A 72089-nucleotide genomic window follows, 5' to 3' on the forward strand; every position below is an offset into this window, starting at 1 on the left:
GAGCCAGATAAGGAAATTGGTTAAATGTCACACAAAATTCAAAAATAATAGTTTCTAGTTGAGAAGTCCGAGGGTGGATTTTTGTCTACTATGCAATAAAGCCCACTCCTTTTGTTTCAGCTGTTTTGTTAAAGATTCATGTATGTTCTCATTTACTTTTAAGGTTCTATTTGAGCTTCGGTTGGTTGAAGTTGCTGGAAGTTATATTATTAGGCAGGTAGAATATTGTACTCATTTCATATTAATTAAGGCCTATAGCTTCATTGTCCATATTCTTTCAGGTATATGTAAACTTTCAAAATTCAGAAGTCCCCAGATTCGAATTTTAAGGAACTTGTTTAATGAAAATATCAACCAAAACAGACTCCAAACCTTTCATTAAATAGGAGTTTTTTAAAAAAGAAAATCAGACTCTTATATTTAACTTAAAAAAAAAGATTTTATTTATTTATTTGTCAGAGAGAGAGAGAGAGAGAAAGACAGTACAAGCAGTGGGAGCAGCAGGCAGAGGGAGAAGCAGGCTCCCGGCTGAGCAAGGAGTTCAATGGGGGACTCAATCCCAGGACCCTGGGATCATGACCTGAGCCAAACACAGACGCTTAACCAACTGAGCCACCCACGTGTCCCTAACTTTTAATTATCTTGAAGTAAAACATCTGTATTTGGGATTTCCATAGGGAAGTACCATCAAAGTATTTGGGCAGCTGGGTCAACTGACAACACTGTTGAAAATTAATACCTATTCCAGATGGACCTTTGGTTTTTTGCATATAACTGGCACCCTAATGGGAATTTAGATTTAAAAACATCACCCTAGTGGGGCCCCTGGGTGACTCAGTGGGTTAAGCCTCTGCCTTCGGCTCAGGTCATGGTCTCAGGGTCCTGGGATCGAGCCCCGCATCGGGCTCTCTGCTCAACGGGGAGCCTGCTTCCTCCTCTCCCTTTGCCTGCCTCTCTGCCTACTTGTGATCTCTCTCTCTGTCAAATACATAATTAAAATCTTAAAAAAAAATAAAAACATCACCCTAGTTCCAAGGGAGACTTGCGATATTGACTGACACAAAAGGGTTAATTGCAGGGGCTGGGGCCCACCCACTTAGAAGCCCTATGTGGAGGCCCCTGCTCTGGGGAAAGGCCGGTCTGCAGGTGCCTGGCTGTGTCAGATATTACACCGTACTGTTTATCTATTCAAAATATTTTTTGAGGATTATAAGATTATGTTTTTGGTCATGAGAAACCAGCTTGAAAATTTCCTGACAGTTTTAGTAGATGTGGGGCTTAATAAACAAGCCAATGGAATGTGGGAGAGCTCAGCCTGAGATCTTGCTAAAAGTGCAGAACCAGGTGTCACATCCCTCGAGGGAAACTGTGACTTAGAGGGTTAATTGCTGGCACTGGCTTGCCTGGAGTGAGTTCAGCGGCAGGCTGGAGATGGCTAACGTGACCTACCAACGAGCCAGCTGGGGTGCTGCTGGTTTGAGGGAGTGGTATGTGTTGGGAGGATGTTGTCACTGGGGAGGTCGTTTGGCCACCTGTTTTTGTCGGAAGTCTATGCCCCACCATGGCAGACACACCTTGTTCTAGGATCTGGTTCTGTCTATCCTACCTGATCCCATTGGATTTAATTTTTTCATGCTCAGCCATATCAGGAAACATTAAGTGGTAGGCTAGGTCTCAATTCTGGTTTGTTGTTTGTTTATGGGATTATTATTATTATTATTATTACTTTGTCTTCTTTCTTTCTTTCCGTGGCATGTGTCAGACCTATTTTGGATATCTCATTATACTTGCTAGTGGACATCTGGGGCTGCACTTCCCAGTGTCTGTAATTGTGATGCAAAACCATATGCTTTATTTGCCAGTTCTCTGCTACTGTTGTTACCACTTCACTTGTGACTGCTGTCATTTGTACCCTTCACTCCTGGCCTCTGCACAGCTGTGCGTTGTGCTGTCTTTGGGGTTCAGGTTCCCTTGTGTTCCTATCTTTTGTCTGATACGATCTCTCAGGCTGCTCTGCTCCCTCAAAGGGTGGGCCATAGTTCTCGCGATTCTCCCGACACCGCCCCCCCCCCCCCCCCCCCGCCAGCTTGGTTGCATGACCGTGGGGTCACACCCTCAGTGTGAACACTGCTTTCCAGTCTGTGTGACAGCCCTGACTCCTGTGAGGAGTGAAGACTTGCTGTGATACCAGACACCCCAGCTTTGAAAACCGCTGACTTCCCTGAAGCCCTGTTTCCCACCGTACTTCGGCTGTTTGTTGGACTTCGCTTTTCATCTTCTCTGTGGCCTTAGCCAGGAAGGAATAGCAGCTTCTGGGCAGCGTGCCATGAGAAAGGCAATTCCCTCAGGAGCAGCACTTTTTCTGCTTCTCATTTTCAAATGTTCCTGCTTTAAATCTTCTTTCCCTTCCCCACCATGGCATGCAGGTTCCTTTTCAATCTATACAATCTGTGACAGAAACTAGTAGTTCCTCACAGTGTGTACCACCGACTAATAGTACATGAATACCACAGAAAGAACAAATTCCGAGAGATAGCAAGATAATCATGACTGCCGCGTTGGAAAAACAGAAACAAAACAAAAATCTCATGAAGAGCAAAGAGGAATTTCCAAGAGCTTCTGATAACCCTGACCTAAAAGGAATTCTACTGAAATTTACTCATGGAAAATACACCCAGAAAGTCATGTGCAAGTGCAAAGTCAAATGCAATGCTTCTGACATGAGACAACCAAGTATTTCATTAAACTAACTTTTGATTCCCCCGGTAATGTGAATTTTCTGTGTGTGTTTCCTGGAAGGCTTCTAGTGGGGAGATTTTACTTTTTGCTTCTCCACAGTGAGTTTTTAGCTCAAATAAATGTTAAAATGCACAGTAGCAGCTTAAAATTTGTAAATGTTAAATACAGAGGAGCCTCTATTTTACAAAATGTGTGTTCCTGAAAAGCTTTGTGTAGTAGATACAATTTTGGAAAACCCAGTCACATCTTAAGGGCACGGAGGGAGCAGTCTGTTTAAAGGAACTCTGTGTGTAGTGAACTTTTTTTTTTGGGGGGGGGGTAACGTGAATAATCGCTTAATATCCCTATTTCATGAGTTTTGGTTTCTTAAGGCATGGGGCCCCTACATTTTTCCTTTACCTCAATAATTTCATAGGAGAGCATTGAAGGAGTGGTGATTTCAGTTTGAATTATTTGTTGATTGATCCAAAAGCAAACACACATAAGAATGCTTTAACAAACCCCTGCATGGCCTGAAGGAACAGCCATTTAATTGATTCTGTCAACAGCAGAGCTTGACAGCAGCTTTCTCTTAGGGTTGATGCTACTTAGCCAGCCTTCTTAAGAGCCTCAAGTCACTTTTGACTATGCCCCCAAATCTTTGCCTTTAGTATCTGACTTTGATTTTTTTGCTGCAGAAAAATCCTTTAGTGAAAGCTTTTAAATGGTCGCAACAGTCTTTTCATGAATAAAGAGAATCTAGACAGGAGTGCAGCCTGGCTTTTGAAACATGCATGGGTATGTGCTAAGATTTTAGCACTTGTGTGGATGGGGAGGTGTCCAAGCAGGGTCTTTGAGCAAGGTTATCCACCTAATTTTGCACCCATGAACTTAGCCAACAAATATTTGTTAAATGTCTACTGAGAGGCAGGCATTGTAGATATTTAACATTTCCTGCCCTCCACAGGGAGAACAGCAGAGCAGAGGTAATGGAGCTCTAAGCAAGGAGAGGAATAAAAAGGGGCCAGGTCAGTATTTCCTCCACCCTGCACACACATACCGTGTTAGGTCACTGATGATTTATCACCACCGGAGCTCATGGAATGTTCAAGTTGTAAAGAAGTTTTGAAATCCCCAGCCAACAGCTTGCTTTGTACAGAGAAGCAAGCCAAAGCACAGTGTCACATGGTGAGGAAGTAATAGAACCCGAGGAAAACTCATAATAATAGTAGCTACCTCATAGGGCTATTAAGAGGATTAAATTAATATTTATAAAGTGCTTAGAATAGTGCTTGGTCCTAAGTAAGCATGATACTAGTATCTATTAAATAATGACTGCATCTCAAACAGATCTTTTTAAAGAATTTTTTAAATTAAATTAAATTTAATTTATTTTTTATTTACTTGACAGTCAGAGATCACAAGTAGGCAGAGAGAGAGGAGGCAGCAGGCTCCCTGCTGAGCAGAGAGCCCGATGCAGGGCTTGATCCCAGGACCCGGAGACCATCACCTCAGCTGAAGGCAGACGCTTAACCCACTGAGCCACCCTGGTACCCTTCAGGCAGATCTAATCTGACCCTTTGTATTCTTTCCTGATGCCTTCAGAGGCTTCTACAGGCCTTCAGAAGCTTAGAGGCTCAGGGAAGGAGTTCGCCTCCTTTTGGTGCAGTCAGACTTGTCCATAGGAAGGGAGTCAGATAAAGGGGGTCTCGGGGTTAGACTCTGGCAACTCAGAAGGCCACAGATAAGGGAACCTTATGACCCATACATCCTGGATTATGCAGGTCATTCTTGATTTTACCTTCTATTGTGTCGTAAGCACATTTGCCCTTTTCAAAGAGCATGTAATGTTTTTTTAATCAACTCTCTTCAAGTATTGCTCGCTGAGATGGATGCTTCATAGTTCCTTCTTTATTTGGCCTCCAGGCCGTGGTTGACTGTTGATTATCCCCTTCTGCTTAAAGAATGGTTTCTGTGAGTCCACATTCTTTTTCTTTTCCTCCCATCTCCCGGGCCAGCCTGCCTCTCTCTCTTCTCCTCCCCTCCAATCACTTCCCATCTCCTCTTTTTTCCTCCTCTCTCTTTCCTCTTCTCTCCCCCTCTCTCTTCTGTCTCTCCCTCCCACTGAAAATTTCAAATGTATGTAAAACCAGAATAGTACTGTTTGTCTCTTGTGAGGTTATGCCATGAACTCAGTACACAGTTAGGTTTATTTGCTTTGTTTTGCTTTCAGTTTTTATGGGTTATTGTTAAAAATCACTTTTGTCTTATATAAAATATTTCTGTAGATTTGAAAGAAAATTTACAAAACAAGGCATATTCCGAGAAGTATAGCTTCTGTCTTTGTCCGTCCCACCATGTCTCCTCTTTCTCTCTCTCTCAAGGTGGCCATTTAAGATTTTGTTTGTAGTTCATTCTTCCATTTAAAAAATATGTTATGTATTATTCAGGTTTTACCCTCATGTTTTACACCTGTGTTTACATCTGTTTCCCTGCCCTCCTCTATATACATGTACTGCTGTCAAGTCATATTGAATGAATTGTTTGAGGTTGGACTCTGTGTGTATATGTGTGTGTGTGTGTGTGTGTGTGTGTGTGTGTAAACCTCTCCTGCCTAATTTCTTGCCTTTAACCCCATCTTAACACCTGTATTTAACTCTGTCTCCCAGTCCCCCCACTTCCAATACTGTACTTCAACCACACGGAATTATTCGAAAGGTCCCAAAATACAATGCTTCCTATTGCCTTGGTGCTTTCTCGAGTGCTGCCGTTTTGAACAAAACCCTGCTTAGAAAGAGTTCAAGGTGGGGCGGGGGGTCACTGGGTGGCTCAGTCATTAAGCATCGCCTTTGGCTCAGGTCATGCTCCCAGGGTCCTGGGATGGAGCCCTGCATCAGGCTCCCTGCTCTGCAGGAAGCCTGCTTCTCTCTCTCCCATTCCCCTTGCTTGTGTTCTCTCTGTCACTGTGTCTGTCTCTCTGTTAAATAAATAAATAAAATATTAAAAAAAAAAAAAGTTCAAGGGCGAAGGAGCAGAAAGGGTGTGGAGAAACAGACAATGGTGCACATCGCTGTTGTGGTGAATGGAGTACAGCCTCTACAGTGGGGGAGCCTAAGCATTTCAGCTGGTTCTTAGACCTTATTTACCAGTGACACTACACATGTGCACGATTTATATATGAATGTATGTGTGTGTATATCCCTCTCTATTGGCATTGTTTGAAAAACAAGAGTCCAAGTGTTCTTCCATTTGTAAGCTAGTTAAATAAGTTACGGAGGAGCGCCTGGGTGGCTCAGGGGGTTAAAGCCTCTGCCTTCAGCTCAGGTCATGATCCCAGGGTCCTGGGATCAAGCCAAGCACATCGGGCTCTCTGCTTAGCGGAGAGCCTGCTTCCCCTTCTTTCTCTGCCTGCCTCTCTGCCTGCTTGTGATCTCTTTCTCTCTGTCAAAGAAATAAACAAAATCTTTAAAAAAACTACAGAACATTCACAAGATAGAATAGGATACAGCTGAAAAAAATAATGAGGTTGATCTCCATGGATTACTGGATATTGGAGTAATATCCAGTTACTCCAATAACTGGAGTTATAGTTATTGGAATAGTGCATGCTACCTCTGGCATAAGAAAGGATAAACGTCTGCATTCATAAATGCTTTCTTTTTATAAAGAAACACTGAAGGCTAAGAAAGGAAGTAATACATATAGCTGCCTATGGGGAGGAAAGGGGTGTATGGGGTAGGGTGAGTTAATAAAACAAACTTATGAAAGGAGAGGAATTAGAATTGAAGGGAGAGGGATTGGAGAGAGTACTGGCAGCTCTTTTGAGGAATTTTGCTGCAAAGCAAATGTAAAGTTGTTTTCACAAAAGGAAGCTTAAAATTGTCATGACTTTCATCAAATTCAGTATTTAACTTCTTCCTTAATGCTTGGTGTTTTATTTTTCTTAATATATTTTCTGATTGTATAATGTCAAGAAAATGTAGACATATTTTTTTTTTAAAGAACTCCCTCTTAGAGGCCCCTGATGCCCTCTACTTTATCCCAAGGCACTATGCAAATATCACTTCCTACGCGTGTCCTACTATGAAAAAGGTAGGAAGTGCTGTCTTACAGAACAGTGCTTGAGGGGGGTTCTCCATGCATAGGTAACATAACTCGCTGCAGGGTCTTTGGAAGGTCAGAGCAAGCCCTGGATGTCATTTGAGTAAGGATCCCTGGACCTCGTACAGAGAACTGCAGAGAGGACTGTAGAAGCTGACATTAGTCCCAGAGGTATTCTGACCCTCAAGCAAATAGTGGACAGGAGGGCAGCACAACCTTTAGGAAAAGGTGCCCCAGGAAGATAGAGATCTTGCCATTGTGACTAGGGGGTTGTGGGCAGACTCAAACGTCATGAGATTTTATAAAGTCTTATGTAAATAGGTACAGTTCAATATTAGTCTCATGAGAATATACTGTTGCAGCCAAATTGACAATTTTCCCTAATCCAAGTTGGGCAAGTCTCAGCCTAATGAGATATGGTCTCATTCTCTGTGAATGAGGGATTGGGGTGGGGGTAGTGAAAGAGAGGTCTCTGAGTGTGGATCTAGGCACAATGAAGCAAACATCCTATTTTTGTTTTAATATTAAAACAAATTATTAAAGCCTGATCAATGAGATTAATACCACCAAACAATGCATATCCCTCAGTCCTCTTGTTTCTAAGATGAGTGGTTGGTACAATATGTTATAAGAAAGTGAATTCTTTTTTTTTTTTTTTTGCAGTTTTTTTTCTTTATTTGACAATCAGCAATTAGTTCTCATCCACATTAACTGTAGATTTTTTAAAGTGGTGACAAGTACATAGGGAACCAACATATAGAGCTTGTTTGTGAATCTTCATCCTCGTTACATTTTCTGGACAGCCGCACATGGATACAGTAGGGAACGTTCCTTATCCCTTTGGCTCACGCAGCTTTGTTGAGCCTGGTGCCAATGCATACATGTGGAGTTCCCATCTACTCTGTGCCACATTTCCAGATCTCTTTGAGTGTCCGAGGAACAGCCTTCTAGAAACCCACTCTATGGTTGTGCTTGTGAATGGTGATGGTGTTTTCTCTGGTCACTATCTCACTGGTGGCAGAACAGCTCTTCTTCTCATCACCCTTTTTGTGGGAGTCATTGTGCCCAGCCCTGGCTGGAAAGGAGAAAGTGAATTTCTTGTTCAGAAGTGCATTTATAAGTAGAGGTAGCCAACAGTTTTTTATGCCTGCCTCAACCTCTGGCATTGTGAGGACCAGGTTTCTGGTTTGTTTTGTTCACTGGTGTATGCCAGTCATTAGAACAACTATGGGCGTAGAATAGGTATGCAATAAATGGTTGTGGAAGAAAGCCATAAAGAAAGATTTTATGCATGAAAGGCTTCTTGCAATATCTGATCAAATGCTTTTAGAAGATCAACTCTTCAAATTCTTGATAGTTACCACTGATGAGAAACTTTATTCAAAATATAAAATCCTTGCTTATAATTCAAAATGTACAATAGTTGAAACTATATAAGGAACTCAATAACTTTTTAAAAAATTTCATTGACAAATGTAATACTGGCTTTTTGTTAGGTGTATTTTGGTATCCAATTGAATATTTTCATACAAAATTGTTGAAAGTAATGCCAAATGTCTATGCATTCTTAGAGCAATCAATATGCAGCTCTCTTGGGTCACCACTAAAAGATGATATTGTCATGAAATAGACAGAAAGGCCCAATATATAGGACAGAGATTGGGGCCAGTGCTTGGGGTTGTGCTAGCTAGAAGCCTCTGCCTGGATGCTGGTCTGCTCTCAACAACTGCTAGTATAGGAATTGGGTGGGGGTGGCAGTTCATGTCATTGCATAGCGTATGTCATTTCTGTGTTCCAGTTGGGATACGGAGCTGTAAGAGAGCTGCTGCTTTGACTATGATGAAGATTAGGCCTGACTGTAACATTTGCTCCAGGTGTAATATCCCACATATAGATTATCTCTGCAAACCAAGGTGTCTGCTGAAACTCCTTAATATTTGGGTATTCTAGGCCAGCACTATCCAATAGAAATATAACATGAAACACATGTATAGTTTAAGTGATCTACTAGTCGCATCACCAAAGTACAAAGAAACAGGTGAAAATTTTAATATTACATTTTATTTAAAGCAATATATTTGAAATTTATGAACATGTAAACAATAAAAACTTTAAAGTTTGACAATCTCTTTAATATTAAGTACTTGAAATCTGGTGTATATTTTACATTTGCAGCACATCTTGATTCTGATGCAAAAGTTTCAGTGGTTAAAGTGAAATGTAGTCCTATCAAAATAATGAAAGTGTAACAGGAAAATATTTCACATTGCTTCAGTTTTTTTTTTTTCCTTTTAAACCTCAATCTTGCTTTTTTTAAAAATTTCTTTTCGGTGTAACAGTATTCATGGTTTTTGCACCACACCCAGTGCTCCATGCAATACATGCCTTCCCTAATACCCACCACCTGGTTCCCCCAACCTCCCAACCCCTGACCCTTCAAAACCCTCAGGTTGTTTCTTAGAGTCCATAGTCTCTCATGGTTCATCTACCCTTCCAATTTCCCCCAACTCCCTTCTCCTCTCTAACTCCCCATGTCCTCCATGTTATTTGTTATGCTCCACAAATAAGTGAAACCATATGATAATTGACTCTCTCTGCTTGACTGATTTCACTCAGCATAATCTCCTCCAGTCCCGTCGATGTTGCTACAAAAGTTGGGTATTGATCCTTTCTGATGGAGGCATCATACTCCATAGTGTATATGGACCACATCTTCCTTATCCATTCTTCCGTTGAAGGGCATCTTGGTTCTTCCCACGGTTTGGTGACCACAGCCATTGCTGCTATAAACATTGGGGTCCAGATGGCCCTTCTTTTCACTACATCTGTATCTTTGGGACAAAGACCCAGTAGTGCAATGGCATGGTCACAGGGAAGCTCTATTTTTAATTTCTTGAGGAATCTCCACACTGTTCTCTAAAGTGGTTGCACCAACTTGCATTCCCACCAACAGTGTAAGAGGGTTTCCCTTTCTCCACATCCCCTCCAACACATGTTGTTTCCTGTCTTGTTAATTTTGGCCATCCTAACTGGTGTAAGGTGGTATCTCAATGTGGTTTTAATTTGAATCTCCCTGATGGCTAGTGATGATGAACATTTTTTCATATGTCTGATAGCCATTTGTATGTCTTCATTGGAGAAGTGTCTGTTCATATCTTCTGCCCATTTTTTGATATGATTATCTGTTTTGTGTGTGTTGAGTTTGAGGAGTTCTTTATAGATCCTGGATATCAACCTTTTGTCTGTACTGTCATTTGCAAATATCTTCTCTCATTCTGTGGGTTGCCTCTTTGTTTTCTTGACTGTTTCCTTTGCTGTGCAGAAGCTTTTGATCTTGATAAAGTCCCAAAAGTTCATTTTTGCTTTTGTTTCCTTTGCCTTTGGAGACATATCTTGAAAGAAGTTGCTGTGGTTGATATCGAAGAGGTTACTGCCTATGTTCTCCTCTAGGATTCTGATGGATTCCTGTCTCACTCGGAGGTCTTTTATCCATTTCATCCATATCCACACACAAAGTTTATCTTTGTGTACAGTGTAAGAGAATGGTCGAGTTTCATTCTTCTACATATAGCTGTCCAGTTTTCCCAGAACCATTTATTGAAGAGACTGTCTTTTTTCCACTGTATATTTTTTTCCTGTTTTGTCGGAGATTAATTGACCATAGAGTTGAGAGTCCATATCTGAGCTCTCAACTCTGTTCCACTGGTCTATGTGTCTGTTTTTATGCCAGTACCATGCTGTCTTGGTGATCACAGCTTTGTAATAAAGCTTGAAATCAGGTAACGTGATGCCCCCAGTTTTGTTTTTGTTTTTCAACATTTCCTTAGCGATTCGGGGTCTCTTCTGATTCCATACAAATTTTTGGATTATTTGTTCCAGCTCTTTGAAGAATACCGGTGGAATTTTGATTGGAATGCCATTAAAAGTATATATTGCTCTAGGCAGTATAGAAATTTTAACAATGTTTATTCTTCCTATCCAAGAGCATGGAATGGTCTTCCATATTTTTGTGTCTTCTTCAGTTTCTTTCATGAGTGTTCTGTAGTTCCTCGAGTACAGATCCTTTACCTCTTTGGTTAGGTATACTAGAACTTTTACGGCAATTCAGTAACATGGCAGGATACAAAGTCAATGTACAGAAATCAGTGGCTTTCTTATACATTAACAATGAAAATACAGAAAGGGAAATTAGAGAATCGATTCCATTTACTATAGCACCAGGAACCATAAGATACCTGGGAATAAACCTAACTAAAGAAGTAAAGGATCTGCTTCAGTTTTTTAATTAATTTATTTTTTAGAGATTATTTATTTATTTATTTATCAGAGAGAGAGAGAGAGAGCACAAACAAGGGAAGTGGCAGAGGCAGAGGGAGAAGGAGGCTCCCTGCTGAGCAAGGATCCTGATGCTCGACTGGATCCTAGGACCTGTGGGACTCCATCCCGGGACCCTGGGGTCATGACCTGAGCCGGAAGCAGATGCTTTAGCAACTGAGACACCCAGGCATCCCTGATTCAGTTTTTAAAAAAGATGTATTTATTTATTTGAGAGGGAGAGAGAGTGTTTGCACGTATGAGCAGGGGGAGGAGTGGAAAGAGAGAGAGAACACTGAAGCAGATTCCCTGCTGAGCATGGAGTCTGTCCCTGACATGGAACAGGATCCTAGGACCCTGAGGTCATGACCTGAGTGGAAATCAAGAGTTGGCCACTTAACTGACTGACTACTAACATTGTCACTAAGCGACTAACATTGCTTCAGTTTTAAAATTCAAATTAATTAAAATTAAATACACAGGAATGAACAAAAAATATAGTTTCTCTGGGGGAGTGGCCACATCTCAGGTGTTCAAAAACCACATGTAGGTGACTGCCATAGCTGAGAGCACAGACCTAGAACATTCCCACCCTGCGGGTCATTGTAGCTCCAGTATTATCATCCCTATAACTGAAAATCAGGTATAAACCTCACCCAGAAGACAGATATATTATGAATTATTGTTTAGCTATTAACATAATAACTTAAAAAGTGACCTAAAAAATTGTCAAAAACATATTTCTTAGAGAGAAGTTTGCTGGCCTTTAAATTATTGACTTTTATCTTTTACAATTCACTTTTGGAAAACCTCCAGAAGTACAAAATAGCTAAAAGATCCAAACTGTAGTAGTTGAGTTATACCACAAGAGGACCTGCAAAGACAAGTTGAGCTCAAATTTCAGCCACGTTGATATTATTAAACTGAAGCGTAATTAGGAAAACATCTCACTCTCAGTATTAATATTCTCATATATGCCTTCATTAAAATCTAAAAATGTAATCCATTTTAATCTGATTTTAAAGTAGCACATGGTACGGAGGCTATAACTGGTGAACTGAAGCTACCAAAAGTGCCATTTTGGCAGGAATTAGGAGACAGTATATTATGGCTAAGAACATGGGGTATGAAGTTGTACAGGCCAGGGTCAAGTTGTGGTTTGACCCCATACCAGCTGTATGACCTCTGGCAAGTCTCTTCATCCTAAAATAGAACTAATTATACTACCTTTATCACGGATTTTTTGAGGAGTAAGTGCAATATTACATATAAAGTGCTTATCAGAATGTACATCATAAGTACTCAAAAATGTTAGTTATTATATTGCTATTAATTGTTATTATCTCTTTATTCTCTCAGGATTTAGGACATTTTTGGGGGTACAGAAGAACATTGCTTTAACCCTACCCTAGTTTGTAATGTAACTCTTTGTAAGTAGTGATGGGAACACTTACATGCGTATCAAGACAGAAAGTGACTATGTTATATGTATAAGGGGTCCAGCCCTGCTTGGCTTCAGCCCTGCCTGGCTCCAGCCCTGCGTGGCTCCAGCCCACATTTGCTTTTCTCAGGCTTAGATTGGAATCAAGTTCCTTGACCCCTTCCAAGTACCTGTTTCTGTGCTAGGACCACTTTCCCTGGCTACTAACTATGTACTTTACGCTCTCACTTCCATCGGAGCTGCACATTTTTTGAGGTTTGATGTTTGGTACCATATTTTCTGCTCTGACCTTGACCTTACCCCTTGGCTTTTCCCTCTTAGCCTGCTTCAGAAAAACATCTTTCCTAGTTTGATCTGGCATCTTCTTGTTGAATCTTACCTCAATCAGCAGTGCTCCCACTCCTCCTCTATAAGTAAGAATTTGCTGTGACAGAACAAAAGAGCTGTGACTACAGAATGCCGAGTGAGTCACTTTAATTCATTTGTAAAGATATTTGTTGACTCAAATAATAGTATGTGCCTTCAGAATTGGTCATGTGTATATTTTGGATTTGCAATATTCTATTAAATGTATAATATTTAGGGGCACCTGGGTGGCTCAGTGGGTTAAAGCCTCTGCCTTTGGCTCAGGTCATGATCCCAGGGGCTTTCCGCATCAGGCTCTCTGCTCGGCGGGGAGCCTGCTTCCCGCCCCCCCCCACCTGCCTCTCTGTCTATTTGTGATCTCTCTGTCAAATAAATAAATACAATCTTTAAAAAAATGTATAATATTTAATATAAATATGCACGTCTTTATACTTTCACCCCACAGCCCAAGCAGATACTCTTTCTCTCTATTCTTTGCTAGATTTGCCCCCATAGCATTTAGAACCATCTGATAAACTGGGCATTTTAGTTATATTTGTTGTTTGTCTCCCTCTACTAGAAGGTAAGCTTCATGAGAGCTGAGAATTTTGTCTCTCTTGTTCAATGTTATATCCCTGCTACCTAAAACAGTGACCGTTTGAGTGTAGGAGCTCCGTAGATATTTGTTGTGTGACTAACAATGCTGATAACAGAGAGTACCACCAGCAGATCAGAAATTATGAGCGATTCCTGGAAGACAGAAAGCAGATAAGATCAGATAGACAAGAAGAAAGGACACTACATCCCAAAACACATATGGGAGAAAACTGCTGAAGTAAGAACAAACCTGAAAACCACCATTAAAATTCACTAAAGAACTACATAAGAATTGTAGGACTAGTTTCCCTTCTTCCTCAATCCTTTTTCACAATACCCTCCCATTCCTACAGAACTGAAGACTGCCAGACTTTTAACCACAGGGGCAAAACAATAAGGAAACTGCACTTTACAAAACTAAATGAGCCACCTGCTGTTAGTATGGGTATAGGAGTCAGAGGAGAAGTAGAACAGAACTTGAGACAGCTGTAGCCTTCATGACAGACCCAGGAGGGTGTGGGTTGGGAAGGAAAGATAGTCCTACTCAAAAGAGAAATTCTTTAATATGTTGGCAATTGCAGCAGCAGTGGTCTGCTTTAGGTTGACATACCTTTAAGCAGAGGTATCTGAAGCCATGCTTCATGAGCTATCCAACTATATAGAGAGCTGAGCTCACAGAACTTACCTCCCATTCACCAGAGAGCCTGTTGGGTAAACATACCTACAAACCGCAGAGAAAAACTGTACTAGCTATGTACAATTTGGAGCCTAGTCTTTCATTTACAAACATGAACCAACAGCCAACTACCACTGGAAAAAGAAAGGCTGATCCCAGAAGAAGCAGGAATAATGCAGGCTACACACAAGGAATAAGACAATAACAACAATAAAACTTCTTCAGAGATGTTTGGAAAGTTACTACACCCAATAAACAAAACAGGATTTACCACAAAAGAAAAGGTCAGAGAACAAGAAGTTCTTGGAAATTACATTTTTACCAAAATAAGGAAAATATAATAAAAGGGTTAAATAATAGAATATACATGACTGAAGACCAAATTAGTGCCCTGGACAATAAAATCAAAGATTTAAAAAAGGAAACAAGTGAAAAAAGCTCATAAACCAAAGAAATGAAAATTTTAATGTTAAGCAATATTGTCAGTTACTCTAGGAAGTTCACTTTCCATTTAATAAGAGATAACATAGTGAGATGGAAGAAACAATAATAGAGGTAAGTATTAGTGAGGATGTGGAGAAAAAGAACCCTTGTGTGGTGAGGATGTGGAGAAAAAGAACCCTTGTGTGCTGTTGGTGGGAATGCAAACTGGTGCAGCCACTGTATAAAAAAGTATGGAGTTTCCTCAAAAATTAAAAAGAAGACTACCCTGGGGCACCTAGGTGGCTCAGTCAGTTAAGCATCTGCCTTTGGCTCAGGTCGTGATCCCAGAGTCTTGGTGGAACTGAGACTGGAGGTGGGCTCTCTGCTCAGCAGGAAGTCTGTTTCTCCCTCTGCCCCTGCTCCTCCCCCTACTTGTGTTCTTTCTCTTTCTTTCCCTCAAAATAAATAAATAAATCAAATCTTTAAAAAAAAAAAGATTACCAAAGAATACAAAAACACTAATTTCAAGTAATAGATGCACCCCTATGTTTATTGCAGCATTATTTGCAATAGGCTGCTCAACTGTTCATGGATAGATGAATGGATAAGAAAGAAGTGGTGTGTGTATATATATATATATATATATATATATATATATACACAATGGAATATTATTCAGCCATCAAAAAGAATGAAATCTTGCCATTTGCAACAACATGGATGGATCTAGAGAGTATAATGTCAAGTGAAATAAGCCAGCCAGAGAAATACAAATGCCATATGACTTCATTCGTATGTGGAATTTAAGAAACGAAACAAATAAAGAAGGAAAAAAAGAGACAAACTGAGAAACAGACTGAGCTATGGAGAACAAACTGATGGTTACCAGAGGTGACCTTGGTGGGGGGATGGGTGAAATTGCTGAAGGGGATTACAAATACATTGCTCTTGATGAGCAATGAATAATATATGGAACTGTTGAGTAACTATTTGTACACCTGAAACCAATATAACACTGTATGTTAAATATACTGGAGTTAAAATATAAAAAAAACCAACAATGAAACAACACCTTCTGACAAAGTCTAGTTGTATACCATGAAGAGATACAGCTAGAAAAAGCCAACTGAATGAACTGACACCGAGAAATTGAAACTAAAGTGATAGAAATAAATATCAGGCAAATGTTTTTTTTTCTTTGTAAGAAAAACCATGTATGACTATGTTAATATAAGATATAACTTAAGGCCATATGTCAAATGTGGGATACAAAAAGCAGAATAAGAAGAGACATGGAGATCTATCTTATACTAATACAAGCTATCATACTCCAAGAAGATGTACCATAATAAACCTTTCTGTATCTACCAGTATCAATCTGAAATATGTAGAGCAAATACTGTTATACGTATAGTGAACTTAAACATTTCTTTTTTAGAAACTAATAGATCAAATAGACAAAACATAATTAAGATTAGACAAGATAGACCAGAATTAAGAAATATATATATATATTTCTTAATATATATATTATATATATTAAATATATACATTTCCCCATATATCATGATATATGGGGCACCTGGGTGGCTCAGTGGGTTAAGCCTCTGCCTTCCGCTCAGGTCATGATCTCAGGGTCCTGGGATCAAACCCTGCAACAGACTCTCTGCTCAGCAGGGAGCCTGCTTCCCCTTCTCTCTCTCTCTGCCTGCCTCTCTGCCTACTTGCAATCTCTGTCAAATAAATAAATCTTTTTAAAAAAAGTATTATATATGAATTACATATGTGTATAACACATATGTATGAATTTATATTCATTCTTATATATGATTCATTCTATATATATTCATTCTTTATATATATATATATATATGTACTATATATTTATCAAAGAAAGACTTCACATTCTTTTCAAGCAAGTATAAAGCATTTACAAAGGATAGTGATGAATTTGGCTACAAAGGAAAAGACAATGAATTCTTCAAAGCAGAAATTAACCAAGTGATTTTCTCTTACTATGGTATAGTAATATAAATAATTTAATAAATAAGAGTAAAAAATTATCTGTGTATGAGTTTCTTGTTGCAACTGTAACAAATTATCATACAATTAATAGCTTAAAATAGATTTATTATCTTACTGCTCTGGAGGTCAAAAATCCAAAATAGGTATTATGGGGCTAAAATCAAGGGGCAGTAGAGCTCCATTCCTTTTGGAGGATCCATGGAAGAATATTTGCCTTGCTTTTTCCAGCTTCTGAAGGCTGCCTGAATCATTCCTATCTGCTTTTGTCATTTCATCTTCTCTGACTTTTCTGCATCCCTCTTTTATCTTTTTTTTTCTTTTAAAGATTTTATCCATTTATTTGACAGAGATCACAAGTAGGCTGAGAGGCAGGCAGAGAGAGAGAGAAGGAAGCAGGCTCCCCAAAGGGCAGAGAGCCCAATGTGGGGCTCAATCCCAGGACCCTGGGATTATGACCTGAGCCGAAAGCAGAGGCTTTAAGCCACTGAGCCACCCAGGTGCCCCATCCCTCTTTTATCTTTTAAGGATCATTGTGATTTCAGTGGACTATCCCTATCTTAAGATACCTAATTTAATCATATCTAAAGTCCTTTTTGCCAAGTAAGGTAGCAGGTTCTTGAGGTTAAGATTAAGATGTGGACATCTTTGGGAATAGGGCATTACTGTGTTTGTCACAAACTAGAAATGAAAAGACACCCTTGGATCACTGAGAGTACAATTTATTTACAAATAAATAACGGTGTTATATATCCAAACCTGTGGGATACTTGAAAGTTGTACCAAGAACAAGATGTAGTGCTGAATGTATCTATTAGAAAATAAGAAATACTGGAAGAAAGGAATTAATGTTCAATTCAACAAGATAAAATTAATAGAAAAGGCACAAGAAATCAGAAGGAATTGATACAGATAATACAATACAAAAACACTGAAACAAGTCAATAATACACTAAGTTAAATCAATGAAACTGAAATCTGATTCTGGAAAGAATGAGGAAAAAAACTTTTGACAAGTGAAATTATGAGAAAAAGAACAAACACAAATAACATTAGGAGTGAGAAAGTGGAAAAAAAAAGAATGAGAAAGTGGACTAATGAAAGATCTAGAGGATATTTAAAAATTTATAAGAGGAATTTTGTGTCTAATGTTATACCTTACATTTAAACTCTAGGAAATGGTTTTTTATGTATCAATATAACTCAAGAAGTAGTAGAAAATTTGAATTAAAAATGGCAATCTAAAAATCTGAGAAGATACTTAAAAAATTTTATCTTCCCAATGAACTCAGATGATTTCGAAGTTGACTTCCAGCAGACCTTCAACAGACATGTGATTACAGTGCTATGCAAACTGTACCTGTCATGTAACAAAAGTGAAAAGCTTTCAAATTCATTCTCTGTAACCATTACTTGTACTCCCCACACAAGCACATTTCCTGTTTCTCCTTTTCTCTGTCCCCCTATGCCTTAGTTAGATCAATATTCAGCATTAATGTTATTATGACACTGGGGATATTAATGTATATAGTTTTTTTTAAGTTTTCTTCTCTCTGCAACACCTCTGTTTCTTCCAGGTTTTCCCCTCTGCTTGTTTTGGTCTCTCTCTTTAATGTTAGATTTTCCTCAGATATCTGTGGTCTTTGGGTATCTAATCAGATTTACATGGGATACACCAAAAAGATTACTAGAGAATGCTGAGTGTGTGGGCAGGGCTGTTTCATTGGGGGTACCCCTGATTGTAACTTCAGACTCAGTATCTTTAGAGATTTCCTCTTATACACTTGTATAATATGAAAAGAAATTCTCCCATCTCCTGCCTGGAGTGTACAAACTGGGAGCTGGTGTTCTGGGACTCCAGTTGGTTGGGAAAAAAAAAAAAATGGATCTCAATATCCAGAGACTAAAAAAAGCAATGGATCTCAATATCCAGAGACTCAGAGACTTGTACTTAATATCAATTTCCTGTATGTTATCCTCATCCTCATGTGTGCATAGTGTCTTCCTGTCCAGACACCATTTGTCTAATTCTCTCCCCAGGTTATACCTTTGGCTTCTGAGCAAGTTGGGGAATGGTCGTCAGTCATGTAGTTGTAGATCTGAGGTCTAGCGTTCCCTAGGCAGACTTAGCAGAACTTTTCGTGTTTTCAGTCTTTCCTATGTCCCTCTTTCCAGAATTATCTGGTATAGTCAATTCCTGGGACTTAGGGAGGCTCTTCAGTACAATTCAGGTGGTTTCTTGTCTTCTATCACCTGCTTAAGATTCAGGTTTCTTGTGTTTGCTAAGTCAGTTACTGTCTATTCTTTTGCTTTCTGAGTTCTGAAAGATGGATTCTGTTGTCTCTTCCTTCTGCATGTGTGTTTCCATCTTTTAATCTATCATTTTTGTGGTATTTCACCGGGTGTTATAGGCCTATCATGTTCATTTCACCATCTTTTTCAATCCCCATACTTTAACCATCATGTAACACTGTCTGGTAAGTCAGACTGAGGAGTTAATTGAAAGTACTGGAAAGTCACGATGAAATTTGCTGTTTTAGAAAAAATTATTCCAGCATAGAATAGGGGAGGGGAAGAGTGGATGGGAAAGGGGTGATTAGATAAGCAAGTTATTATTCCATTCTTCCATGTTGGTAGTATCCTTCCCCTTCCTTCATAATTTTTAAAATCCACAAGACCTTTAAAGTTTGTCACATATTACCTAGTCTTCACAAAAATACTTCTGGCTTCTTGGGCATCTGGGAATTACTCCCTCCCCAGAATTCCTTTAGTACTCTACTGTGTTTTGTTTGGATGTTAGCATATGATTAATTCTTAGCACTATTAACTATCTTTTAGTGCACATGTCCTATCTTTTAGATGAGATTATGAGTTCCTGTTTTATGGCCTTTTGGCACCATTCATCAAATACCTCCTAAATGAAGAGAGCTGTCCAAGAGAGAATCACTAATAAAGATAGGGCAATGTGCCTTTAATAATAGGTCAAATAATGCTGGTTGAATATGTTTTGAGATATTAAGCTGTGTTTTTCTCCCCTCTGGGTATTTACCTCTTTCTCATTTCTCTTTTCAAGCACACAGTTGCCTCTATGTTGATTAGGGATGGATATGACAGGGCAGAAAGAAGTATGCAAGTCCTTCTTCTAGTTTGTTTGTTTTTTTCAAAAAGCTAAGACCTTAGGGTTACTTAGAAGATTCTGCAGGGGAGGGGTGGGTGGAGGACAAAGGTAGGAGAAGGAAATAAATGGGAAGTCTCCCTTACTGAACCAGAAAGAGATTCCTTCAGGTTGGAGGGAGGAAACAATAGAGGGAATTTGTTTAGAGCAAAGATGTTGGTGGGCCCTGGAGAGAAGGACATGCATGCTGTTTCCCATTCCCAGGCAGTGTCCCAGAGAGGGAACAAAGGAATGACTGTGAGAGCAATCTGCAGTCTCCCCAGGTTTCATGTGGTTCTAGCACAGAAGCAGCCAGACAAATCCTGCTGTGTGGGACAGAAGCTGCAGAAAGAGTCAAGACCTTAAGATGACAAAAGACATTGCTAAGGATGTGTGCTTGCTCCAGGGACAGATTCTACCCCCTCTTGTGCTTTAGCATTTTAGAAGGTCCTCGGGATGTAAACATAACCCTGGGGAAATGGACCTCAAATTCACCAAGATCATATTTTTAACATCCAGTGAAATGGAGCTCAAAATAGAAATTAATTTGCATTGTAGAAAAACAAAAAGTGGTATTTCTTGTGCACTTGACATTGTGGAACGAGATTCATATCTGGTATATAATCATGAATAATTTCAGTTCTCAATTAATAGTAACATTCTACTTGTACAGGGGAGAGAGAATTGAGCCTATTTTCCTTAGGAGGAAAAACCAAAGAGACAACAGTGTATATTTCAAAAAAGATAGAGTAATACTTTTTTTTAGATGCTTTAAATGATCACATGCAAATTCAGTTGCTTTTGAACACTAGTCCAGCATCGTTCACTTGAATTAATTGGGAACAGACTTGTTTGAATTAATGAAGCATCAGAATTATAGACAATTCTCCAATACCTGCGATAACATGGGTTTGTCTGTAAAGCCCATCAATTACAAAGGCTGTGACCTCAAGTAAATCATTTAAAGGCTCCGAGCTCATTTCTTCAGCCCTGGAGTTGATGTAGTGATCTTTGTATTACATGGTTGTTGTGAGGATTAAATGAAAGACTGCTTATGGAGGTACCCAGCAAGAAACAATCACAAAATAAACTATGGTTCTCTTTTCACCCTTTCCTGAATGTGGAATTGATGGAAATGCATTGGTTTCTCTGAAAGCCCAAACTAAACCTCAGAACACAATAACGACATAAGTGCTAGGAATATGGGCTCCATTCTACAAATGGGAAATTAGAAACCAGGGCCCTATCTTTTGAGTTCTGAACCCATTGGTTAGCTTGCTGCTATTTTTCTGATATATCTAATATATCTGATATTTTTCATCTTACATCTGAGCCTTTTAACTAATTTGGAAGGAATTGATGTTTATTTTATTTTATTTTGAAACTGATGTTTATATTAGTTAAAAATTAAACATTAAAAAATTAAATGATGTACGGAAAAAATCTACTAGGTTCAACCTGTAAAGGTTTCACCTAGGAGGTTAAATGTCAGAGTTTCAATTTCTTTGGCCTTAACCTAATCACATCTGTTCTAAATAGTAGCTGAGTGTAACATTTAACAACTCATTTAAACAAAATCTTATTATAAAAAAAACAGGCACAAAGGGGAGCATTTGACAGTTTGTGATGAGTGTGGTTTGTATCCACAAGCTCCAAACAACCTACGAATAAAGCAAGTTTTACAAAGGGTAAATAATGCCTTGATGGTGGAGTCTGTGAGGTTTATGTTTTTGTTAACAGAATTAGGGCTGTTAGAAAAGGTGCAGCTCATATTTTTCAATTTGTGGGACAATGCAATAGTAATAGCTATTATTTATTGAAAGTCTGCTATGTGCCTGGCGCTACAGTAGCTCCTTCACGTATGTAATTGGCAGTGTATTTGGTCAGGAGGATTGTAAGTCCTTACTTCATGACTCTTCATCTTAGAGAAAATAGCTTGGTGACACTTAGGAATGTGACACCTAAGTATAGGAAAGAGGTTGTTTCAAGAGGTTGTGCAGTGTGTTTGTGGCAACATCGCTAGGTGGGGAATAGCCCTGTAATTTTTCTCTTGCCCTGGGTGTCACACTGCCTTTTCCTGGTGTGGGCAGAGATCTGTGCAGACCATGTTTACTTTAGGGAAATTTTCTTCTTACTCAGATTGGAACTAGGTTGTGTGTGTGTGTGTGTGTACTGTATGAATATAGATAGATAGGTAGATAGATGTGCGTGTGTTGTCATGTACATGTGTAGTGTCACTGGTCTGAGAACCAGCTGAAATGACTAGGCTCACCCATCATAAGAGTTGTACTCCATGCACCACACTAATGATGTGCACCAGTGTCTGTTTCCCAATACCCTTTCCATTCCTTCTCTCTTGAACTCTTTTTAAGCAGCGTTTTGTGCAAAATGGCAGCACTCAAGAAAGCTCCAAAGCAATAGGAAGTATTGTATTTTGGGACCTTTCGAATAATTCTTTATGGTTGAAGTACAGTATTGGGGGTGGGGAGACTGGGAGGCAGAGGTAAACATAGGTGTTAAAGGCAAGAAATTAGGCAGGTGAGGTTTATATACACCCATACACACAGAGAGAGCACAACTTTATTTTTTTAAGATTTTTAATAATTTATATATGAGAGAGGGAGAGAGAGAATGAACCAAGGGAAGAGCAGAGGGAGGGGAACAAACAAACTCCATGCTGAGCGTGATGTCTAACATACGGCTTGATCTCAAGACCTTAGGGATCATGACCTGAGCCAAAATCAAGAGTTCGATGCCTAACTGACTGAGCCACCCAGGTGCCCCCAGAGTGCAATTTTATTTTTTTAAAGATTTTATTTGCATATTTGGCAGAGAGGGTAGGGGGAAGCACGGTCCCTGCTGAGCAGAGAGCCTGACATGGGGCTCAATCCCAGGACCCTGAATCATGACCTGAGCCAAAAGCAGAGGCTTAACCTGCTGAGCCATCCAGGCACTCCAACAATTTTAAATAATTCATTCAATATGACTTTGTGGCAGTATGTGAGGGAGGTTTTTGAGAGGGAGGGGGGAAGTGTGTATTTGGCTTCGTATTTCCACTCTTTGCACCGGCATGAAGATCTTAGAGTGGAGGACCAGGTTTGGAGGACAAAAGGCTCTCCAGATTTTAGTTCTGACAGTCCAGAAGGATGGGCCTACAGAGTGAACAGAAAGGTTGGTAGCTGGGAATATCCTAGCTGGAAATTCTTTGAAGAGAAACTTGTGACATCCTTTTCTCCTGGGCCATGGAAATGGTCATATGGAGAATAAAGTTTCAAATCTTTTTCTTGCTGTGTTGCAATCCCCTTTAGTTAGCCTTAACTCCTCAGGAAAGACTCACATGCCACCACCTTGGGTGGAGGAGGTGTGTGGAGTAAAGGGACAGAGCTGCACAAGGAAATGTGAATTGCCCCACGTTGGCCCTCCTGCTGATGCCCATGTGCAGGAACAGTGTGCTATGTAGTGGGCAATTGTATTCAAGTGTTTTCTGGAGGCGACCAGAATCTAAGAAAGAGGTTGCTTCTGGCCAAGTTGAGGACAGCAAGGAGGAGAAGCTGTAAGGTGGGAGATTCAGGAGCAGATGTGAGATAAGCCCTTTCTCAGTATATCCTAGAAGGTGATCCTTGCAAAGGAAAAGACTGACTTGGATTTTACACAAACCATCTTTTATTTTCCCAGGAACCTGCATGATAGGTATTATTCTTCCTACTTTATGTATTATAAAATAATAACAGTAATTTTCTTATCTCATGCTGTAAATAATGATAATAACAATAGCTATTATTTGTTGTGTACCTACCATGTGCCAGGCCCTCGGCAGTTTTTTCTTTTCTTTTTTTAAAAGATTTTATTTACTTATTTGTCAAGAGAGAGAAAGAGGGAGTGCATGAGAAGGAGGAAGGGGCAAAAGGGGAGGGAGAAGCAGGTTCCCCACTGAGCAGGGAGCCCCATGTGGGGCTCTATTCTAGGACCCTAGGATCGTGACCTGACCCAAAGAGATGCTTAACTGACTGAGCCACCCAGGTGCCCCAGCAGATTTCTTTACATGCATCATTATTATGGAAAGACTGCTGCAAGGAAAGAATAATTTTCTCAGTTTTACAGGTGAAAATCCAGAGAGTAAAAGATGTACTCAGGGTGATGGGAGTAATAATTGGGACTAACTGGGACTAGAAGCCAGGACTGTGCAGCCAGAGCCATGCTGTCCCCTGCGTACATTGAAGAGATAGATGAAAGAGGCAGTTAGGGATGGCCTTCCCCATTCCACTCTTTTGCCTTTTTTCAGACTTACTGATAGCCTTACCTTCTTCTTATATCTGTACTTCCTTCTGTCTGGGTTATTTTAGCCAAGTGTCATTTGGATTCCATCTCTTTCTGCCTGCTTGAGACTTTTCTCTGGCAATTATTTCTCTTCTGTCCCAATGTTAGAACTATGATATTTAGAAAAAGAACTTCTTCACTCAGTTCTTTCTCTCTTTCAAGGTAGTCTTCTTCAAAGAAAAGTTTCTATTCATATGTTCTATTCATTTGTCCATTCTCTGAATGAAGCACTCACTGAAGTTATCATGGACTTCCTGATTGCCAAACTCCATGGCCTACTTTAAGTCTTCATTCTTTTGAAATTTTCGACACCATGCTATTGACTGTCTCATGGTTCTTGAAATTCTCTCCTTCTTCAGTATCCATAACACCAATCTCTTGTTCTCTCCCTACTGTTCTTGGCATTCCTCTTTAGTCTCATTCAGGGACTCTTTCTCCTTCCCTGCCTACCTCTCACACACAGGTTTTACTCAGGGTTTCCTCCTCTGGGTTAATCCTTTCTCTCCTGAGATGAATTTATTCTATCCCATTTCTCTGACATTTAAACCTGAAGCAGAATTTCTTTCTGAGATTCACAACTGTATTGGCAATGGAATTGTTCTAAAGCCATTCTGAAAAAGAACCCTTGTCTGTAGAACCTTTTGACCTCTCAGGTGGATGCTCTCTCATTCGTTTGAACCTCCAGTAGGATCGTGCTCTCACCTCTTAGCTGGCACTCATCATCTCAGACTTTGGGAGCTATTCGTGTGCTTGTCTTATTCCTTCTAGTAGATTACAAATTCCTTTAGGGCTAGAACTTTGCTTTTTTTATCATTGCATTTTCTTTAGAACACAGTGCCATGTCAACGATAGGAGATTGATATTGACTGAATTTACCTTTATCTATTTTCACAGTTAAATGGACTCTGATTTTATCTTCTAGAGTTCCTGGCCCTTTTGAGCCAGGAACCACTACTTGACAGAGTGACGGGGTGACCTTCTCACCAAGCTGCTGTAGATTGAGGGTCACAATTGGATCTCTGCAGAGGATGTCATGACACATTCATTCTTCCTTAGTTTGGGGAAATCAGATCCACAAATCCCTGACACTGTGTCCATATTTACAGTAAAGGAGATCTAGTTTCAAAAGGAGACCAGCCTGATTCAGGCAGGCCAGCTTTCCATATTATAGACACTGAGTTCTACAGTGTCTAGGCCCAAGCAGGCACTGGCTGGAAGAATTCTACACCCCTCACATCACAGGTAAGCCCCTCACTATATTCACCTTGCTCATTGCCTGCCTACCTGCCTGGCGCATGCTGATCTAGTCACAAGTCCCCCGCTGCCTGCCAAAAACCAGACCATTGGCCTGTTGGCTCAACCATTGGATTGTCTACTGGATGCTAACAGATAAAAGTTCATTGCTACTTGTCCTCTAATATAAAAAAATCATAATCTTGTGTCTCATAATGCAGTCAGGAAGGACCAAACTATTGGCAATGATATTCCCCCGCTTACTTCAAGTAACAACAGTCATGTCAAGGTATTCAACTCATTTTTACTTTCAGTCATGTCAAGGTATTCAACTCATTTTTACTTTTATTATTTTTTTTCTAATGTTATGTGAATTTTTTTCTCATTTATTTTGAACTTCTAAGGGTTTGTAATTTGGGTACCAAACTTAATCTTGTGAATAGTTTGCTAAACAAAAACAAACTCAACCAAGATTTGGGGTAAGGGTCTGGGGAAACCTCAGAGACCCTCACTTTAGGAGGTCATCTGAAGTTTCAGAGTGAGAGAAGGGCTGTCAAAAAGCTACTCCTTCCTCACATGGAATCTTAAGCCTGCTCCTGTGCACATGTTTGTGTGTGTGAGTTTCTTTCTTTTTTTAAAAAAAAATTTATTTGTTTATTTGAGAGAGAGAGAGAGGGAGAGCAGAGAGGGAGAAGCAGGCTCCCCACTTCGCGGGGAGCCTGGTGTGGGACTTGATCCCGGGACCCTTGGATCATGACCTGAGCCGAAGGCTGGCGCTTTACCAACTGAGCCACCCAGTCACCCCGGGTATATGAGTTTCAATTACTTTTGTGAATCCAACTTCCTCAATAAAGTGTTCCAATTTTGCTTCCAAAAAAAAAAAAGATCATAATTCTTGTTGTCCTTGTCACTACTCACTATTTCTTTTATATGAACAAATATAGATATATAATTTTAATTTTTTCTTTACTTAATGCCTTCCCTTAATATGTGTGTCTTGGTCAACATTTGTTATATTATATTATAAATTCTAAGAGGAGAGGGATGATTCTGGTTAGCTAATTTGAGAAATTCTTATCTTAGCATCATTTGAAATGTACACTTAATAAGCAAAAATGACTTTGATGATGATTTAACACCATCTACTGGTCTTTGATCGAATATATCAATCTTTAAAATCTATGGTGATTTATAAGCAGTACAACTATCACCTGTGTTCTTATGATCTCAACCAAACTGGTATGACTTTAAGACAATAACTGATAGACCTCTTTCATCATATTGAAAAATTAGAATGTAGTGGGGGGTTTACACTGAGTCAAACACAGATAACTGCAACATAAGGCAAAATATCTGTGCCTCCATGATGGTAGTGACAACATGCACTCTCAAAGCGAGCAGGAGTTGCATCTGGTGAGGAGTTTAGGAAAAAATTTCATGAAGGAGTTTATGTGATACAATCAGATTTGTAGTTTAGATGGCATTCTTATAGCTGAAGTATGGAAGATGAATCAGGAGAAGACAAGAATTAACATAGGCAACTAATGAGAAAGAAATGTAAAAGAGCAGCTACTGATAATCTGGCCTGGCATTCATGACCTATGGGACATAAACAATTTCATAGAACACTAACATCAGGGAAGGTTACTCTGAGACCATGATAAAGTGAAACAAAACATGACCACTTCATAATTTTGTCTAAGCACAGACAAAAATAAGGTGCTGTGCCACCTACGGAATACCAAACATCCTCCTCTTTCTGTCAAAATGAGTGACTGATATTTCTTTACCAATCATAACTTTATTTCTGCTTTGGTCTGTTCATGTAAATAAGATTTATTGAAATACCCAATTATTAAATTGCCCCTGTTTTCTGACAACATCCATTACAGAGTGAAGTTCTACTTCCCTGGACCAACTAAACCCAAATCCTATAATAGTTTCTTTTAATACCCTTTTGCTGAGATAACCCATGGTTCACCATAGTATGTGTTCTTCTTCACTGCAATGAGTAAAATCCCACCAGGTGTATTCCTAGTGGTCTTTGGATAGAGGACATTGACACTAGCAAGAGGACTACATAAATATATGTATGTCATAGTGACATCATGAAATAAGCAGTGATACCAGGAATGGAGAAGAGTGTGCACACTCCAGAAACATTTAAAAGGTAACATCAGTAGTACTTGATAGGTTAGATTTGGTGGTTGAGAGAATGGGAAGATCCAGGACAAAGTAAAAATCTTTAGCGTGGGTAACTAGGTGGATAATGGTGCTATATTCATTAATAAAAGGAACACAGAAAGAGAGGAACATTCGGTGGGCAGAGATTTTGAATATTTATAATGGAAGTACCTATGGGATACCAGATACAGAGGTCCAGCAGGCAGTTGAGTGTGTGGGTTAAAGTGAGGAAAGATCTGATCTAGTAGTTAAACCCCAAAGAGGAGATGAGATCATCCTGAAAATACGTATGTGAGAAAAAGATCTGATTGATATTGAAACTCCGAGACTTATTAACATTTAAAGAATAGGAAGAGGAAAAAGGAGAGCCAGGAGAGATAACAGTCACAGAAGCAAGAAAATTGAAGGTTTAAAAAAGTGGGGAGCCATGGATGCCATCAGATGCAGTTGAAAGATGAAGTTTGTTAGGTTTGGAAACTATGAAACTATTGGTGACCAGAAGGATAGCAATTGAAGTAGAATGGTGGGGGTGTATGCAGACAGCAGTGGGTTGGAGAGTGAATGGTAAGTAAAGAAGTGGAGGCAGTTAGTGTGAACAACTCTTGAGACATTTGGATGAGAAGAAAAATAGAGGGTCAGGGTAGAATCTAGGTAAAAATGTGGGATCAAAAAGTAAAGAAGAATAAGATAAAAATACCAGTGGAAAGTGTTTTGTTCACTGATACGTCACTAATGACTCCAACAGTGTTTGGCACTTAGGTAGGCATTCACTAAGTATGTGTTGAATGAATGAATAACAGAGGGAAATTGGTAAAGATCTTTAGAAAAGATGTAGAAGGGGTTGGAATCAAAGGAGCAAATGATAAGGTTGTTGTAAACCCGAAAATCACAGTTCCTCCTCTGTAGTGAATTCAGAGACATCATCCCATTTAATCCCAGGGTCTTTTTCTAGACCCATTTGATCTTTCCTGTTATCCCATTATGCATAGTTTCATGTAGTTCAAAACGTTGAATAGATAACTTCGAAAGGTTTATTGTAATGTGGAACATCTAAGATTCTGCTAGTGTGTGTCCAAATAGTACTATTTCCTATTTTAAAAGCAATTGTGCCTCCAAAATTGTCATCTGTTATTTTATGCTGTTGGAGTTAAAACTTCGATATTGGAGAACAAATTTTGGACTTTGATAATTACGTCACGCTTAAGGGAGTTTATCTCATGACCAATAATCTAAGTAGTCTTTCCTAAGAACTTGAGAGAACGGGGTGGGGCGGGGAGGATGAGAATGAAAACAAACTATTGAACTTCATTTGCTTTCTACTAACAAGTTACGATTCTTCTTCTATCAATACCCAGAAGCTCTAGAATGAGATCAGGGATTTTTTTTTTTTTTTTTTTTTTTTTTTTTTTTTTTTTTTTTTTACAAATTAAGAGTTACTATTTGGAAGCTATATTTATTTTTTCCAGTGGAGCATAAAACTGTGCCTGTTCTCTTGAGATTCCTAAGAGATTTTTTTTGTTTGTTTCAGGGGTCTGCTTTGTCAATTCCACTGGATAGTTTTACTAGTTCAAACTGACTGGCATTCCAGAATACCCTGTTGTCTGCTAGCTGCCAGGTGTCTACTGATGAGAACAGTATGAGGCTAGTATGGCATAAAAAATAAAGCACACACATAACTGAGGGCAGATGGTGAGAAAGGCTAGACTATGGAAACCCTCCCTTCTCCAAATCTGGCAGTCTCCATCTAGCCCTAGTCCAGGATATAAGCTTTTTCAAAAGCCATAATCTTGGCCCCTGGATAGGTAGAGAGGAAGACCTTGATGGGAAATCATGAGTCTTGTGAAGTGATCTGTGTCACAAATAGGAAGTCAGTGTAAAGGGGCTTCACCAACCCAGTGCTTTCCTTAACATTGCTGCTGTCTTCCTCCTGGACACTTCAAAACTCCTTGTATAAGTTCAGACCTGATAATAACTGAACTCCTAACATTTTTGCTTTCTAGTGATCTGAAACTTTGTGATTCTTGCACAAAGTCATATAGATTAAGTACTGTTTATTGAGTGTCTATACACAATGCACTCCAATAGTACACAATACACTCCATAGATTATCCTCATACTAACTGTGCCAAGCTGGTATCATTGTACAGATGAATAAACTGATGTGCAGGTTAAATGACTTGCTGATGGTCACACAGATATTAAGTAGATCTAAGATTTCAGTTTTGGTCTGTTTGGTTCCAAAGCTAGTCTTTTCACTACATCATTTGTTTATGAATCAATTAATAATGGTTCTAATGTCTTCTTACATTTAAATCATCAAATTTTATTTTCTTCAATGGTTAAATTGATAAAATAATTGACCAATATGATACATGTCTCCTGAATAGGAAATACACACTTTCTCTCTCTCTTTTTGAAATATAGTTTCATAGTAAAGATAGTTTTTCAAACTAACATTGCCTTTTATCCACTGGTTGAATTTTAAGCTTGTGATAAAATACAATTACCATTAGTATTAGCTGGTTGGTCCCAGGTTTTCAGGATTTCAGCAGTTCAGAAAGCCTGAACTTGAGCTCCTAAGCATTTTTCCCCTTTCCTATCACTCCATCCCCTAAGGGCCACCTCAGATGGGTTGCAGATGGCACACTAAACAACTCTAGGGAGCATCATCCACATCATATTCTATATGAATGGCACCTGATCTCCTCTCCTCTCCACTTCTGTTTCTGAACACACATAAGGACTATCTGACAGGGAAACTAACTAAAGGACAAGTGGTGATAGTTACAGCATTAATTAAGTATTGTACTGTCAGATAACACAGGAAGAACGGTACCTGGAAGTTTAAACTTTGACACTATATCCACCTCAGAACAAGAAACCAACAAAGTGGCAAAACAAATTATGAATTCTCTGAGATATTTTCTTCCTGAAAACTCAGACATATACATCCAGTCAGGTCAGCAACTTATTTCTGGTATTGAGTGACATGTTTTGAAATTTTAACTGTGCCAGAAGAGAGGGGAGGATAAGAAAAAGCTGACTAAAGGGTCCCCTTGACCTAAATTCCAAAAAGATTCCCAGTAACAAATGGCTTCCTGATCTGAAGGTCTGCAAGCCTTCCTTCTGGGAGACATGTTAGATTAGGTCAATAAGACAGAATCTAGAAGTTGATTAACCATATACCTAACTAGTTGCCACCATTGGAGTCTTTTCAGGAAAGTAATTATATGCTGTCAAGGTACACTGTTGTCTTTCTAAAAGGGAGGGCAGTGGCAATGGTAAAGGCCAGGTGGAGGGAGTGAGCAGAGCAAATGGCATTACTTGAAATTTCAGATAATGTAAAAGAAGAAAATTATGCTGTTTTGGGATGAGACAGGTTTTTTCCATGTGGGGTATATAAATGTCAGGACACTGAAGACTTCCATCTTGAATGTCTTCTTTTAAGATCCTAGGGCTATCATAACTAAGTATCTCAAACACTTAGCCCATGACAGAGCCCTTATGGATTTCTTGGATACAAAGATGTATTTCAAATACAAAAGAGATTCAAGAAAAGAAATACCACATCTACAGTAAAAATCATTTTTATCTGTCATTTTTGGAGATTTAAGATGGCAGAATAGTAGGAAGACCCTATGCTTGCCTCATCCTTTGAAGACAGATAAATATAAAATCATTCCGAACACCCAAGAAATCGATCTGAGGCCAAAGAAAACAGAGTGTTCAACTAGAGGAAGAGAAAAGGCCATATTGTGGAAAGTAGTAAGTGTGGAGACATGATGTGGGGTAGAAAAGGATCACAGGTGCTGCAGACAGAGGGAGCCGTGATGGTGGGATAGAGAAGAGAAAGAGAAAGGGTGGAAGATACAGAAAGAAAGAACAGCACGCAAGGGATCACTCAAGGAAAACACTTACCCCAAACCATTAACTGGGAAAACGAGAGGGACTGATTAATCATGACTTTTTCTAACCAGCAGAGCTCAAAGACTAGAATTTTACAAGTCTTCACTGTGGTTGGTGCAGAACACTGTGAGTGCAATGGTGCTCCTGTGGAGAAGGAGAGGAGAGGCCTGGGAGCTTATGGTGCAATCTGAGGATCCCCTGGTACACAGTGGAAGAAATGTTTTCCTCTTCCTGGAGTGCATCTGGGAGAGGTGGCGTTGCCTCTAAGGGGATAAAAGAACTTGTGGGTGACATTACACTGCCCCATTCCTTAGTAGAAGATTAAGACACCTGCTGAGGGCAGCTAACCTGGACACTGGCTTTTTGCTGTGCTTTACTCTAAACTCCAAGCTCCTGCACGTTAGTGCAACTGCCCTTCTGGGACACACTGACACCAGCCCCAGTGCAGTGAGACCCTCCCCCAGAGGACGAGCATAAGTCCGAGCCACACTGGGTCCCTAAAGTTTGGGGTTTTGAAACTCTGCCGGCACACCTGAGATAAAACACAGGTACACTGCACTGCTGGGTAGGCAAATGACCTGGACACAGGCAGGGTGAAGGCATGGATCTGAGGGATGCCTGGGACATATGAGGTGAGATTGTTCATTTTTTTTCTGAGGGCTTCTCAGACAGTGGTGGGCACCAACTCTGCTCTCTAGGGATGAGGAAGAGGGAAGGTGCCATTTTTCTCCCCCACCCATCAACACGGACAGACTTTAGTGAGTAGAACAGCACCAAGTGTGAAGGACTGAGCTACTTACACCGAGCCTCACTTCCCTGATCACTGCAGGTGCTGCTTTACTAGGACAAGTATGCCTAAGAAGGAGTGTGGCTCTTTACCCAGAAGACCAACACAAAGCCCCTGCATGCAGTATACTGACCACAGAGTGCTGCAAAGCTTCAACTCTAGGATCAGGCCCCTTTTAACAAGTAAACCAGAGCACACCTAGTTAAAACTTGCCACACTCCCGACAAGGTCCAAACACTCTCCACTGCAGGCAAGGAGAAACTGCAGAGGACTGATGTGAGGGAAAGGGCAACGGAAACACAGGAGCAAAGTGCACACAGCATACACCAGAGACATTTCCTGAAGTGCCAGGCCCTGGACAGTATATGATCTCTTCTTTATAAAGCTGTTACTCTTGTGCTCGCTTCAGCAGCACATATACTAAAAAAAAGCTGTTACTCTTAGGAGCAGGAAACATAAAGGCTTTCTTAACACAAAGAAGAAGACAGAGACCCAAACAAATTGCAAGATGGAGGAATTCATCCTAAAGGAAAAAAAAAAAAAACAAGAAAAGGTCACAGCCACAGACCTAATCAAAACAGACATAAGTAATACACCTGATCCAGAATTTAAAACAACAATCATGGGCGCCTGGGTGGCTCAGTGGGTTAAGCCGCTGCCTTCGGCTCGGGTCGTGATCTCAGGGTCCTGGGATCGAGTCCCATGTCGGGCTTTCTGCTCAGCAGGGAGTCTGCTTCCTCCTCTCTCTCTGCCTGCCTCTCTGCCTACTTGTGATCTCTCTCTGTCAAATAAATAATAAATAAAATCTTAAAAAAAAAAAAAAGAAATTTATTAAAAAAAAAAATAAAAATAAAACAACAATCATAAGGATACTATCTGGGCTTGAGAAAAACATAGAAGACAGCAGGGAGTCCCTTACCACAGAGATAAAACACCTAAAAACTAGTCAGGCTGAAATAAAAATTGCTATAACTGAGATGCAAAACAGACTGGATGTGATGACCATAAGGATGGAAGAAGTAGAGTAATAAGTGACATAGGTGATATAATTAAGGAGAATAATGAAGCTGAAAAGAAAAGGGAAAGAAAAATATTGAATCATGAGAGGAGACTTAGGGAACTCAGTGACTCCATAAAGTGTAATAACATTCATATCATAGGAGTCCCACAAGAAGAAAAGAGGAATAAGGGAGCAGCAATTTTTTGTTTTTTATTTTTGTTAATTAATTAATTAATTTTTTTATTTTTAGCAAATTATAGCTGAAAACTTTACTAATCTGGGGATAGAAACAGACATCCAAATCCAGGAAGCACAGAGAACTCCCATCAAAATCAATAAAGGCAGGCCAACACCAAGACATATTGTAGTAAAATTTTCAAAATACAGAGATAAGTAAAATATTCTAAAAGCAGGAAGGGAAAAGAAAACCCTAACTTATTAGGGAAGACAAATAACATTAGCAGCAGACCTAGCCACAGAAATTTGGCAGGCCAGAAGAGAATGGTATGATATATTCAACACACTGAATGGGAAAAATATGTAGCCAAGAATGCTTTATAAAATAAGGGTGTCATTCTGAGTGGAAGGAGAGATTAAGAGTTTCCCAGACAAAAACTAGAGGTTTTTATGATGACTAAACAAGCCCTTCAAGAAATAATAAAGGAGAGTCTTTCAGGGGGAAAGACGACCAAAAATGACAAACACTAGAGAGGAACAGAGAAAATCTCAGAAACAACAAATTTAAAAGTAATACAATAACACTAAATTCATATCTATCAATAATCACTTTGAATGTAAATGGATTAAATGTTCTAATCAAAGACATAGGGTATCAGAATGGATAAAAAACAAAAACAGAAACAAAAATAAACAAGAGCCATCTATATGCTGTCTACAAATGACTAATTTTAGACCTAAAGACATCTGCAGATCGAGAGTGAGGGGATGAAGGACAATTTATCATGCTAATGGGTGTTAAAAGAAAGCTAGAGTAGCCATCCTTATATCAGACAAACTAGATTTTAAACCAAAGACTGTAATAAATGGTAAAGAAGGGCACTATATCATAATAAAGAAGTCTATCCAACATGAAGATCTATCATTTGTAAATATTTATTCCCCCAACATGGGAGCACCCAAATATATAAAACACTTAATAAGAAACATAAACTCACTGATAATAATACAGTAATCATAGAGGACATTAATGCCTACTGAATAATGAACAGATCATCTAGGCAGAAAATCAACAAAGAAACAATGGCTTTGAATGATACACTGGATCAGATGGACTTAACAGATATAATCAGAAAATTTCATCCTAAAGCATCAGAAAACACATTCTTTTCAAGTGCACATGGGACATTCTCCAGAATAGATCAAATACTGGGTCACAAATCAGGCCTCACCAGTACAAAAAGATTGATACCATACCATGTATATTTTCTGACCACAATGCTATGAAACTAGAAGTCAACCACAAGAAAAAAATTTAGAAAGACCACAAATACGTGTAGGTTAAAGAATATCCTAGTGCGAATAAGTTAAACAAAAAAAGGAGAAAAGTTGTACCTATAAAATATACAGGCTGTGGGGCAATATTGGGAGCTTAATATATTGTTTTCCCTTGATGTTGGGGTTTTACAGTTTTATGGGGGCCCTGTGGTTGTTGTCCTCTTGTTCTTTTGGCTTGTCTTCTGGGGGGAGGGGTCTGCCCCATTGTTTTTCAGTCAGTTTTGCTTGGGCTGAGTTTCCCTGCCCCCCTAACAAGTGCCTGGGCTCTTTGGAAACCAGTTTTGCAGACTTCTGTTCTCTGGAGGTTTTTGTTCTTTGCCCTTCAAGAGATGAATGGATAAAGACAATGTGGTCCATATATACAATGGAATAATACTCAGCCACCAGAAAGGATGAATACCCAACTTTTGCACCAGCATGGATGGGGCTGGAGGAGATTATGCCAAGGGAAATAAGTCAAGCAGAGAAAGTCAATTATCATATGGTTTCATTTACTTGTGGAACATAAGAAATAATATGGAGGATATTAAGACAAGGAAAGGAAAAGTGAGGTAGGGAACTTGGCGGGGGAGATGAACCATGAGAGACTATGGACTATGAGAAACAAACTGCAGGTTTTAAAGCAGGGGGATGGGTGAGCCTGGTGGTGGGTATTAAAGACAGCATGTATTGCATGGAGAACTGGGTGTGGTGCATAAACAATGAATATTGGAACACTGCATCAAACACAAATGGTGTATTTTTTAAAAAGATTTTATTTTTCAGAGAGAGAAAGAGAGAGATCACAAGTCTGCAGAGAGGCAGGTAGAGAGAGAGAGGGAAGCAGGCTCCCTGCTGAGCAGAGAGCCCAATGAGGGGCTACATCCCAGGACCCTGAGATCATCACCTGAGCCGAAGGCAGAGGCTTAACCCACTGAGCCACCCAGGCACCCCAAAAATTAATGATGAATTTTATGGTGACTAACATAACAATAAAAGTTTTTTTTTAAAGATTTTATTTATTTATTTGACAGAGAGAAATCACAAGTACACTGAGAGGCAGGCAGAGAGAGAGAGAAGGAAGCAGGCTCCCCACTGAGCAGAGAGCCCGATGCGGGACTCGATCCCAGGACCCTGAGATCATGACCTGAGCCGAAGGCAGCGGCTTAACCCACTGAGCCACCCAGGCGCCCCAACAATAAAAGTTTTTTTAAAAGGAATATTTCTACTAAATAATCAATGAGTTAACCAGGAAATTCAAGATGAAATTAAAAAATATATGGAAACAAATGAAAATGAAACCATGACCGCCCAAAACTTTTGGGATGCAGCAAAAGCAGTCATAAAAGCAAAGTATATAGCAATGGAGGCCTACCTCAAGAAGCAAGAAAAATCTCAAATATGCCATCTAAACTTACATCTAAAAGAGCTAGAGAATGAACATCAAATGAAGCCTTAATCAAGCAGAAGATGGGACAAAAATATTAGAGCAGAAATAAATGATACAGAAACAAACAAAAAAATCCATTTGAACAGATAAATGAAACTAGGAACTGGCTCTTTGAAAGAATTAATAGAATTGATAAATCCCTAGGTAGAATTATCAAAAAGAAAAGATAAAGGACCCAAATAAATAAAATCATGAATGAGAGAGGAGAGATCACAACCAATACCACAGAAATACGAACAATTATGAGAGAATATTAATGAAAAGTAATATGCCAACAAATTAGGCAATATGGAAGAAATACATTCCTAAAAACATATAAATTACCAAAAATGAAGCAGGAAGAAATAGAAAATTTGAGCAGACCCATAACCAGCAAAGAAATGGAAAGAGTAATCAAAAAATCTCCAAGAAACAAAAGTTCAGGGACAGGTGGCTTCCCTAGGGAATTCTACCAAACATTTAATGAAGAGTTAATACATATTCTTCTCAAAGTGTTCCAAAAAATAGAAATGGAAGGAAAACTTCCAAATTCATTCTACAAGGCTAACATTACCTTGATTCCAAAACCAGACAATGATCCCACTAAAAAGGAGAATTACAGACCAATATCCCTGATGAACATGGATGCAAAAATTCTCAACAAAATACTAGCAAATTGAATCCAACAATACACTTAAAGAATCATTCACCATGATCAAGTGGGCTTTACTCCTGGACTACAAGTGTGGTTCAATATTTGCAAATCAATCAACGTGATACACCATATTAATAAGGATAGGATATGTGGGACGCCTGGGTGGCTCAGTGGGTTAAGCCACTGTCTTCGGCTCGGGTCATGATCCCAGGGTCCTGGGATCGAGCCCCAAGTCGGGCTCTCTGCTCAGCAGGGAGCCTGCTTCCTCCTCTCTCTCTGCCTGCCTTTCTGCCTGCTTGCCATCTCTCTCTGTCAAATAAATAAATAAAATCTTTTAAAAAAAATAATAAAAAATAAAGAAAAATAATAAGGATAGGATATGAATCATATAATCCTTTCTATAAATGCAGAAAAAAGCATTTGACAAAGGACAGCATCCATTCTTCATAAAAATCCCCAACAAAGTGGGATAGAGGGATAATACCTCAATATCAAAGTGGCCGTAAACAAAAGATCCATAGCTAATATCAATCTACACGGGGAAAAACTGAGAGCTTTTCCTCTGTGCTCAGGAACAAGACGGGATGTCCATTCCCACCATTGTTATTTTACATGGTAGGGGAAGTCCTAGCCACAGCGGTCAGACATCAAAAAGAAATAAAAGGCATCCAGATTGACAAAGAAGAAGTCAACCTTTCCCATTCACAGATGACATGATACTCTATGTAGAAAACCTAAAAGACTCCACCATAAATTCCTACAACTGATACCAGAATTCAGGAAAGTCCCAGGATGTAAAATCAATGTACAGAAATCTGTTGCATTTCTATATACCAATAATGAAACAGTGGAAAAAGAAATCAAGGAAATGATCCCATTTTCAGTTGCACCAAAACCTATCAGATACATAGGAATAAACCTAACCAATGGCTTAAAATATTTGTACTCTGAAAACTATAGAAAACATGAAAGAAACAGAAGAGGACACAAAGAAATGGAAAATCATTCCATCCTCATGGATTGGGAGAACAAATACTGTTATAATATGTTTACTACCCAAAGCAATCTATATATTTAATGCAATCTCTATCAAAATACCAACAGGATTTTTCACAGAACTAGAATAACCCACTTTAAAATTTGTATCGAAACACAAAAGACCCAGAATAGCCAAAGCAATCCTGAAAAAGAAAGACAAAGCTGGAGGCATCACATTTCTGGGCATCAAGCTGTATGACAATGCTGTGGTCATCAAAACAGTGTGGCATTGGCACAAAAACAGATGCATAGATCAATGCAACAGAATAGAAAACCCAGAAATAGACCCATAACTATATGTGCAACTAATCTTTGACAAAACAGGAAAGAATATCCATTGGTGGGGGACGGTCTCCTCAACAAATAGTGTTGGGAAAACTGGACAGCAACAAGCCAAAGAATGAAACAGGACCACTTTCTTATACCACACACAAAAATAAATTCAAAATGGATGAAAGACCCAATGTGAGACAGGAAAACATCAAAATCCTAGAGAAGAGCACAGATAACAGCCTCTTTAGTATAGGCTGTAGCAACTTATTACTAGCCATGTCTCTGGAGGCAAGGGAAACAAAAGCAAAAAGGAACTATTGGGATTTCATCAAGATGAAAATCTTCTTCACAGCAAAGGAAACAATCAACAAAACTGAAAGGCAACCTCTGGAGTGGGAGAAGATATTGGCAAATGACATATCAGATAAAGGGCTAGTATCCAAAATCTATAAAGATCTTATCAAACTCAATATCCAAAAAACAAATAACCCAGTTAGGAAATGGACAGAAAACATGAATAGATACTTTTTCAAAGAAGACATCCAGATGGCTAACAGACACATGAAAAGATGTTCAACATCACTGATCATCAGGGAAATGCAAATCAAAACCACAATGAGATATCACCTCACACTAGTCGAAATGGCTAAAGTTAACAACACAGGAAACAACATACATTGGTGAGGATGCAGAGGTAGGGGAACCTTCATATACTGTTGATGGTAATGTAGGCTGGTACAGCCACTCTGCAAAACAGTATGGAGATTCCTCAGGAAATTAAAAAGAGAACTATCTTATGATCCAGCAATTACACTACTAGGTTCTCATTCAAAGGAGTACATAGTCTCTAATATTTATAGCAGCATTATCAACAATAGGCAAATTATGGAAAGAGACCAAATGTCCATCAACTGATGAATTGATAAAGAAGTGGTGTGTGTGTGTGTGTGTGTGTGTGTGTGTGTGTACATATGTACATACAATGGAATATTACTCAGCCATTAAAAGAACGAAATCTTGGCATTTGCAATGAAGTGGCTGGAACTAAAGAGTATTATGCTAAGTGAATTAAGTCAGTTAGAAAAGACAAATACCAGGTGATTTCACTCATATATGGAATTTAAGTAACAAAACAGATGAACATAGGGGAAGGAAAAAATAAAAAACAGTCAAACCAAGAAACAAACTCTTAGCTATAGAAAACAAACTGAAGGTTGCTGGAAGGGAGATGAAGGAGAGATGGGTTAAATGGGTGAGGGGTATTAAGGAGGGCACTTGTTATGATGAGCCATGGGTGTTACGTGTAAGTGATGAATCATTAAATTCTATACTTGAAACTAATTTTATACTAGAATTTAGTATTTAGTTTTTAAAAATTTTTTACAGATATAGATATTTTTATTTTTTAAGTTTTTAGACTTAAATTCAATTTAGTTAACATACAGTCTATTATTAGTTTCAGGGGAAGAACTAACTAGAATTTAAATAAACACTTAAACATTAAAAAAATAGATATCATTTTTAGCAATTCACATATCCTCAGCATGTTAGGGCAGGCCCCCTCCTAACATTTTCAGACCCTTGAACAAGATTACAAATGGAGGTCCACATATCATTTTATCTAAATATTTAAAAGTTATAAATCATAGGACACGTGGGTGGCTCAGTCATTAAGTGTCTACCTTTGGCTCAGGTCATGATCCCAGAGTCCTGGGATCGAGTCCCACATCAGGCTCCCTGCTCAGTGGGAAGTCTGCTTCTCCCTCTCCCATTCCCCCTACTTGTGTTCCCTCTCTCGCTATCTGTCAAATAAATAAATAAAATCTTTCTATAAAGTTATAAATCCCACTAATAGGCTATTAAATGCAATATTTTTTTCTTCCACCTTGACAAATGTACTTTCATAATAATCTTGAGGGCAGGATCCAATTTAGAATTCTCAAACTGCTTAGAGCTTTGTGCCCAAGGGCAATGGTGCACTTCTCTTCCCAACCCAGCTCAGGGCCCCTCGGGAGGGATCTCCTGCACTAGCGTGTGGATGCCTCAGGCCACATATTCAAGTTGCTTCTAAATGCCCACCCACTGGTAGCCCTCAAATCTAGGGTGCACATGCCTTGGTGTGGTCGGTCCCAGGAAGACGAACCACAAGAAGACACATGAGCAGGCCTTAGAAGCAGGCTGAAGTCATTTGGAGAGGGAATTTTGGGGTCCTGAGTGCCCAAACTAGTATGTGAAAGGACAGAGCATGGACTCCATGGAGGTGCACCCTCCTCCCCATGTGGGCTCTTCTCCCCTGGAGAAGGGTTGTAGCCCACAGAGGAAAGCCACAGCAGAATGTGTTACATAAACCAGGGTAGTGTCACAGGCCAGAGTTTTACTAGTGTTCACCACTGTTCCTAGGGCTTTCCCTCTCTGGGAAACATGGTTAGAGGACATTCCAGTTAAATAGAGTGCAATGCCCATACTAGGCAGAGGCCAGGGACATTTGGTGAATCACCTTCTGATGAAGAAACTAAATGAAATCAAGCAAGAATAGATGAAGAAGGGGTCTGCCAGGTATAAGCCACTTGAGAGAGGGGTGGGCCCTCACCCCTGCTGGGACCTGTGGGTAGAAGAGGAGCCCACATTGTCCCTAAGGGCTCCTTCTATGAGGCAGGAACAATCCTGGATTTTAGCCAGAGAGACACAATGGAATGTATCCCAGGTCATGCTGTGCTGTCCTCCCAGAAGGGTGGGGCCTGGATGCTGCTGGAAAATGGAGAGAGTGCTAAAGAGAAAGCATTTGGCAGGGTGGCCCCCTCTCCAAGAAAGACAGGCCCGGTGTCTTGCAGACCACGGTGCTGCTTCCAAAGTGTGCTCACTAGTGGAGTGGGGGTGATTGTTTCTGCAGCCCTTATCCTGGCCTGAAGACAATGGTCCCACAACGAGGCCAGTCCCTTTTGCTCTCATTGCAGACTGGAAAAGTAACCTTCAGAAACTTGGGTTTCCCAGCTACCTCATTACCAGTGAGCCCTCACATGCCAATCACAGAGTACAGAGCTGTTTCTTTCACACAACACAAACCCTCGGTTTCTGCTTTACCAATTAATTTCATTGGCTTGAATCAGGTCCTCAAGAGGAGGACAGACTTTGAGTAAATGAAGTGCCCCAGTGAGCAAAGCCTGTTTTCTCTTACCTTCTGTCTGTTGTCCTTCCCTCCATCTCTCTCTCCCCCCCCCCGCCCCCGCCCTTTACTGGCTCCCTTTTTCTTTCTTCTCAGTGTCTCTCACCCCTACCCTCCTCCCTCTGGTTCTTTCCCTGCTGGCTTTTTCTTCTCTCCTCTGCTCCTAGTCCCTCACCTTCTTCCTTCCTTCTTCCCTTTCCAATCCCCTTTGGAAACCATTGCGAAAGTTAGTTGATCATTTACATTTTCAGATGTTGCAGTCTATAGTTTATTAATATTTCACCAGAATCTAACTTTCCTTTCCACCAGAGAATTTAATGTAGTAAAACAAAAACGAGAACAAGATTTTTCCAAAGGAGCAGTAACTCAAAGCTTTAACCCTCCCACCCACCCTCCCCACACTCACACCATCCCAAGATTCAAGGGACATACTCACCGTGAGATCTTACACTTGAAATTCTGCTTATATCTTTGTTTTGTTTTGTTTTGTTTTTTGTTTTTCCTCTCAGTTCTGAATGAGGCCTCATGGGGGAGCTGCTATCTCACTGTAGATAAGAGTATAATGTTGTTTCCAACAGGGATTGACCTTTACAGGTTGGAATGAAGCGTGACTTTGCTACAGGGAAAAAGGTTCTCTAGATTGTTATTTTCCTGCAGGTGTCTTTATTTCCTTCCCTACAAGAGCCCATAAACACGTTTTAATCAAGTTTAGAGCTCCATGTTGCCTGAACAAAATAAAATCTCAAAATAAAAAAAAATAAGATGTTCGCTGTAGAAAGATTTTACTTGTTGAACATTCAAATCAAAGGCAATTTCAAGCAGTTTTTTCTTCGATGGCGGGGGGTGGTTCACATGTAACGTCCTCAGAGAAAGAGTTTATTGTGTATTAATTTTGTTTTTATAGCTACATCATATATATAAATCTTAAAATATATCAAGGATAAAAAATGTAAATGAATTATATGGACATACCTTGCAAATTAATTTACAAACACAAATCTTGTCAGTTTTTTTTTTTTTAAGTGATGTTCAAGGGTAAAGTAAATGAAAGTGACTGTGGCAAACAATTTATTTAGTATTCAATCAATTGGAAATTCCTACAAATCCACACTTTGGTACAGCTCCAGGACATGAGGATTGATGTTCCTATCGATGACCCACAGGCACTGAAGATCCTTAGCATCTCCTGAATCACCAGAAAAGAAACAGTTTTGCCCAGCAGAGCTGTATTTCTAAGCATAGTTTTTTTCTGTGTGTATATTTTTAAAAATTTTGACCAGAACATTTGACAAGATTAAAGATTATTTAGATTGTGTTCCCCATTTTGCAGTACAGGAAACTGAAGTCCAGAATGGGTAAGGGACTTCTCCAGGGTTACCTGGTTGCGGTCCTTTTCCAACTGTGTTCCATGGGATCCTAGTAAATCCTGGACATATTTTCAGGGCCATCATTGAGAGAGGGATACTGATTGGCCACCCCAGGGTCCAGTCTCCTGTTTTGACAGAGAATCCCTGTTTTTATCTGTGGGGTAGGTATAATATTGGCCAGTGTACTTACTTCCTTGCTAAGCTCTACTTCCTAGCTGTCCCAAGGTTTCTGAATCAAAAGCCATGCCTGGCCAACATAGGTCATGAGGTTTCTGTCATAATTTTTGTGGGTTGTTTCTTCTACCACTTAGGTTTAGTCGTTTGCCTTATTGCCTCCAGAAAAAGGAGTTGGCTATGACCTAAGGGAAGACTCTACTGCAAAAGTAAAGAAGGGAAAAGTAAGTCCACCCCTTTACTTAAGTAGACATTAGGAAGAAAAGAAGGTTGATGTAGGGGAAGGTAGTGTGAAACACAGGAGACTTACACCCCCTCCATAGGCTCAAATCCTAGACTTGGGAGGCTATTACACAGGGAAAACTAAAAGCAAAGAGACTTCTTCCTCACTCCCTGTTTAGAGCCCCAGCAAGTGATGAAGGAAGGTGGCTAGATAGATGGATTTGGGTCTCCATGGCCTGCCCATGGTATGCAGCAGATCAAGAAATTTCTAGGTTTCATACACACGAGATGATCAACAGAAGCCTGGGGTCAGGCCAAGAAAATGTTTGTAGGTAGGGACTTTAAGGTTGTGACAAATGGGCTCAAAAATCCAGATGGGACTGGTTACATCTTAGTCAACACCAGTTCAGGAATCAGAATAGTGCAGTCATTCCCCTGCAGAGGCCAAAAAAGAATGAGAAGAGCCAAGGGAGAGCTGAGGTACCACTTGTCTCCTTCCACTGCTGAGATGAAGTAAGCCATCTCTTCTCAACAGGAAGAGGATCAAAGGATCAAGGAAGCAATATGAGAGAATAAGCATTTACCTGAAAGTTACTGTCATCCCAAACAGACTGCTTAAACCACCACTGTTTCAGGAGTTGAAAAAAGCCCCAGGACTTGCAGGCCCTCACTGTTACTTCTTTCTTTGCTCCTTCCTGATTATGTTCAGGGTTTGATCACTCAGAGCTGTGAGGACACAGGAGGCAGTGTGATGAAGTGGAAAACCAAGAGAACTGAGGTGTTTTTGTTGTTATTGTTAAGTAAGCTCTACAGTCAACACAGGGCTTGAACTCATGACCCTGAGATCAAGAGTCATATACTCCACCAACAGAGCCAGCCAAGTGCTCCAGGAGAGCTGAGTTTAAGTACTGACTGGCTCTGCAAGTTAAGTCCCTGTGACTCTGGGGAAGTGACATCACTTTTCTGGCTGCAAATTCTGTATCTGTGCAATTGGGATCACTAGTCCTATGAGATTCCTTTTAGCATTTGCATTCAACATTATAGAAATCCCACTGTTTCCTTTGGTGGACCCCAAGAGCCCCTTCTACTTTCCTCCTCTGGCAGGTAAGAATGAAGTTCAAGAGAGAGTCAGTATCATGGAGGAATTCAGTGGTGGGGTCACCAGAGCTCAGGGCTGGTCCCTAGTCTTACCAGTTCAGGACTTAGATGGGGTCAAAGAATGTGGAGGGTAGGGAGCTGTGGAGACTGACTCAATTAACCATGTTCACAAGAGATTGATGGAATTCTATTCTTTTCAGTCACCTCAACTCTTGGACTCTAGAGGAAGCTTAAAAAAATACCTGCCTGCTTTCCCAGTCTCTTTAGAAGCTCTATGGATGTCATGGGGCCTTAAGCACTAATGGGAGGTTGGGTGTTGATGTCTCCTGCCTAACTCCAGAGTGTCACTCACATTTAAGAATTCAAAGATGTTTGTTCCAGGTGCTTTGACATCATGTGACACTCTGCCTGTAGGGAATGAGAGGAATGGAAGCCACAAATATTCACCCAGTGTCAACTGATTAGAAAAAGTAATGCAAGAGCCCAGGAGGACAACAGAGAAGAAATAGTAAGTAGGCTGGATCTGAGTCAAGATGGAGTTAAGTGTGGGGCCCAAAGCAGAAATCTGATTCTTGCTGAAGAGACCCAGCGGTACAGACCACAATGCAGCAGTGTAATTTAAACAGAAAAACAGCTGCATTCTCTGCCCTTTCAGAAACTATACACAAGGAAGCAAAGCTCCTATCAGGAGATGTCTTGTTGTGCATGGACTCAGAGTAGAGGCAACCTGCTGACCTCCATGGTCAGTGTCATTAGCTGTCACATCCTGATGATACTAGGACTGAGATGAGAATTAGTTTTTCAGTGAGTAGAACCCCTGAGCTCAGGCAAAGCTGCGGACCTGGGACTCAGTCCAACTTTGGCTGGACTCCAAGCAAGCCTTACCCATCTGTTGCCACATGGTTGCTTCAGGCAGTCCAGTTACCACGCAGTTGAGTCAATTACATCTTCCCATTAGTTACATTCTAGTTCCCAGGAAATAGTCTGGGTTTTTGATGGATGCTCTAGAAGTCCCCAAGGCTGGAAGCAAGATGTATTATCTCCTTGTGTCTTATCTTCTCTATCACATGCTGATCTGTAATATCGTCAACCTCAAAGGGTGGGGCTTATTGCTCTGTGGCTCCCTGTTCATGAAACTGTTCCTACTGCCTCTTCTCCCTACCAGCAGCAGCTGGAACCAAACTCCCAGGTTCCTTTATTTACTGCATTCCAAAAATCATCTCTTGTCAGGGTGGTGGCATGTGTTTGAGGTAGAAAATCCTCCAGGGAATCCACTTTGCTCTGCTGGAAATGTAAGTCTAAGATCTTACACTTACAGAAGTGGGCACTTCCTACATATCAGACCCGTTAACTATCTTGTCATTTCAGCCTCATGCCAGGCCTGCCATATTGAGAATTCTTCTCATTTTATAAATAGGAAACCAAGGTTCAGAGAGGTTAAGAGCCATCTAAGGCTACTGTCCACTGTTGACTGTTGAATAGTTCTATTCTGTCTGGAAGAGTTGTTTGCTTGGAGCTATTGATGGAGCTCTAAGCAGAACACAAATGGGGTGGAAAAGGAGGAAGGCAATATTTGCCCAGGCAGATCTGACTCCTTTATCCTGGTGGCCAGTCTCATTTCAGCTTTAAGGCTGTTCACTGGTAGGTGATTAGCTTCTACTAGAATGGGAACTAGAAGCCTAGTCACCCTGACTCTGAAGCCCAAGTTTTCCATACCACCCCACACTGCTAGCTACACTCATTTTTAGGTCTAAGCATTCACTGCTTTTCTCTAGAGGCATCAGTTTGTCCTTGTGAGGTTCCTTGCCAACTGGCAACTAGGTGACTAGATCTTCACTTTGCTGCAGAGAAATCCACTCCTGGCATTGGCTTTTTGTCCTTTTCCACTTTATTTGGATCCCACTGAAAAGTTCATCGATAGGTCGGTGAAGATATTTATTCCAGATATAGGAGAACCAGTCATCAATGAAGAGCAGGGCAGCAGGTGCTTCCCCTTAGGAGTCATCCCTGTGATGTGGTCACAGCCTTCAAGGGGAATCCTTAGCAAACTTATCTTCAGCACTGGTCTGATTCTGCCACATGGCATCATTAATCTTTTGTCCTCCGAATCTCCATTTGTGAAGTTGAGGGTTTGGATGTTATTGAAAGCTTTAATTTCCTCTTGAATCCCTCTGTCCCTTTATGTTGTTGAGGCACTATCCTTGTAAGCAGGATGGGGGAAGTCAGCTGGTTAAGGAGGTTGGAATGCAGGAAGAGTCTCCTGAACACCATTTAGCAGCCTTGTGTGGTCCAAGGAGTTTCTTATGCTCAACTGCAGAGAGAAACTTCCTCCCTGATCATTTATACACAATAACCAGACTACAGACTAACGGAAACCTTTCCCAACTGCCCTGTGTTGGAATGTGGGAAATAGACATTCATTCTTGGTGCTAGGAAGAAAAAAAGAAAAAGGGTGAGTGAGTGGCTATCAGTTACCAATTCACGCATAGTCAGAAGATGGGAACTGCCAGATCTCTACTCCTACAGAAGCATGAAATTGAATTGGGTGGCCCTTGGGAGTTTTGGTCACCTTGATACCTTCTCCCTAGCCAGCTCATAGATCTCAGTGGTATGTTCAAAGCAGAAGAGCCATGCAAGCCCTGTCACCAAGCTAGATGGGGAGACTCACAGTGCCTTGTCTATGCAAGGTGACTAAGAAGACGAATCTACATTGAGAAGCAGCACACGAGTCTGTTTCTGACTTCTCCCTGTATGTGTGTATTTTCTTTAAAAATTAAAAACAAACATCTTTCATGGTAGCTACATGTAACCAACAAATTATAGAAATGCAAATCACGGTTCCTAAGGAAGTAATAAGACAGTGGCAACTAATGGAATGAAAGGAAGACAATGAGGTTCCAAACTTCCTTTTTTTCTGTTCCATTGAAAATTTCCCCCATTGAGTAGACTCTGGCAGGGCGTGTGGTGTATGTACCACTTATCTACTAGCTCCTTAAAGGGAAATGTTTTTGTTGGAGAGGGAGTTGCATTTATTCCTTTAAAATACAAAGCACAATGGCAACTGAAAACTTGATTTGCAATAGCCTTGTGTCTATGACTATTCAGATGAAAGTACCAGACAATAAAAATAGATAAGAAAATATGGGGAATGCTATATAACAGATTCGAACCCTAAAGTGTTATAAACCTCAACGTTTTGTGAGAATATCTCTTCAGTTTGAGTTGCACATTTCTTAAGTCAAGTTGAAGAACAAATTCAGCGACTTGGACATAGCCTCATATTGATCTGGCAAACAATTACGAACAATTTTCTCTATAATCTCATAATAACCCTTTGCCTTTACATATATCAGGCACAATGTAAACTTTCTACAGAAAACAGTCTGTGCAAATTCTAGAGATTGTGGGTAATAGCAACAGTTTAGTAATAGTAACAGCTATTTTGAAAATCAGTAAAATGATATTTAAAAAATCCCATCCTGTGCCTTCTTCAAAACCTGTAGTTGTTGTATATCAGGTTTACTGAATTCGTGTTGCAATTATATTGTTTCAGTGAAACAAGTCTGCACTGTTATTCCTAGGCATTGATTTCTTTCTTGGTTAGAGCTCTGGTTGATGAACATACTCTTCAGGCTACAAAAGTATAGTCTCAGGTAAAGGTTTCCAGAGTATGAATGTGAACTATTGGGGAAGGGGATCCCTCTTTTGGTTGATGGGGCTTCCAATCTGGCATTCATGTCAGGCTCCTGGGAGACCAGATACATGCATAAGATATTCCAACTAAACATGGTTTCATTCCTAAGCCATGTTTTTTCCCCCTGAAATCCCACTTTCTTTTCTTTGATGAGTTGGGATGAGCAACCTAAGAGGGAAAACTCGTATTTTTCTTCTCTATCTTCTTTAGAGCCTGTGGGCAGTCTTAAGAATCTAGCTCCCTAGCCTCTGCTATCTGGACCCTGACTTGTTTTCTTAGCTCTCTGACGCCAAAGATACTTCTATTGACTTCCAAAACTCAAAAAAAAAAAAAAAAAAAAAGAAAGAAAGAAAGAAGGAAGGAAGGAAAGGGAAAAATGACCCTTCACAACTTCTTTTCAACTTTTAATAATTCCTTGCTTTAATCTTCCCTAGAAAAGTTCCATCTAATCACAGCACTGTGACATCCTCCACTAGGGGTGAGGTGAGAATATGACAGAGCCCTTCACTCTACCCAGGGTAGTTCTACCTGCTACTTTGCTCCAAGCTTTATCTTTCTCTAGTTGAAGGTCCTTGATGGCTATCATGCTTCCCACTCCCCAAAGAAGCCAGAATGGGATATGGGATTCGCCAAGGGTTCTTCTATTTTTTAAAATTTAAATTCTACTCAATTGACATGCAGTTCAATGTTGGTTTCAGGAGTAGAGTTCAGTGGCTCATCATTTACATATAACACCCAGTATGCATCATAACAAGTGCCTTCCTTAATGTCCATCACCCTTCTATCCCATCCCGAACCAATTCCCTCCACCAATTTTCAGTTTGTTTTCTGTAGTTAAAAGTATCTTGGGCACCTGGGTGGTTCAGTGGGTTAAGCCTCTGCCTTCGGCTCAGGTCATGATCTCAGGGTCCTGGGATCAAGGCCGGCATCGGGTTCTTGCTCAGCGGGAAGCCTGCTTCCCTCTGTCTCTCTGCCTGCTTCTCTGTCTACTTGTGACCTCTCTCTCTGTCAAATAAATAAAATCTTTCTTAAAAAATGTCTCTCATGACTTTTTTCCCCTTTCTCTCTCTCTCTTTTTCTCCCTTTCCCAAATGTTCATGTGTTTTGTTTCTTAAAATCCACATATGAGTGCAATCATATGATATTTGCCTTTCTCTGATTGACATAGCATAATAACTCTAACTCCATCCATGTTGTTGCAAATGACAAGGTTTCATTCTTTTTGATAGATATCTTTTTGATATCTATCTATCTATCTATCTATAACTTCTTTATCCACTCATCAGTTGATGCCATTAGGGCTATTGTGGACAATGCTGCTATAAACATCAGGGTACATGTAATCCTTCAAATGTGTATTTTTTTAATCTTTTGGGTAAACACCTTGTAGCATAATTATAAAATCATAGGGTAGTTGTATTTTTTAGATTTTTTAGGAACCTCCATACTGTTTTCGAGAGTAGCTGCACCAGTTTGCATTCCCAGCAATAGTGTAGGAGTGTTCCCCTTTCTCCCCATTCTCACCAATACCTATTATCTCCTGTGCTGTTAATTTTAGCCATTCTGACTAGTATGGGGTGCTATCTCATTGTGGTTTTAATTCATGTTTCCCTAATGAGTGATGTTGAGCACCTTCTCCTTCTCATATCCCTGTTAGCCATCTGGATGTCTTCTTTGGAAAAAGTATCTATTCATATCTATTCGTATCTTCTGCCCATTTCTTAACTGGATTATTAGTTACTTGAGTGTTAAGTTTGATAAAGTCTTTAAAGATTTTGGATACTAGCCCTTTATCTGATATGTCATTTTCCTAATATCTTCTCCCATTCTGTAGGTTTCCTCTTAGTTTTGTTGGTTGTTTTCTTCACTGTGCAGAAGCTTTTTATCTTGATGAGGTCCCAATAGTTTATTTTTCTTTTGTTTCCTTACCCCCAGCGGCATGTCTAGAAAGAAATTGCTATGGCCAAGTTCAAAAAGATTGCTGCCTGTGTTTTCCTCTAGAATTTTGATGGTTTCCTGTCTCATATTTAGGTCTTTCGTTCATTTTGAATTTATTTTTGTATATGGTGTAAGAAAATGGTCCAGTTTCATTCTTCTGTGTGCTGCTGTCTAGTTTTCCCAACAGCATTTGTTGAGGAGACTTTCTTTTTTCCATTGGGTGTTCTTTCTTGCTCTGTCAAAGATTAGTTTCCCATATTGTTGTGGGTCCATTTCTGGGTTTTCTATTTCTGTTACATTGATCTATGTGTCTGTTTTTGTGCACTAAGTGCTCTTCTAATCATTCCTGGTAATTGTTTTACCATCCTCTGCATAGAGTTTTTGAACCCCCAGAGAGGAAATTGCCAAACTTGTGGATTTTTTTTTAAGTAGGCTCCATGCCAAGTGTAGAGCCCATTGTGGAGCTTGAACTCATGACTGTGAGATCATGACCTGAGCTGAGACCAAGAGTCAGATGCTTAACCAATTGAGCCATCCTGGTGCCCCCCAAGTCTGTGGATCTCAATGTGACTGTTGATTCTTATCCTGTCTCTGGGAAATGAAGAGCAGCTTCTCATGTATTTCTTGAAGGGACTGAAGTAAAACCTTGAAAAATCTCATCTTTTAATTAGTTTTCCCATAATTCTGCTCAGCATTGGATAATAGGGAGTGCTACTTAAAGTATTCAATAATGATAAATACTCCAGAGATAAAAATGGAAAAACCCAGCTGAGAAACTGCCTTAATTCAGAAAAAATATGTCTGTATTAGCACAATCTACTGCTTTCAAGAGGTTGAAATAAAACTAATACTATTGGCTCTATATATCAGTTCCACTCATGATGGCCAAGGCCTGCCCAAGATACACAGTAAAGTTTGCCTATGAAAGCACATCACTATGTATGAAATTTCCTCATCATTGTAGCATGGTGTGCAGTTAAGACTTGGACGGAAGACAAAGCTGGAGGCAGGTCAACAGAATGTCATTGCTAGGAATAGTATTGGTGGGTCTTATCCTTTACAGTTATTAAGATATAGCAGCATGGTTTGGGGGTGCTTTTTACCAAATAACCTATGAAATGCAGCTTATTTTAATGTGTAGATACTTGATAAAGGTCTCATGGATTTCCTACCCCAATTTCTAGTCAAGGCCATTCTAGTCCTCTTCCCTGAAGGTTATGCTTAGAGAGTTAATTGGAAAAATTGGATCAGAGGAACTCCAGGTAGCAGTGCTGTCTTGCTTCCAGAACAATCCTGCATTCTCTCCCAAAGTTTGCTCATAATAGTTTCGGCTTTAGGCCCCATATCTAAGTTCTTAGGCCCCATGTCTAAGTTCTTTCACTCTTCTTCTTCTCCCCCCAACCCAAGAAAGAGAGTCTTGCTGATCTTCTCCTGAGTTTTATATAGTTTGAATCAATTTGACAGGCACCATACTTTCCTTGCCATTTACCTTAGTTCAACTTAAGGAGCTCCTGGATGGCTCAGTTGGTTAAGCATCTGCTTCTCAGCTCAGGCTATGATCTCAGGGTCCTGGGATTGAGTCCCACATCAGGCTCCCTACTCATTGGGCAGTCTACTTCTCCCTCTCCATTTCCCCCAGCATGTGCTCTCACTTTGTCTCTCTAATAAATAAAAATAAAATCTTTAAATTAGTTCAGTTTAAGAGAACTGGGTCCACTCTACTGCTTGTTACGCAGACCTAAAAACAGTCACTGAAATGCTTAAAATAAGAATCTTTTTTGTGTTCTATGGAATTGTCCTAAGGAATGTGTCATTCCTTGGGGTAGAAGTGATTATTAGAGTCAAACTAATACTTGATAGTGATATTTAACTTTTCATCGGGAATGAGATATTAAGAGCTGTGGTAGTTCTTTCTAATTTGATAAAGAGATAAACATTCAGAGAATTCGGTGCTGAGTACACTTTGTGAACTTGACCACTTGAAGACTTCTACTGTGTGCCAAATATGGATGCAATGGTTGTTTGTTCTCCAAATAAATATAGTGATCTGGAAATAATTTTGAATTAGTGTATCTTGAATGGATCTTTTGTTCAGTGAGTAGCTTCTGGAAGTCCTGTGGAAGTAAGTCTGCTGTAGTTTACAAGTAATAATTATGAAAACTTATCAGGTAAAATTATACACGGAAATATATAAAGAATATGTCATTGCTTTTCATTTTTATAATTCACAATCACATTTGCATATTTTCTTTACATTTGTGATATTTCTAGAATAAGTAATAATATGTGTAAAAGAAAACACACTGGAAACATAAGTAGGTAGAAAAAAAGGAATTCACAACACAAAGAAGATTGTACAGTCATCACGGTTCACCTGAAGGCAAAATGTCTCCCTTTTGCCCATTACCTTACGTAAGCTCAGTATCAACATTGGGGAACTTATTGCTGGGTATGGCATTTATTTCCATGATGTATGGGCTAAATTATCAGGTGAAATATTCTGGACTTATTGGCAATGCTGACTTTGTGTTTTAATGTGAGTGCCCTCTAGAGTCCTGGCTTGTGAACTTCACAAATGATGTGTCTTTAGTGTGCTTTGATTTCTGGTCAGAGAAAAAGGCTTGAGGTTTAGAAAGTATGTTCAGAGAACTACAGTATACCTATAGCTTGTTTGGAAAATAAGGTTTATGTTGGTAAATAATGGGCTGTATATTAATGGTGGGCCTTTGATGTCAAACTTCTGGAAAGTGAATTTATTCAATCTAGACTAGGGGTAAGCAAACTGTGGCCCTTGGGCCTATCTAGTTGACTACCTGTCTTTATAAATAGAAATATATTAGAACCCTGTGAGGTTCATTTGTTTATGAATTGTCTGTGGTTGCTTTCATGCTACAACAGCATAGCTGAGTAGTTGCGACAGAGGGCATATGGCCCACAAGGTCAAAAATATTTGCTATCTGGCTCTTCAGAGAAAAAAAATTGCTGATACTTAGGCAAGGCAAGGGGGAATGGAAACTGTTGGAACAGAGGAATGGCAAGATCAAAGTGATAATCCATGATAATTCTAAAAGTTACAGGTAGGATATTTGAGACTGAAAGATTACTTTGGAGGCTTTTGGAGTATACTTTTTAGATCTTAAAAGCTAAGGTGGTGGCAGGAAGAATAGAATGGAGGAGACAGATGTGAGAAACAGTGAACAGGGAGAATCAACTCTTCTTGACAGCAGAAACAATGTAAGAGGTAAAAGAAGTAGAATCAGATGATTGGACTTTGCTTTCTGAGCCACTAGATGATGTTAGTATTATGAAATGAGATAGATAACATGGCGAGACAACGGGATTTCACAGGCAAATGAAAGGTGAGTGTGGTTTTGGACATGCTGAATTTGATGTCAGTATGACATCCAGGTATTAATGTCCAGTAGGTAGCTCAAAAAGGAGATGAGGAATTCTTTCACCTGCGTGCAAGGAATTTGTGAAGCCAAGGACAAACTGGATGTGCTGAGAAGAGAATGTTACTGAATGGCCACATGGGCAGTTAGAGAAAAAGAGGAAACAGTGTAAATACAGTGGCCCAGGAGATTAAAGGACAAGTGAAACTAGAAAGTGTTTCTGAATGTAAAAGAAGAGATTCAAGAAAGAGGGCATTGTCAGCAGTGTCCGAGCGCAGAAACAGAAAGGTCTGGGAAGTTGAGGAATAGGAAAACAACCATGTTTTGCATTTAGAAGTTCAGTGGTAGACTTTGAGAGCCATTCTGAGGAAGAAGGTAGGACCAGAAGCCAGGCTTCCAGAGGATAAAAAATAAGTGCTTGTAGAAAGACGAAGTGTTCTTTTGAGAAATGTGGGCCAAAAAGGAAGGGGGAGATCGGAGAGTGTTTGAGAGGTTGAAATATTTCACCTCCCTAGAGCCATCCCTTGATCTGATTACCTTCTCCACACTGTTGTACACTGGGAGAGGAGGTCGGGCTGGCAGGCGGAGAGTGGAAAGGCAGTAGGGCCTAATGGATGCTTATTGGAGATCTTGTAGGTAAAAATCCTGCCCTGGGTGGGAGGTTTCAAGTGGATGCTCTCTTCCTCATTCCCTTGCACTCAGAGATTCTGGATTCTCTGGCCAAGCTCAAGTGGGGAGGTTGCTTTGAATGCCAACAAGGCACATTTAGAGCATGACTGTAGACCTGTGAAGCTTCATACATATACCCATACTGAGGCAGAAGCTTCAACTTCCTACCATACCTAATGAGGTTTTTTTCTACACAGATCAAGTGCAGAAGGCACTAGAAAATGAGCTTGTACCAAAGAGCATCAGTCCCTATAATCATCTGTCTCTTTCCCAAGTGACTCCTACATTTTGGGAATCCAGAGCCTAGCTCAGTTTGCAATTGGAAGGTATTGTTAGGGGTTGCACGTGTATATTGTACCTACTGGAACGAATGGATTTTCTTGCCTGTTTTGCTCAAAAGCCAACTGGGTCAGTTTGCATTACACTGGTCACTCGAGATGAGGAAGGTATCAATCGGGCCATAGAAAAGCAGACAGCACAAACTGTCATTATGCAGCATAAATTAAAGTTGCAGAAGTTCTGAGGAAATGAGCACATGGGAAGCATAAGACAGCTAAATTTATATCCCAAACTCAGATATTTTCCTGGCTTTAAAATAGGAATGTCTGAAGAATGTCTGAATATGTCTTCAGAGAGTCAAACCAGGACTGATGGGGAGGGAGTTTGAGGAAAGCAGAATTTCAGCTCAACATATGGAAGAGCTTTTAGACTCCTAGGACACAGGATTCCAGGAATTGTTGTTTAAACCTACAACTGCAAGTCTAGTGGCTCCATTCCTTTTGGTGTGTGTGTGGAGAGCATGCACCAAGAGAGTACTGTCTCAGGAGTAGAGCTTTATTAACCATGCAGGATGACCTACCCTTCTTTAGGCCTCTTTCCCTATTTTTGACATGAAGATGGACTAATGACCCCAGAGGGCCTTTTAGACTTATTCCTAAATTCAGTGTTCAGGACACAGAGGTACAGTGCCTTTATTATTATTGGTTTTTTTTTTTCTTTTTTGGCTGGGGAGGAGTCTGATATTTCAATAATTTTTCTTTTGAAGCAGAGCCTTCATGAGGCAGATCTTGTAATCTTGTCTTTTTCCATTAACGTTTCAAAAAACTCAGGGATCTGAGATCCTATAGTTTAATTAAAACTTCTTTTTACATCTGTGAAAAACAAAGATTGACTTCAACTGTCAGAGGGTTAAGAGCACAGACTCGGGAGGAGAACTGGGGTAGAATCCCGACTCTGATTCCTAATAGCTGTGTAACCTTGAGCAACCTGCCTCCTCTTCATGAGCCTCAGTTTACTTGTCTGAAAAATGGGGATGATAATAAGTAATAGTAAAAAAATAATAGCAAAAATGGGGATGATAATATCTCAGAGTGTTGTTAGAAGAATCAGACAGGACTGTAACATTTGTAGGAGGGCCATGGAGTGTGGGTTAAGACCCTACAACTACCTTTGTTCACAGGGAGGACATTTCCTAAAGGATCCAAAATCTCACAGGAAGTATAGTGGGCACACAAAGAAGGAAAGTAGCAAATTTGGCTTTCCAAAACTTCCAGAGTCCCAGTCCAGCTGCTGGGGGAACTGCCTCATTCAAGATGAAGTTCAGTCAGATTTCTGAAGCTTCATTTTTGTGCTACTCCACAATCCTTTTATTTTTGTCTGGTGTGACCTTGTTAAGCTTATTAAGTTTTATGGTTTTTTTTCCCCCTAGATTCCTTTGGATTTTTTTAATATAGACTATCACGTCATTTGCTAGTAGGGTTAATTTTAAGTTTTTTCATCCTTTAATATCTGCATGAATATAATTTTCTTTCCTTATTGCACTGGCTAGAACTTTCAGCATAATGCTGAGTCAGAGTCCTTTTGTATCTGGGAGTCACATCACCATTCCTAAAGAACTGACTCAAACAGCCTACACACTCAATTTGTCCATCTCAAGGAAGGTTTGGAGACATCTGGTCTTTCCTGGTCCTCAGGCCAAAACCAAGTAACACCTTTTCAAACCTGGCTCAAAACACGGAATCAACTCTCCTAGGTTCCTGAGAAATTTCTCTGCCTCTGGCTCTCTTGGCCTTCAGGGAAACCCATTGCACCATAGGCAAATGTGTGGGAACCACTTAGCAGAAAGCCCAGCAACAATAAGCATCACAACAATAAATGTTGGTTACTCTTATTATTATTACTAGATCAGGGCTTCTAAGACTTTTGTGTGTGAGCTGATCACCAGGGGATCTTGTTAAAATGCACTCTGGGGAGTATTTTGCTTTTCCAACAAGCTCCCAGGTTGATACGAAGACTGTTTGCCTGAAGACCAGTCCTAGAGTAGAGAGATGTAGAGGATATCTTCTTATTCAGTTGGTTTAGCACCCTCCTTCTTAGGGGAAAGTACTTCTCACTTGGTGACTATGATTCAGAAGTCTGACAGGGACCACACTCCTAGCTTTCACTGGCCCACATCACCTGAGCTAGTTAAGCAAGAAACAGGGACCTATTTCTTATTGGCCTATTTATGCCAAAGACCTACTTGGAGAAGTGTTTATCTAATTTTTGTTAGCTCAGCCACTTTATTTTGCACAGGGAGACTGAGTTAACAAACATGAAGAAGACAAGCTTTGGTGGCCAGACCTCACTGACTAGGACATTTTATTTTTATTTTTTATTTTTTTTAAATATTTTATTTATTTATCGGGGGGGGGGGAGAGCGAGCACAGGCAGACAGAATGGCAGGCAGAGGCAGAGGGAGAAGCAGGCTCCCTGCTGAGCAAGGAGCCCGATGTGGGGACTCGATTCCAGGACGCTGGGATCATGACCTGAGCCGAAGGCAGCTGCTTAACCAACTGAGCCACCCAGGCGTCCCTGACTAGGACATTTTAAACTGAGATATGGTTGGTATGATTTGTTTACTCCATTACTATGGTAAAGTAAACATAAATATAATTTTAAGAAGCGTCTCATGAACCATTATTGAAACCAGAACAAGACAATAAACAAGCTACTGTAAATTTTCCAAGGTTACCCTTGGATCCATACCACTGTGCACTGCACAAATCTACAGCATCTCCTGAGGGAAGTATTATTTCTGGCCTACTTGCCACCTTTAAGCTCCACCATCTTCTCTAGGACACAAACTAACCATTCTGTGTGATGATAGTTTCAGACCACTCTCCTAGGCTTAGTTCCGAACAGCTTCTCAAACCCACTGGACTTTATCCTGCTTCTATCTTCTTGGGCTGTTGACATTACAGTTCGCTTTTCCATTTCCTCCTTGGTTTTGCCCTTGGGATTGTGAGTTGAAATGCCCTATAAAGCAGGCATTCAAGGGCAGTAGGGGTAATGAGGAGATACATTGAAGGTCTGAGTGTCAGGGAGCTTTGTTGTGTGGTAGGGCTCAGCCCTGAGCACCCATTTTCCAGGTGAGACTTACAGAGCTAGGCTTCCAAAAAGTAAATAAAAGGGGAGAGGGGAGCAGTAGTTAAGCAATTTTTCTTCATATGACCTTGAGAATAATTGCAGGCATGTATTTGCTTCACTGTTTTATGCTGGCTGGACATTAAGTTCTGAATAGGAGTTAAAAAGAACACACTGTGTTGGGGTGCCTGGGTGGCTCAGTTGTTGAAGTGTCTGATTTCATTCAGGTCTTGATCCCCTAGTGGGGATCCCCACTACGTGGGGAATCTGCTTCTCCTTCTCCCTCTGCCCCTGTCCCAGCTCATGATCTCTCTCACATAATTTTTTTTTTTTTTTAAAGAGCACACTGTGAGTCTGGAGATCTGAGCTTGAGTCCCAACCCATGTATCTAGCTTAAGAACCTTGACTGTGCTATTTTCTTTTCTCTGGGTCCCATTCCTCCATCTCTAAAATGAGGCAAAGTGGTTGTGGACTCTTTTTCTGTGGGCTTGTTCAGCAATGATAGTCTAAGATTTCATGTGATACCCAGCCAGGGAGACTAAATCCAGTCAGCTCAGTACTTAAACTGCTAATCTGTTTTTTCTTTTTATCACATTTCCTTAGGTGACTTGACTTTTAAATGAGTAAGGGTGCTTGGGTTTACCCCAGGTCTATTAGCTTTGCTAATCTGCCAGAGCACCCACTAGGCAATAGACTGATTGATTTTTCTTTCTGAACTTTTGTGAAGAATGTTTTTAAAGGCAAGTGCTCTGTTGCTCTCTGTATCATCATTTACCAACTACTTTCTTGTTGAAACTTGTTAAATTCAAAAACTATTTCTGCAGCCATTTAATTTCTTTCATTAATTCAAATATTGATTTTGCTTTTCCTAGAGACATGAAATAGATGACATGTGTTTTTATCTGAGAGATTTAGAATGCTTTACATTTTCTCAATTAGAGCCCTCTATATTAATTAAAAAGTACTTATACTAAGTTGGGTAGGGTGGATTTATGGAGCTAAACTCCCTTTCTCCCTCCCTCCGTCCTTCCAAGTATAGAGAACAGACATATTGAGCACCGACTATATGGACTATATGAATCAGTCCTCGTGTTAGATGCTTTCATATGCATTTAATCATCATAAAATATTTTTAGGTAAGAGTTATCACTATTTTACAGATGATAAGACTGAGGATAATGGAAGTTAAGTGATTCATTCAAGGTTCTATGACTAGTGCTTCTGCTCCATACATGCCTGCTCTCTCTGGTGTGCCAAACCCTAATCCGTTTCTCCACCCCCAAAACTATTTCACTAGATTCCCTAATCCAATCTATTAAATAGAAACAATGTCTGCTATTTGCATTGTAATTTATAAGAACATATTATTTTTCTCTCTAGCTTTCTGTAGAAATCTGGGCAGTGCAGATGAGCACAGTGAAGAGAGTAAAAAAAAAAATATGGTTCTATCATGCAGAAATAACCTCTGCTAATATTATAGTGAACATCTTTCTAATATAAAACACGTTCACATATATCATTTGTGCTTCTCAGCAAACCCATACAACTTCATCTCCATTAAATAGCAGCAGAAGCGAAAGCTCAGATAGATAAAGAGCTTGCCCAAAGTATATAGCTGGAATGTGGTTGAACCCAGAATCACCCCTAAGGTTGACATTAGTCCAGGGCTGATTTTACCGCATAAACCAACTTATGTGAAGGGAGAGGAAAGGAAAGATTTTCAAGAATCACTTATCCTCATTATTTGAGCAGATGTCAATATTTGGTAAAATGCAAATTATGTCAGAGCCCAACTTGTGATCATAAAGCCAGTCCTTTTTTGCAGTTCTAGAAGGAAATCACAAGATGGCCTCTGAAAAAGGTACTTCATTAGTGGTTTCCAGTGGGCAGAAGTGACTCTAATGCCTTGTTTGTTCTATCGTCTTTGGCCCTGCCTCAGCTGGCCTCCCACTTGGAAGATGTCTGGCCTCTCAGGAGTTTTGCAAACCCACTGTTGATCTGAATTCAAACTGTGGTTTCCTCTAGGCATATATAAATACTCATTTGAATACTTAAGAGTGGCAGGTAATTGAAGGTACCACTACAGTCTTGTGGCTATAAATAGAAGTCCTTTAAAAAAGGGTATTTTGGGGTCAGAGACTACCCTTAAGTATGCCTCAACCCTGATAACCATCAGAGTGGGAGGCTTCTCCTGCTGTTTTATAAGCCCATGCATCTCCTTCACCTCGCTAAATTCGCCCTTTGGGAAAAGTGTCTGAGGGCAGGTGCTCTCTGAATTAAGCCCAAGTAGAATCCAGGATTTAGATCCCTAGCTACTTTTAAAGATCTTTTTTATAAAAAGTAATGCAAGATGTATGTGTTTATTTTGAAAAATTCAAAATGATGGTAAGGCATAGAAAATTATAAGAAAGCCCCTTTTCATTCTACTCTCCTCTCCAATCTAACTCCCTAAGAGTAACCCCTGCTGACAGTTTGATGTGTATACTTCAAAACTTTTATCAGTGCACAAACTAAGTATAAATATACATATAGTGTGTATATATATATACATATATATAAAATTTTTATTGACATATATGAAGAAAAGTTTATAATTATTAAGTATATTGCCTTTTTTTTTTAGATCAGTATACACCTATGTAACCACTACCTAGATCAAGATAGAAATCATTGGTATAGTTAAGAGGGAAAAATGGAAATATGATAGTAGCATACATGTAGCTTTGTGGTTTTATTTTATCACTTTTTTGTCAGTACATATAGAACTACCAACTCAGTGAACACAAAATTCCATACTATGGATATAACATTATTTATTTAAATATTCACCTATTAGTAAACACTTAGATCATCTGCCCAGATTTTGCTCTTACTGTTTTGGTGGCTATCCTTATTTTTGTGCACATGGTTCCAGACTTTTGTATAAAAGTATTTGAAGCAGTGAATGAAATAATTCCTAACATATGCATAGTGTTCTCTGGGTTCCAAGAATGGCCACAGTTATTATCTTTTTGGCTGCTATTAACAATTAGGCAGTTCTGACTATTTATATTCCCTTTATGGAGTCAGAGACTAAAGTTGGAGAAGTTACAAGACTTTGACACCTATTAAGTCACATGGTGCTTGGTGGAGGCAGGAACAGAAGCTAAGCACAGATGTGTGACCCCAGATTCCATGACCCTTTCCATTATTTCTCAAGTACCTTCTCATAGAGCTCTCCATTTATGTCTGGACCCAGTCCCCATATTGTGTTACCAAGTCACCGCTGATCAGAAGAGTTTATTCAGTCCAGCAAAGAGAATAAAAGAGTGGACTATGGTGCCAGGCTAACTGGGTTTGAATCTGAGTTCCACTGACAATTAGCAAGATGATACAGGACCAGTTCTAAGCTGCAATTTCCTTTAACTATAAAATGGAATGAAATACGGCACCTCTTTACAAGGTTATAGTCAGACTTTCAAAGGAGAAAATGGGTGTAAATAATTGAGCTACGTTCCTGGCCCATTAGAAGAATATAATAGGATATTTTCAATAAAAATTTTATTTGAGATATAATTCACATACCACAGAATTCACCTTTTTAAAGTATATAATTCAGTGGTTTTTAGTATATTCACAGAACTCTGCAACCATCACCATGATAAATTGAGAATATTTTCATCATCTCAAATAGAAGCCCTGTATCTGCTAGCTGTCACCCTCCAATTTCCCTCAACAAACCTAGCCCTAGATAACCACTAATCTACTTTCAGTCTCTATGAATTTGCCTCTTCTGGCTATTTCATATAAATGGAATCACACTCTATTTGTCCATTTGTGTAGGGCTTATTTCCCTTAGCATAATGTTTTCAAGGTTTATCCATGTTATGGTATGTATTAGGACTTCATTCGTTTTTTATTGCAGAATCAGATTTCTTTATATGGGTATACTCCCTTTGTTTATCCATTCATCAGTATATGGACAAATGGGTTGTTTCTACTTTTCAGCTATCATGAATAATGCTATGAACTTTCATGTGCAAGTTTTTGTTTGAATACCTGTTTTCAATTTTTTATATATATACACACACTCACACACACACACCTAGGAGTATATATACAGCATTACTCCATACACCCCATGATTCATATACCTCATTAAAAGAATTTGAATAAATTCCACCAGGACTAGAATTGCTAGGTCATCTGGTAACTCTGTTAAATCTTTTGGGGAACTATATTCCAAAGGGGCTGCAATCATTTTATAATCCCACCAACAATGTATGAAGATTCTAGTTCTTCTATATTTTTTTTAGAGAGGGAGAGAGCACGCAAGCATGAGCCAGTGGGGAGGGGCAGAGGGAGAGGGAGAGAGAGAATTTTAAGCAGACTCTATGCTCAGTGTAGAGCCTGACTTGGAGCTTGATCTCATGACCCTGAGATTGTGACCTGAGCTGAAATCAAGAGTTGGATGCTTAACTGACTGAGTCACTCAGGTGCCTCTAGTACCTCTAGATTCTTATAAATATTTGTTGTTTTCTCGTATTTGAAATTGTAGCCATCCTGTTGGGTATGAAGTGGTATCACTCTGTGGTTTTGATATGCATTTCTTTAGTGACTAATGATATTGAGCATCTTTTCACATATTTTCAATATGATTCTATTCAAAAGATATTACTAATTCCTACCTTGAGCAGGTCATCTTTATCCTTTTATATGGCTTAGAATTCCCCAATTAGACCAAGAACTTTTTGAGAACAAAGACCATGGCATGCATTGCGCTGACTCCAAACTCTTGCACAGTGATGGCCACTTCAAAATACCTAATATAAATATTGAATACATAAGTGAATAAATCATCAGTGGATATGGGAATTCATTGGTGAAGTCAAAAGCAAACATTTCTTTTTTTTAAAAAGATCTAACTTTATTAAATATCTCATGAATTGAGCAGTAATATGTCTAGCAAGTAGAGGGGGTTCTGAGAAGATGTACAAAATGGAAAGTTTTTGTAGCAGGAGGGTGAGGCAAGAAATTGTCAACAAAAGGAAATGATTGTTTCAGGCAAGTTGGGGTTTTCTTAGAGAGAAAGGCAAGGGGACTTGTCATGCAGATTATCACATTTTTCTTTAGGGACTAGAGCCCAAGTGACAGACTCATTGGTACCCACCAGAAGATTCCTGACTAACCTGTTAAGAGTACATTTTTGGGGGGAGATTGAAACTTCAATGAGATTATGTATTAAGCCCTGGCTTGGGAACTTGGTCTAAGTGACACCATGTTAGGCCTGTAGTTTTATCCTCCCCCAACCTTTTGATCAGAGTTAGCTTAACTGAAAGATGTTATCAAAATATGAGACATTAGAGTCACTCTGAGCTACTGCTCTGACATTTCCACAGCTTTGTAGGCAAGCATTCCTTAAGCATACTCTTGTGTGTCTCTTGTTTGTGGTTGAGCTTTAGTAGCAGGCCAATTAACTCTAAAGTGATTTGTCATGACCCTAGTCATCATTCTGGTCTATGTGACAATTTTAGCTCTGACTAGGTTCTGCCAATACCTAGCTCCAGGTTAAGCACGGGTACTATATTCAAGCTCATGGGAAGAGATAAAAACCAATCCTACCCCTGGCAGGAAGTCAATGTGCCCCCTTCTGGAAATTCCATGAGACTTGGGTAACTCCTGACAATTAGGGACAGTGTGTGCCTGGTGTACTGAAACCTATCTGCTGTCTTTTAGGTGTTAGTGGATCTAAGAGAGTATTTTGTGTTTAAAGTGCTTTCAGTTCTGCCAGGAATAAGCATATTCAGTCTTGGATGAATTAGAGCAATTCTGACAATTTTCATCTACATTTACTGTGAAAAGTGTATATATACTTAATATACACCCTTACTGTTCCTTTAGAATATGGAGTGAAACAGCATTGATTTATTTGCAACTTTGACTGTTTTGAGTATTTTATTCCAAAGGTATAAGTTATGCTGAAAATTGGAAACAGATTTTATTTACTAAACAGATTTCTGCTTTGCTTAAGACATCTTTTCCTCATGTATTTCCCTACTATTATATGCTCTCACAAATGAAACATATTAGAAAGGTGGGGTAGACACATGGGAAGAGCTTGAGCCTTAATACTAAGCAGACCTCTGGTTCACATCGACTTTGGTCACTTGCTAAATATGTGATCTGGGGGGATGTGGTAGGTAGAATAAATCCCCTCAATGGTGCCCATGTCCTGACCTCCAGAAGCCATGCATATGCTATCTTGCATGGCAGCATTGACTTTGCAGATGTGATTAAGGTTATGGACCTTGAGATGGGGAGTGTCCTGGGTTATACAGGTAGGCACCATCTAATTACATGAGCCCTTAAAAGCTGGAAACTTGCTTTAGGACAGAATGCTCCGTATATATCTATGAAGTCCATGTGGTTCAGTGTGTCATTGAAAGCCCTTGTTTCCTTGTTAACTTATGTTTGGATGATCTGTCCATTGTTGTGAGTGGGGTGTTGAAGTCCTCTACTATTACTCTTTTATTTTCAATGTGTTTCTTTAATTTGGTTATTAATTGGTTGATATAATTGGCTGCTCTCAAGTTAGGAGCATAAATATTTATAATTGTTAGATCTTCTTTTTGGAAAGACCCTTTAAGTATGATATAGTGTCTCTCTTTGGTTTAAAATTTAATTTGTCTGATATGAGGACAGCTACCTCAGCTTTCTTTTGAGATCCATTAGCATGATGAATGGTTTTCCACCCCTTCAATTTCCATCTGGAGGTGTCTTTAGATCTAAAATGAGTCTCTTACTTTTGGTCTCAGGAAAGAAACTGAGGGCTTCTGGAGTGGAGGGGGATGGAAGGGATGAGGTGGTGGGGTGATAGACATTGGGGAGGGTATGTGCTGTGGTGAACTCTGTGAATTGTGTAAGACTGATGAATCACACACCTGTATTCCTGAAACAAATAACACATTATTTGTTAATAAAAAGTAAATAAAAGGGGCACCTGGGTGGCTCAGGGGGTTAAAGCCTCTGCCTTCGGCTCAGGTCATGATCCCAGGGTCCTGGGATCGAGCCCTGCATCAGGCTCAGCAGGGAGCCTGCTTCCCCCTCTCTCTCTGCCTGCCTCTCTGCCTATTTGTGATTTCTCTCTCTGTCAAATAAATAAATAAAATCTTTTTTTAAAAAAGTAAATAAAAATAAAATAAAATGAGTGTCTTATAGACAGCATATGGATGAGTCTTGCTTTTTTGTCCAAGCTGATACCTTGTGTCTTTTGACTGGAGAATTTAGCCCATTTACATTCAGAGGAACTATTGAAAGATATGAATTGGCTGAGATATCCATCAACAGATGAATGGATAAAGAAGTGTATGTGTGGGATGCCTGGGTGGCTCAGTTGGTTAAGCAGCTGCCTTCGGCTCAGGTCATGATCCCAGCGTCCTGGGATCGAGTCCCACATCGGGCTCCTTGCTCCGCAGGGAGCCTGCTTCTCCCTCTGACTCTGCCTTCCACTCTGCCTGTGCTCGCTCTCGCTCGCTCTCTCTCTGACAAATAAATAAATAAAATCTTAAAAAAAAAAAAAAAAGAAGTGTATGTGTGTGTACTGGAATATCACTCAGCCATCAGAAAGGTTGAATGCTTCACATCTACATCAATGTGGATGGAACAATGTGGATGGTATGACACTAAGTAAAATGAGTCAGTCAGAGAAAGACAATTATCATGTGGTTTCACTCATATGTGGAATTTAAGAAACAGCTCAGAGGATCATAGAGGGAGGGAGGGAAAACAGAATGGGAAGTCATCAAGGAGGAATCAAAACTATGAGAGACTCTTAACTCTAAACAAACTGAGGGTTGCTGGAGGGGAGGTGGGTAGAGGGATGGCATAATTAGGTGATGGGCATTAAGGAGGGCATGTGCTGTGATAAGCACTGGGTGTTATATGCAACTGATGAATTACTGAACGCTATGTCTGAAACTAATAATGTACTATAAGTTGGCTAATTGAATTAAAAAAAAAACCTGAAAACTTTTTCCAGCTGAAGTCAGAGAGATGCATGGAGATGGGAGGCAGAAGACACTAGGCAGAAGGGGAAGTCTGAGAGATTCAAATTGTGAGAGGTACTGGACTCCCCTTTGCTGGTTTGAGGATAGAAGAGCAATGAGATGAGGAATGCAGGGGCCTTAATGAGCTGAGTGAGATTCATGGCTCACAGCCAGCATGGAAATAGGAATCTCAGACTTATAACAACAAGAAATTGAATCCTGTGAACAAGCTGAAGGAGCTTGGAAGCCAATTCTTTCCTAGAATTCCCTGTAAAGAGCACAGCCCTGCCCACACCTTGACTTCAACCAGTTCAGCCATGCCATCACTGGATTCTGATCCACAGAACTGTGAGAAAATAAATGGTTATTGTTCTAAGCTGTTAAGTCTGTGGTAATTTCTTATAGTAGCAGTAGAAAGCTTATACAGTAATTTACTGTATAAATTGGGAACAATACCATCTACCTTGAAGGGCTGTAAAGATTAGAAATTAAATATGTAAATTGCCTGGCATCTAATAGCTAATAAGTGATTGCTTCATATATGGAGCGATCGGAATGAGCAATAGGGGAGAAGGGATGTTAATAGAAAGAAGAAGGATCTTTGTTCATATGTGAAGCTACTTTTCATAAGGTCAACTTTAGCTGACTTGTATTACACTGATTGGCCACTGGTTGGTAACAGTTTGAGAACATTTGCTTACCTGCTTCTACTGCTGAGTAATAAAACCAAAACAAAACAAAAAGCATGTTCCAGTGATAAGTGATGTAAGAAAGTACTGTGAGGCAGTAAATATTTAAATGAACTTTAATAAATCACTGTAGATATTATACTGGTTAACTGTACCCTTTTCCCACTATTGCTGAAACAAGTCAGCTCTGATTTCCTATTTTTGCTGTGAGGATAGTGGTAGGAGGAGGAGAAAAAGTCCATTCATACAAAGCTCTACTGACATGACTTTCTTCATCTAGGGTATCCAAGGAACAGAGGAGGACTCCAAGGAATGAATAATACTAGAGACATGGTAAATCTCTAGTCCTGGGGGCAACAGTGAAAGATCTTATGCCTCTCTGTGATATAGGGACATAAAATTTTCCTGAGTAGATCCTGGGAATTGAGAAAAAAATTATTGCAATATACTTGCCTCCCATGTCCTCTCATCTGCCCTCCCACCTTGTCTTTAGACATAGTCTTAGCATCCCTTGTGTATTAGTCAGCTCTGTTGCAGTAACAAACAACCACAAGCTCTTGGTGACTTATAGCAGTGATTTCTTTCTTGCTCATGGTACATACTGGTGAGTCTGGTCCGCTTTTGGCTGTGAGGTAGCTTCATTCATTTTCTCATTCTAGGACCTAGGCTGAAGGAACAGTCCCTGTTTGGTATGTGTTAGATTAATGGTTTAGGGGAAAAAGAATCATAGTCATACAATGCAATTTAGCTTAAGACTTCTGCTCAGATGTGACAGATGTCATGTCCATTCACATCCTATTGGCCACGTACAATATCAGTGGACTGAGAAAGTAACCCTTTACCCCATGCATGTGAGACATTGCAAGTCACATGGCACTATGGGTGTAGGTATATAATCCTTTTTAAGGGGATAGAAGGGCAAATCCTCTACCATACCTTATCCTCTGTCTTCCTGAACGAAGACTTCCTACCTTACTTCCTGCCTCAGTTCCATTAGACTTACTTTAACCACTGTTTCTCAAAGTGTAGTTCCCAGAGTTTCCAGCCTGTCCACAAAACATCTTGTCCTGGTGGTTTAGAGTTTCTTTCCTTAGATAGGATATACTTTATTCCTACTGCCATGCAGAGAGGAATGCAAATTGTTTCAAGGGTATGGGGACTTATTGAGGAATAACAGTAAAAATCTTTATCTTTTACTTTTGGGTGGGGCAAGCTTGGTTGGACAGATCCCTGCATGGCTGTAGAGAGCTCAGGTGGCACTGACCCTGCTTCTTCTGGATGCTGGTCAGCCTCACAGAGACTACTTCACCTAGATGCTTTGCACTCAAAGCTATTTTGACTCAAATTGAAAGAGTATCAAAGAAGCCTTGGTTTTTGCTTTGCATTAGAAAGTGCTTTGTGGTGGAAAGAATCTTGTGACAAGGAGCCTGTTTGTATTTGAATGAAAAGAGACAGGTTCCTGTCACCAAATGGGCACTTGGGAAAGGAGCAGGAAAATTCTTTATGGCAGTAGTTTCTAAGGCACAATCAAAACTGAATTCTGACATTCACCACAACTGGTCATAACCACACACACACACACACACACACACACAGAGAGAGAGAGAGAGAGAGAGAGAGAGAGAGAGAGAAAGAGAGCTTTCTGATTAAAGATCAAGAACCTAGAGTGATCCCTGTTTGGTCAACCCTGTACTGGATCTATACATGAAGGTTTTTTCTTGATCCATGAAAATGAGACTTAAATCCCATTCAAAAAGACCTGTGGACTCACCAGAAGGTGACTTTTCACTCCCATGTTAGCATAACCGTCATGAGCCTCTTCTTTCTATTACTAAATCAGTTTCCTGATTTTTATGCCTCAGAGAATTCTTTGGGAAATTTCTTCACTGGTATGTCAACTACAAAAACTGTCTTTTTTCCCCTCTTAAAAAAAAAATCTCTGGGAAAGGGTCTTTTTTTTAATTCTTTGCAGTATAGTTTCCTATAAGAAAAATTTTCTTTATTAAGTCTTTTATCCCATGGCACCTGGGTGGGTCAGTCAGTTAAGCATCTGCCTTCAGGTCAGGTCATGAGAGTTATGTTGTCAAATGGGATTAAAAAAACCACACAACTCAGTATTGTCACTCTCTGCTAGGTACACTACTTACTACTTGTTGAACATAGTATAAACATAGTAAAATTACCCTTTTAAAGATTCAGGGTGGGATGAGGGTGGGGAGAGAAATGGTTTCCTGTAATTCAGGTGTTCTATGATTTTGTTATCTAGTCTAGGCTCACTCAGTCCATATTTTCAGTTATATAGATATTGAACCTATCCCTTTCTCAATCTTCATCCTTCTATATAAAGAATTTGAACATGTTTTAATCTGTTCCTATAAGTTGACTCTCCTCTAAGCATATATCCTTTTGATCATTTATATTACCCTTTTCTGTAGCAAAGCCAAGTATAGTACACCTGTTTTAGGGTGTGGTCTGAGCACTGGCCCTAGTGTGCCCGGTGGGAGAACATAAATGAAAGGGCCTCTGAGGAAAGGGTTCTACCTTCTAGAAAAGTAAGGCATCCAGAACAGTCATGGATCCCAGATTGCATCTCTCTGTGGTTTCTGGATAAGTGCACTTTGTGTTTTCTTTCCTATTTTGTTTATAGATTTTAATGACCCTGAACCCTCACCCATACACATGCTCAAGCAGTCACATATTTCTCTCAGGGACACTTTTCTCTGGGACTTGTTCCCAATGGTCCCAGGTCCAAAGGGTTAATCCTTGTTTGTTGCTGAAGATTAAATACATTATGAAAAAAGATGTTCTAATTGCTGTTGCTGTTCTGCACTGAAGGTCTGGGATCTCTACAGAAACTAAGGCCTGATTCCCACCGCTGGTGCTGCTGTTGCCTCTGCTGCCTAATTGGAATTTGGAATAATAGATAACATATTCCTCCTCCTGGTGTTATGATCATTTCTGGATATTCTACATCTTAATTGGTATGGGCCTCAACACTTAAAACTTGTGATAATCCTTCTCAGACCCACCCCATAACACACACCCCAGTTGTTTTACTAAATGTAAAACCATAACACTAATACAGTTAAGCCAGCAAAAGCTGATAGATACAACTACCACTCCAACTAGAACTAGCTTGACTTCTTTCTTTTTAAGATTTTACTTATTTATTTGATACAGAGAAAGAAAGCACAATCAGGGAGAGCAGGAGAGGGAGAAGCAGGCTCCCTGTTGAGCAGGGAACCTGATGTGGGACTTGATCCCAGGACTCTGGGACCACAACCTGAGCTGAAGGCAGATGCCTAACTGACTGAGCCACCCAGGTGCCCTAGCTTGAATTCTAAAATTGCATTTGAGTCACTAGTCCAGACTTTTCTCTCTCCCCCAGGAATTCTTTTTGTCTTTTACCTATTGACCTTATTAGGGGCCACCCCACCCATCAGACTAGCTTTACTACTATATTTTTGAACTGCAATGTGGTGGGAGGGGGAAATTCTACTCATTCTGCCATAATGATCCTTGGTTCCTAAATAAACTTATAGGCACAAATCGATATGCATGGGAATAATAAGAAAAACACTATCTATAATCACTCAATATCAGTATTGAAAAAAACCATTGTCAATTTTTCCTCCTACACTTCATGACAGTATCCAGTTACATCCTTATTTAAGAAGAGTGGTAGAGTACTGATTTACATAATTTAAAGGGGGATATTATAAGATTTTTTTCTTACAGAATTCTTACAGAATGAAGAAAATCTGTTTTTTATTTTTATTTTTATTTATTTGAGAGAGAGAGAGAGAAACTGAGAGAGAGCATGAGGGCGAGGTATGAAGGGAAAGAGAGAACACTCCTCACTGAGCAGGGACTCCCGACACAGGGCTTGGTCCTAGGACCTTGGGATCATGACCTGAGCCAAAGGCAGATGCTTAATGTACTGAGGCACTGAGGCGCCCCAAGAAAATTTGTTTTAAAGATGAATGGCTCTCTAACTCTTGAAAAATAAAAATAACCTCTATGAATTATTTTAAGTGTTTATGTAAATTTCAGTGAGTTAACATACAGTGTAATTAATTTCAGGTGTATAATATAGTGATTCCACACTTCTGTATAACACCTGGTGCTTATCACAAGTGTACTTCTTAATACCCATCACCTGTTTCACCCATCCCCTGTCCCTACTCCCCTCTGGTAACCATAAGTGTGTTCTCTGTAGTTTAGAGTCTTTTTCTTGGTTTGCCTCAATCTCTCTTTTTTGTTCCTTATCAATTTGTCAATTGGACACATAGGCTATTTCCATAATTTGGCTACTATGTATAATGCTGCTATAAATATCAGAGTGCATGTATCACTTTGAACTGGTTCTTTTGTATTCTTTGGGTGAATAAATACCTGCTAATGTGATTCCTGGGTTGCAGGGTAGCTCTATTTTTAACTTTTTGAGGAACCTCCATGCTGTTTTCCACATTGGCTGCACCAGTTTCCATAGCCACTAGCAGTGAAAGAGGATTCCTATTTCGCCACATCCTCACCAAGACCTGTTGTTTCTTGTGTTGCTGATTTAGTCATTCTGACAGATGTGAAGTGATATCTCATTGTAGTTTTCCTTGATGATGCGTGATGATGAGCATCTTTTCATGTATCTGTTGGCCATCTGTGTGTCTTTTTTGGAAAAAAATGTCTATTCATGTTTTCTGCCCTTTTTTATTTTTTTATTTAAAAAATTTTTTTAAAGATTTTATTTATTTATTTGATAAACAGAGATCACAAGCAGTCAGAGAGGCAGGCAGAGAGAGGAAGGGAAGCAGACTCCCTGCTGAGCAGAGAGCCCGATGTGGGGCTCAATCCCAGGAGATCATGACCTGAGCCGAAGGCAGAGGTTTTAATCCACTGAGCCACCCAGGCGCCCCTTCTGCCCTTTAAAAAAAATTGTTAATTTGCGAGGGAGAGAGAGAGAGAGAAGGAGGAGGAGGAGAGGCAGAAGGAGAGTGAGAGAGAAACCCAAGCAGACTCTATGCTCAGCATAGAGCCTGACGTGGGGCTTGATCTCATGACCCTGAGATCACAACTGGAGCCGAAACCAAGAGTCAGATGCTTAATTAACTGCACCATCCAGGCACCCCTTCTGCCCATTTTTTGGTGCATTATTTGTTTTTTGGTGTTGAGTTTTATGAGTTCTTTATGTATTTTAGATACTAACCCTTAATCAAAAATGTCACTTGAAAGTATCCTCATTCTGTAGGTTGCCTTTTAGTTTTGCTGATGGTTTCCTTTTCTGTGAAGAAACTTTTTATCTTGATGAAGTCCCAATAGTTCATTTTTGCTTTTGTTTTCCTTGCCTCAGGAGGTTATTTAGAAAGAAGTTGTTATGGTCAAGGTTGAAGAGGTTACTGCCTGTGTTCTCTTCTAGGATTTTTATTGTTTCAGGTATCACTTTTAGGTCTTTCATCTACTTCAAATTCATTTTTGTGTATGGTGTAAGAAAGTGGTCCAGTTTCATTCTTTGGCATGTTGCTGCCCAGTTTTCCCAGCACCATTTGTTGAAGAAGAGTGTCTTTTCCCAATGGATATTCTTTCCTGCTTTGTCAAAGATTAATTGACCATGTAATTGTAGGTTCATTTCTGGGGTTTCTATTCTGTTCCAATCATCTATGTGTCTATTTTTGTGCTAGCACCATACTGCTTTGATTGCTACAGCTTTGTAATATAACCTGAAGTGGAGACTTGTGATGCCTCCAGCTTTGTTTTATTTTTCAAGATTGCCTTGACTATTTGGGCATCTTTTGTGGATCTATACAAATTTTAGGATTGTTCTAGTTCTCTGGAAAGTGTTGTTGGTATTTTGATAGGGATTACATTAAGCCTGTAGACTTCTTTGGATAGTATGGACTTTAAAAAAAATATATGCCTGTATGTATGCATGCATTTATATATTTATTTGTTTGTTTATTTTTGACAAAGTACAACATCCAGTCATGATAAATACCCTCAGCACAGAAGGTATAGAGAAAACACTTCAACATAATAAAGGCCATATGTGAAAAACCCACAGTTAACATCATACTAAATGGTGAAAACCTGAGAGCTTTTCCACTAAGATCAAGAATAAGACAATGATGTCTACTCTTACCACTTCTATTTAAC

Source organism: Mustela putorius, unplaced genomic scaffold (genome assembly GCF_011764305.1).
Source record: "Mustela putorius furo isolate JIRA1106 unplaced genomic scaffold, ASM1176430v1.1 tig00003899_pilon_pilon_pilon, whole genome shotgun sequence".
Taxonomy (NCBI): domain Eukaryota; kingdom Metazoa; phylum Chordata; class Mammalia; order Carnivora; family Mustelidae; genus Mustela; species Mustela putorius.